The 70,086-nt window shown below is 47.5% G+C and overlaps 3 protein-coding genes across 9 annotated transcripts; 1 reads left to right on the forward strand and 2 right to left on the reverse strand.

Moving 5' to 3' along the window:
• The first annotated feature begins 555 nt into the window (after positions 1-555).
• On the forward strand, positions 556-31,849 carry LTF (lactotransferrin). The gene is made up of 17 exons (XM_025458273.3): positions 556-730; positions 8,257-8,420; positions 10,688-10,796; positions 11,107-11,289; positions 11,596-11,743; positions 12,708-12,763; positions 14,445-14,623; positions 15,096-15,270; positions 16,167-16,321; positions 17,488-17,578; positions 18,560-18,607; positions 19,580-19,735; positions 21,497-21,638; positions 26,948-27,015; positions 28,922-29,106; positions 30,014-30,203; positions 31,634-31,849. Exons 1-17 carry the CDS (start codon positions 688-690, stop codon positions 31,666-31,668), a joined length of 2,127 nt encoding a protein of 708 aa, XP_025314058.1. The 5' UTR covers positions 556-687; the 3' UTR covers positions 31,669-31,849.
• A 7,240-nt stretch (positions 31,850-39,089) lies between these two features.
• CCRL2 (C-C motif chemokine receptor like 2) lies at positions 39,090-42,532 on the reverse strand. Of its 4 annotated transcripts, XM_025458269.2 has the most exons (4): positions 42,399-42,532; positions 41,908-42,022; positions 40,766-40,882; positions 39,090-40,244 (listed from the first exon to the last, which is right to left on the reverse strand). In XM_025458269.2, exon 4 carries the CDS (start codon positions 40,183-40,185, stop codon positions 39,136-39,138), a length of 1,050 nt encoding a protein of 349 aa, XP_025314054.1. In that variant the 5' UTR covers positions 40,186-40,244; positions 40,766-40,882; positions 41,908-42,022; positions 42,399-42,532; the 3' UTR covers positions 39,090-39,135. The 4 variants fall into 4 exon arrangements, with proteins under 4 accessions (XP_025314054.1, XP_025314053.1, XP_025314056.1 ...); XM_025458268.3 differs by lacking the exons at positions 41,908-42,022; positions 42,399-42,532 and having other exon boundaries at positions 40,766-41,350; XM_025458271.2 differs by lacking the exons at positions 40,766-40,882; positions 41,908-42,022; positions 42,399-42,532 and adding an exon at positions 40,637-40,733.
• A 19,135-nt stretch (positions 42,533-61,667) lies between these two features.
• Positions 61,668-66,455, reverse strand: LOC112666830 (C-C chemokine receptor type 5). 4 transcript variants are annotated; one of them, XM_025458266.2, is made up of 2 exons: positions 66,302-66,455; positions 61,668-64,680 (listed from the first exon to the last, which is right to left on the reverse strand). In XM_025458266.2, exon 2 carries the CDS (start codon positions 64,667-64,669, stop codon positions 63,611-63,613), a length of 1,059 nt encoding a protein of 352 aa, XP_025314051.1. In that variant the 5' UTR covers positions 64,670-64,680; positions 66,302-66,455; the 3' UTR covers positions 61,668-63,610. The 4 variants fall into 4 exon arrangements, with proteins under 4 accessions (XP_025314051.1, XP_035559194.1, XP_025314052.1 ...); XM_035703301.2 differs by lacking the exon at positions 66,302-66,455 and adding an exon at positions 65,942-66,291; XM_025458267.3 differs by lacking the exon at positions 66,302-66,455 and adding an exon at positions 65,312-65,453.
• Between the last annotated feature and the right edge of the window lie 3,631 nt (positions 66,456-70,086).

Consider the following 70,086-nt stretch of genomic DNA (forward strand, 5'->3'; position numbering starts at 1 on the left):
GCTCTGTCTTCTGGGAGCTGTGTTGTGGTCCCAGTGGGGCCAGGAGAGACCCCATGGTCAGCCTAGGGCAGACTCTGGGCAGCTGTCACCTCTGCTAGCTGTCCCAGGTTGCTGACCCCGGGTGGCAGGGGCAGCAGGGTCCTCTGTAGAACTCTGGGCTGGCTGCTGGCCAAGGTGGAGGTGGCTCTACTGCCCTACTCCTCCCAGGCTTTAGATCCATCTGCTGAAAGGAAGGTGAGTCTCCCAGTTCAGATGATCATAAATGTTCACCCTAAGATCCTTGCTCTGGGTTCAACCCTCTGGAAAGCACCAAGACCAGAGGAAGGACAAGACGCAGGGGCCTGCTAGGGACTTGCAGGCTTGTGAAGAGAAAGACCATCTGGGTCACCCTGCAGCAGCAGCGCAGACTCAGGAGGTGGCCTGTGGGCAGGGTTTCCTCTCTCTGGGTGCTAAGGCTGCTCAGGCACTGGCCCTTCTCCCCTCCCACCTCTGTTCCCCCTCCCGTTGCCCCTCCCCCCTCTCTTGGCCTCAAGGAGCTAGTGGAGGGGGAGCGAGGACACTGGGCAGGGGAGCTTATTGGGCCACAGGGTGGGGCAGACCCCGTGAGGTCACCAAGCCCAGGATAAAGAGGCGCAGAGCTGGTGCAAGGTGGCAGAGACTTCTCTGGAGTCGCCTCAGGAGCCCAGAATGAAGCTAGTTTTTCCTGCCCTGCTCTTCCTCGGGGCCCTTGGTGAGTGCAGGTACCTGGGGGCGGCCGCCAGGTGGGCTCCCTGGTCCCGGGAGCCCGCTGGGGGGGCGCCTGTCTCCCGTGCCTCGCCGGGTGGGCATCCCCCTGTCCCTGCGCCCCGGCGGGGTGGGCGCCTGCATCCCGGGGCACCCTCCGCCCGTGCCCCGCCTTGGCACCCTCCCTGTCCCCGCGCCCCTCAGGGTGAGCGCCTGCGTCTCGGTGCACCCTCCCCCCGTGCCCCGCCTTGGCACCCCCTGTCCCCGCGCCCCTCGGGGTGGGCGCCTGCGTCCCGGTGCACCCTGCCCCCCGCTCCGCCCGCCTTGGCACCCCCTGTCCCCGCGCCCCTCGGGGTGGGCGCCTGCATCCCGGGGCACACTACCCCCTTGCCCCGCCTTGGCAACCCCCTGTCCTCGCCCTCCTCAGGGTGGGCGCCTGCGTCCCGGTGCACCCTCCCCCCCTTGCCCCGCCTTGGCACCCCCGTATCCCCGCGCCCCTCGGGGTGGGCGCCTGCGTCCCGGTGCACCCTCCCCCCGTGCCCCGCCCTGACACTACCCCTGTCCCCGCGCCCCTCGGGGTGGGCGCCTGCGTCCCGGTGCACCCTCCCCCCGTGCCCCGCCCTGACACTACCCCAGTCCCCGCGCCCCTCGGGGTGGGCGCCTGCGTCCCGGTGCACCCTCCCCCCGTGCCCCGCCCTGGCACTACCCCTGTCCCTGCGCCCCTCGGGGTGGGCGCCTGCGTCCCGGTGCACCCTCCCCCCCGCCCCGCTCGCCTTGGCACCCCCTGTCCCCGCGCCCCTCGGGGTGGGCGCCTGCATCCCGGTGCACCCTCCCCCCGTGCCCCGCCCTGGCACTACCCCTGTCCCCGCGCCCCTCGGGGTGGGCGCCTGCGTCCCGGTGCACTTCCCCCCCCACCCCCCCGCCCGCCCGCCTTGGCACCCCCTGTCCCCGCGCCCCTCGGGGTGGGCGCCTGCGTCCCGGTGCACCCTCCCCCCGTGCCCCGCCCTGGCACTACCCCTGTCCCCGCGCCCCACGGGGTGGGCTCCCAGCGCCTGCAGCCCACCGCCCAGCCCGGAGGCGGCCCACCTGCCTGTGGAGGAGCCAGAGCCCAGCTCCTCTGAGCCGGTGGGGAGTCCCTAGAGCTGTGCAAAGCGACCACTGTGTCCCATCCGGACCTTTGGGACACAAAGTACTGTTATAGCTTTTCACATGGGAAGAAAATGAGACCCAGGGCGAGAATGACCTGCCCAAGACACACAGGCACCTGGAGTTCAGAAGCCAGCTCCTGCTAAGACTGTGTGACTGGGGCTTGACAGAGCCCTAGTTTCTTCAGTTAAAAAAAAAAAAAAAAAAAAAAAAGTCCATCTTCCCACAGAGTTGTGAGGAGGAGGCTGGCTGCCACCTGCTCAATGGCAGGCAAAGTCATGCACACGCTTCCCCTGCAGAAGGGAAGGGGTGGTGGCACAGGCCCTCCTGAAGCCACCCTCTGTCAGAGCGTGTAAGAGGGAAATGATTGATTTCTGGTTTTGAATGTGCCTGGACTGGGATTATGTGAAATAATTTCTGGGGTGTGCAGAGGGCACTCGCTAGTCATGCACATCAGCGGTGTAGATGTGTGAGGGCAGGGTTCCCGGGTGGCGGGGGCTGTGATGCGCATCAGTGCCTAGGCAGCATGTGGGGTGTCAGAGGTAAAGGACAGGTATCCCCTCCCTCCCCAGGCCCCTGCCAGCCCCGGTCAGCCTCCTCCTGGTTTAGGGCATGTACACCCAGCTGAGAGCTTCCTGGGTGGCAAAGGGCCATAGAGAGCATAGGGAGCTCATGCCCCCAAACCTAGGGAACATGAAGCCATCGCTGTCTCCACCTTCTGGTCCCCTTCTCCAAATACCTTCCTCTGGGTACTGTCATACCTGTCTTCTCTGAGGCAGGGTTAGGTCTGCCAGGACCAACTGCTCAGGGCCAGCTTTCCTTCTGCTCCTTTACCTGTGGCATCAGGCTGCAGCACAGCACAGGGTTGGGGCCACCTGGGAGAGATGGGAAGCAGGAAACTGCTTTCTTGAAGGTGATCATGGGTCATGGGCACAGAATCCTGGCTTAGAGTTACACATCTGGGTCTCATTTTCATTCAAATCTTTGGTTGCCTTGGGCCACCCCCTCTCCACTCCCCGAGTCTGCAGTTTAAATCCTACAGTCAATAGGATGATGGCTAGCATCCTAAAGTGTCATCGAAACCCTTTCCTACCCTGAGGAAGGAGTGACAGCAGCCCTAGATTCCTGCCCTGCTCCCGTGGGCGTCCTGGTAGAGGACACTGGGTGGGGTGAAAGAGTATCTTCCATCCCAGCCCCTGCCTTTGAAGTCAGGGCACTGCTTGCCTGCACCGAAGCAATCAGGGGATGCATTCTTTCAAGAAGTTTCCATCCAGGCTCAGGGGAGTAGCACTAGTAGTAGTGGCTGACACAGTTCGGCTGTGGGGTTGGGGATACGGGAGGGCCAGCCCCAGACCTGCTTTGGGGAGCACATAGTCTTGAGGGGGACCTGTGGCTTTGGAGGTGACTGGTGAGAGCTGTGGTAGGGGGGATGAGTAGGTGGTGCATTCTGACCCAGCCCCTGGTGTTTGAGGGGCTGGGACTATGAATCTTGGAGAACTCCTTGATGGTCCTTTCCTCTCCTGGTCCAGGCCTTCCCAGAAGCTAGCTCTGCCCCCAAGTTCCCCATTCCTGCCGCCATGCATATCTTTTCTCACCTCAAAGCATGGTCTTCTCTTTTGCTCCCCCTCTTCACCCCTGGTCCAATCCATCACCAAGCCGATTTCTGACACCCCCTCCCTATTCCTGCCCCTTGTCCATTCCCAGTGCTTCTCTGCTTGGTGCTTTAAGGTCCACCCTTCCCCCCATTCTAGGTAGAGCTCTTTGCTCTCTTTCACAAGAGTGCTCTACTCCCTCTGGAATGAGACCTCCTTGGACCAGCACTGAGGGCTTTCCATGATCTGACCCCAAACCCTTTACTCACCCCATCTCCACTGCAGCCCGTCTCTAAGCTAGCTGACCTAAATAGGCAGGTGAGAGCAAGGGGCTATGTGCCTGACTCTGTAGGTTCAAATCCTAGACCCAATGCTTATTAGCCGGGGGGACCTTGGGCAAACCACATAACTAGCTAAAGCCACTATTTTCTCACCTGGAAAGGAGGATCTTAACGGAACTCACAATACAGAGAGTAGGGAGGATCAATGGGCAGAGAGGATGTGAGGTGCTGAGCAAAGCACCTGGCATAAACCGTGCTTGCAATATTAACACTGGGGTCCATTGTTCTCACCCTCCTGGGCTGCCACTCCCTTATTTACTGGCTGAGGTCATGAGGATCTCCCTTTTGGTTTGGTGTTTGTTTCTTCTAGAGCATTCATCCTCCTTAGCTTGCTCATTTTTGACTTTCTCTCTCTCCAGATGGGAGGTAAGGTCTAGTCCTGTCTGCTTACATGTTCCTCTGTATGACACACAGTACTGTGTATGCAGAGAGCATCCAGGAAATGCTACTGGGTCAGAAGTGGCTAAATATGACTGGGTTAATTTTTATGGCAGGACCATTCCATGAGAGCCTCGGGCTAGATGACCTCCCATGGGATTTCCTGGGAGGATGGCTGGTGGAGAAGGATTGTGGCAGCATGTCCTTGAGCCCATGCTGACTTGGCCTAGGGGCCACTGGTCTCCTCCTCACACTCTCCCTGGGAGCCTCAATACCGTGGGTCTGACTATGCAGGGGATGGTTCATGAATAGCAAGTGGCAGAGAGCTGAGGGTTCCACCCTAAAGCACATCCAAATGGAAAGGGGGCTTTAGGAAACAAGTGGTTTTTTGTTTTGTTTTGTAATAGCTTTATTGAGGCATATTTTGCCTATGCCGAAATTCACTTATTTTAAGTGTTCAATTCAGTGATTTTTAGTAATTTTACCAAGTGGCACAACCATCACTGTAAATCAATTTTAGTACATTTCCATCCCCCTAATAAGATTCTTCATATCCATTTATAGTTACTTCTCATTCCTACCCCTGCATCAGGCAATCTACTTTCTGTTTTATGAATTTGCCTTTTAGGACATTTCATGCAAGTGGAATTATATACTTATGGAGTGTCTTGTGTCTGGTTTCTTTCATTTAGCATAAATGAGGTTTTCTCATATCATGGTGCATATCACCAGTTCTTTCCTTTTTACTTCCAAATAATATTCTATTGTGTGGATGTACCACATTTTCTCTGGCCATTCACCAGGGGCTGGACTTTTAAGGTTGTTTCCAGGTTTTGGCTTTTCTGAATAATGCTGCTATGAATTTTCATGTAGGAGTCTTTACGTGGATATATCTTTTTGTTTCTTTTGGGTATATATCTAGAAGTGGAATTGCTGAGTCGTGTGGTCCCTCTATGTTTAACATTTTGAAACGCCAACCTATTTCCCAAAATGGCTCCACCATTTTATAATGTATAAGGGATCCCATTTCTTCACATCCTCACCTATATGTTATCCTCTGTTTTAGTTATTATAACTAATTCCAGTAGGTGTGAAATGAATACTCATTGTGCTTTTAATTTGCACTTCCCTAATGATTAATGATGTTGAACATCTTTTCATGTGCTTATTAACTATTCATGTATCTTCTTTGGTGAAATGTCTGTTCATATCTTCTGCCTGTTTTCTGATTGGGTTGTTTGTCTTTGAGTTGTCAAGGTTTTTTTTTTTTTAAGATTTTATTTATTTATTCATGAAAGACACAGACAGAGGCAGAGACATAGGCAGAGGGAGAAGCAAGCTCCCTGCGCAGAGCCTGATGCAGAACTCGATCCCAGTACCCCAGGATCACGACCTGAGCTAAAGGCTCAATCACTGAGGCACCACGGAGCCACTGAAGCCACTGAGCCATTTATTTTCTCCCAGTCTGTTGTTTGTGTTTGTATTTTCTTAACTGTCTATTAAAATATAAAGGTTTTGAATTTTGATAGGCCCAATTTATCAATGGTTTTTTATTTCATTTATGGACTGTGCTTTGGTGTCATAGCTAATTAAACTCTGCCTAACCCAAGGTTGCGTAGCTTTCCTTTGTATTTCTTTCATAAATGTAATTGTTTTATCTCTTACACTAAATTCTATGATCTACTTCAAGGTGATTTCTGTGCGTGGTGTGAGGTAGGACTCTAAGTTAATCTTTTTGTATGTGGATATCTGTGGTGCTAGCACCATTTGTTAATAGACTATCCTTTTGCCAATGAATTACCTTAATGTCATTATTAACAATCAGTTGAATGTAAATAGAAAGATTTACTTCTGGACTCAATTTTGTTTCACTGATTTATATATCTATCCTTATGCATCACCTTGTTTTGATAACTGTAGCTTTATAGCATATTTTGAAATTAGGAAGTAAAATTGTTCCAGATTTGTTCTTTTTAAAAATGGTTTTGAGGGCAGCCTGGGTGGCTCAGTGGTTTAGCGCCACCTTCAGCCCAGAGTGTGATCCTAGAGACCCAGGATCGAGTCCCACGTCGGGTTCCCTGCATGGAGTCTGCTTCTCCCTCTGCCTCTCTCTCTCTGTGTCTTGAATAAATAAATAAAATCTTTTTAAAAAATGGTTTTGACTATTGAATATAAATAATATAAAAATAGATTATAAGTATAAATTATATAAAATTATTTTGGCTATTTTATATCATGTATTTATTTTTCCTATATAAATTTTAAAATCTACTTGTCAATTCCTACCAAAACCAAAACAAAACCTTGGCCTCCTGGAATTTTGATAGAGTTTGTGTTGATTCTCTATGTTAATTTAGGGAGAATGACCATCTTAACAATACTGAGTTTTATAAAGCATGAACATAAATGTTTCTCCATTTATTTAGATCTTCAATTTCCCTCAGCAAAGCTTTATAATTTTTAGTGTACAAATCTTGCATTTGTTTTGTTAAATATTTCCCTAAGTATTTAATTATTTTTGATGTTACTGTGAATAGAATTATATTCTTAATTTCATTTTTGGATCATCCAATGCTTATATGCAAAAATATAATTGCTCTTTGCATATTGATCTTGCATCCTGTGCTCTTGTTATACTTGTTTATACTTGTTATACTTGTTCTAATACCATTTTGTGCATTTCTTAGGTTTTTCTACATAGAGGATCATGTAATCTGTAAATAAAGACAGTTTCCCTCCTTCCTTTCCAATATGGGCACCTTCTCTTGCTTTTTCTTGCCTTATTACTGTGGCTAGGATTGCCAATATCATGTTGAATAGAAAAACTCAGAGTGGATACCTGATTTTAGGGGGAAAGTGTTCAGTCTTTCACCATTTTAATATACTGTTCACTATCAGTTTTTCATAGATGCCATTTATCAGGCAACCACATTTTGTTTTTTTTAAGATTTTATTTATTTATTTATTTATTTATTTATTTATTTATTTATTTATTTATTTATGACAGAGAAGCAGAGATATAGGCAGAGGGAGAAGCAGGCTCCCTCCAGGGATCCTGATGCAGGGCTTGATCCCAAGACCCTGGGATCATGACCCGAGCCAAAGGCAGACACCCAACCATTGAGCCACCCAGATGCCCCAACCATGTGTTTTTTTTTTTTAAACATAAGCACTTGCATTATTTTTTAAAAAGATTTTATTTATTTATTAATGAGAGATACAGAGAGAGAGAGAGAGAGTGGCAGAGACACAGGCAGAGGGAGAAGCAGGTTCCACACAGGGAGCCCAACGTGGGACTGGATCCTGGGTCTCCAGGATCAGGCCCTGGGCTGAAGGTGGCGCTAAACCACTGAGCCACCTGGGCCGCCCAACCACGTGGTTTTTTAAAGAGCTATGAGCAAATCTGGTTCAGCTTCCTGCCTAAATGTATAGATTCTATCAATAAATCAGTCTCGGTAGGAGAACTAGTTTTTTTGATACAGAGGTGAATGGTGCTAACTCTGGCACACTGACCCATTTGGTACCACCACTTACCACTTGCTATTGGCAAGGAGTCAGGTGTGTTTTAGTTGCCTTGGCATCATCCAGGGAGATTCTTGTAGTTTCAACAGACTAGAGAGATCCAGATTCTAGGCTGGATTTTGCCACTGCTGAGAAGCCAATCACTCAGCCTTCTCAAGAGCCAGTTTCCACATTAATAAAACAGGAACAATAATCCCTTTCCTGCCTACATCTCGGCTTCAAGTGGGTCAAAGCAGGTGGAAGAACTTCATGAACTGATGCGAAAGGTCATCATCATTTTTTAGAGGTAGGAAGTGTGTTAGTTACAGGAAAGAAAATAGTCCCAAGGCTCTGACCATTTCCTTTAATGAGAATTATAGCCTCCTGGCCAGCAAAGAATGCTCATTAGACCATCAAGACAAGTCCACTTGAAGAGGGTGGCTTGAGTGAGGCACTGAATGGAGAGCAAAAGGGAGGATCAGAGAGATGGAGGAGTCTGGAAAACCCTGTCAGAGGGTGAGACGGTATCTTCCATGGGCAGTTCTTGAGCCCTTACTCTGGTTTCTTTCTCCCAGGACTGTGTCTGGCCGCCCCTAGGAAAAATGTTCGATGGTGCACCACATCAAAAGCAGAGGCAAAAAAATGCTCCAAATTCCAAGTGAATATGAAAAAAGTAGGTGGCCCCATTGTCTCCTGTACAAGGAAAGCCTCCCGCCAAGAATGTATCCAGGCTATCAAGGTAAGTCAGTGCCATGTGTTGAGTGGGTCCCAACTGAATGGAGGGAATGAAATGGAGTAAAATAGAAAATGTGTTTTCCCCTACTTCCTCTGCTTTTCTTCCTGGGTACCTGTAAGTTGGGAGAGCTCCTTCCTCACAGGACACAAGGCTATTTTGAAAGCAGATATTAATGTTCTAAAGCAGAGTGACCATGTGTGGGGAATCTGGGGCTGCAACACACACTGTTAATAACAGCTGTTGCAAACTCAAAATTAGTCATATTGGATGAACCTGTAACACTGGCAAATGTCAGGGTTCCTCTGAAAGGTAAAACCTCTGGAAGATCATTATCCCCAAACCCTGAGCAAAGTAAGCTCAGCTGGTCCATAGTTACAACATCACATTGCTGGAGAAGGGCCAGCCAGGGCACTGGGCATTGGAAAGATGTTTGTACAAGACATTTCCAGATGGAGAGAAAAGGGAATCATGACTTTTGGATGATTTCAGATTCCTTTTGCTTTTTGAGATATTAGATATACTGAAATAATTTTTACTCATTTGCTCAACATATATGTTCTGTGTGCCTGCCATGTGCTATGGTTGTGCATACTTGACTCTAGCACAGAGTCGGTAATTTGTGTAAAAGTTTCTAATAATATCTAGAGTTATCGAAACAGTACTTAGGCAAAAAATCTAGTCTGAACGATGTTTTAGGCTATTATTTTACAATGGCCTGCTGAAAACAGCACCATCATACCCTGCTGGTTTAAAATGCAGATTCTAAGACCCTATTCTAACCCATTCAGCCCAGTATCTGTGATGAGGTTGCAAAATCTGCCTCTTTAATAAAAACCCCCATTCAGTTCTACAGACCACACATCAAAACAAAGTTGAGACAGATGACATGGTTGAAAATAAAACATGTATTCTTGAAGAACCAAGGGACAGGTTAATTTGTAGAACTTTGGAGGAACAAAAGCTCTTGTAGCTTTTAAGCAATGAACTAAATCATGAAGCAAATGGATTAAAAACTCTGAATAATTTGATAGCCATTAAAAACACTTAATCAAAAAATTTAGAAAGCACTAGAATTAATATGCACCAGCTCTGACAAATGATTACTATTTACGGTATACTCTGTAAAGAACTAATTCAACTTGCCAAGAAATATAGGGTCATATATGAAAAATGATATGAACAGAGTAATAGAGGGAAATCATAATCACTAAAAATACGAAATGTTTCCCTTAGCGGCCAGAGGAATACAAACCAAAGCAATTTGTTAGCATTTGTATTTTCTAGAGTAATAGCAACAGAATGAAAGCCTGTCCTGCTGGTGATTTCATTGTGAAACTGATCTTCGTGGTCCATGGCATTCCAAATTGGCATTACGGATCTTCATATGGATCCATGGATCATATGGATCTAACAACAACAGCCAGGGCCATGAAGATAAACATGCTCACTGGATGATTCCACCCTCAGATGCCTATCCCAAGGCAAGAGGTCACCAGAAGGAAAAAAAATCTATGAGGACCAAGCGATCCATGAAAGCACAGGTTTCACAGCAAAAAGAAAGTGCTGGACATTTGAGGGATTATTTGATAAACTATGGAAAAACCACATCAGCATAAAATATTATGAAGTCAATCAAATCAATAAAGACTCTGCAGAAGTAAGAAAATGTTATGTGGTTTGAGATGAGTAAAGCGGTCCACAAGGTATTATCTGTACCAGATTGCAAATATAAGAAATATGTAAGTATATGAGAGGTAATGCGCCAAAGAGGATGAACGTGGTTTATTATGATAATTTTAAGATAGCGTAATAGTTCTATTTTCTATTCTTTAAAAAAGAATTTAAAGGAAATACTGCCTGTGTCTCTGCCTCTCTCTCTCTCTGAATAAATAAATAAATCTTAAAAAAATAAAAAATAAAAGAAATAAAACAAATAAATACAGAGCAAAAATGGAAGGAAGTATTTAGAATAAACAGCTTTGTATATAAATGGCTGAAGGGCAGGATCAGTGAAGTGATACAGGCAGCGGGGCTCATGCAAAAGAGCCAACATGCCAACCCCAGGAGTTAAAGCAATTGGGCTGATGCCAGTGCCCCCAAAAGAGGGACCCTTGGCTGCTTCCACCTGCCACAGGACATGAGTGAATGCGACCGAAAGGCAACCCTTTTGAAGATCCTTCCAGCCATGGAGACTTGTGACATCCTGAAATCCAATTGCCTGGGTTCGGGCAGGCTCTCTCCTGAAGTGGGTCCTGTGTCTTTGCTTTCAGGCAAACAAGGCAGATGCTGTGACCCTGGATGGTGGTTTGGTGTTTGAGGCAGGCCTGGAGCCCAACAAACTGCGACCTATAGCGGCTGAGGTGTATGGTACCCAAACAAGTGAGTTTTTCCTGGAGACCCAGCCGCTGTGGTGGCCCTGGCCTTGGCCCTGGGCTCTGTGCAGTCAGAGGGGTTGTAGAGGTGGGGTCTCAGATAGCATCCCACTTGCAAGGAACGGAGTCTCAGGTCTCTCTGGGCCAGATGCTGACCTGTTGCAGGGAGGACTTGCGTGGGTTCCCTGGGGAAACAGAGCAGGCCACGGGAAAAGGCAGCATATGGCTCCCCTTTGCACTAGGGCAAGGTCACAGTGGGCTGTTTCTCTCCCTCTGGTTCTGGCTAAGAGCTTTCAATTCTCTCTGTCCCTTTGCAGAGCAACAAATCCACTATTATGCTGTGGCCATAGCAAAGAAAGGCACCAACTTCCAGCTAAACCAACTACAGGGCGTGAGGTCCTGCCACACAGGCCTTGGCAGGTCTGCGGGATGGAACATCCCTATAGGTACCCTTCGTCCATTCTTAAACTGGACAGGGCCACCTGAGCCCCTTGAGGAAGGTAAGATGGCCGGGGGACAGTGGGCAATCTCTGGCAGGGGTCTCCAGGCCAACTGCACACACAGGCCACTTTGTAAAGCATGTGTGACGACCCACACACAATGGGCCCACTGCTCCAGTGGCCCTTGGGAGGTGGCAGCTGAGCCTGTTGTCAGCCAAGTGCATCTCTGAGCTCCTAGCCTCACGAAGAGGCTATCCAGCAGGGGTGGAGGAAGTGGTTCTCTGCCCACAGGAGTGACACGGGAGGTGTGACGAGCTATGGCTGGGCTAGCTCACACTATGTGGTCTATTTCTCTGTGTTCAATAGCTGTAGCCAAATTCTTCTCTGCCAGCTGTGTGCCCTGTGCAGATGGAAAACAGTACCCTAACCTGTGTCGCCTGTGTGCGGGGACAGAGCAAAATAAATGTGCCTGCTCCTCCCAGGAACCATACTTCGGCTACTCTGGTGCCTTCAAGTGAGTGAGAGCGCCCTCTTCTCCCCAGTGGCTGAGCGCCACGTGTCCTCAGCCCAGGAGGCCTTTCCTCTGGCCCCAAATCCTGCCTAGCCGGCAGGGCAGGTCCAGTCCTTCTACTGCGTGTAGACAGAAGTTCTGAGTCCAAAGAGGACATTGACTTTGGCCGGTGCACCTGGCCCTCCAGGCGTCCCCACCTCCGCTGCACCAGATGCCCCCTAGGTGCCCCTCACCTCTATACCGGCCTGGTGAGCCACCACCCCGGCACTGGCCATTCCTTCTCACAACCCTGAGTCTGCTTTGCCCTGTGATGTCCTGGGTGCCCCTGCCGCTTTGCCCTCCCCCTAGCCACAGAGGAACTGAAGGGGTCTTGTCATGAGATGAGCAGTCCCGCGTTCCCGGCAGGACCGCTGGAGTGTCCAGGCTGTGTGGTCGGCCCTGCGTGGGCCTCGCCCCAGCCGGGAGACAGTGAGCTCGGCCCGACTGCCCCCAGCACCCTCTGTCCCCATCCTGAGGCTGATTCTGCTTCTCGTCCCCCATCTGCCTCCTGAGCTCAGGCAGTTTTGCAGAGGGAAGGCCCCCCACCTTGTCTGCCAGCCACCACTCAGTCCTGGGAGAAAGAAGCACATGACCAAGGAAGCTACTAAGACTTTACTCTCTGGTGTAGAGGCTTCAAACCCTTTTACAGAGAAAGACCCATTTTACCCTTTCAGCCCCTAACACAGGAGGTGGGGTGGGGGGGAGGGTCTCTGGCCAGCACCCGAGCCATTCTTCCCTCACAATCTACCAGGAGGTGGCACCTGCTGCCTTCTCAGATGGGGTGCTCCAAAGCCTCAGCACCCTGACCCCTGTGGGTCAGACGCCCACAGGAGAGGAGCCCTAGGGCCCCATTCCCCTGGGAGGCGTGGGGAAGAAGCTGAGAAGGGCCGCTCGGTGCTGACCATTCTGCCGCTTTCTCATTCCACAGGTGTCTGCAAGATGGGGCTGGAGATGTGGCTTTTGTCAGGGACAGCACAGTGTTTGGTAAGGGTCAGGAGGAGAGCCACGGGTACTGCCTTCTTTTATTTTATTCTCCCATAACTCTGAGTATTGAACTAATCAGATTCCTCATTTCTTGGGCACACTGTTGTCAAGGTTCCCTACAGGGCATGCCTCTTTTGTTATTTCCTATTTTAAACAATCATTTTTTCCTTAAATCCCCCATACCCACTGCCTTTCTTTTCCTCATAGACCGCCCTGCCACGTACTTGACACAAGTCTTTCGAGATATATATGGTCTTGTAAAATGCAGAGTGCCATTTGTGCTTTGGGGGTTCCCAAACCACAGAAGTTTCAGTATTAGAAACCATGCTGCTACCCAGATTTTCCACCCAGCATTTCGTTTTAGAGATTTATCTATGTTGTGTGTATGTCTTGCTCAGTGGTTCTAAGAGTTGAGGAATGCACCATGGAAAGTGGCCACCAGATCTGAAGTGCATGCTTACATTTTCTCCTGTTGGTATGATTTTGCTGTGGCCTCTTTAAAAAATGGCATTTGTCAAGGTCAAGAACTTTACCAAGTTCTCTATATTACTAGTTTTCTGAAACTAAAAAATAAAACCTCAAAAACCAAAAAACCACCAACAAACACAAATAGATGCTGAACATACACATGCTTTTTCTGCACCGATTAAGATTAAGATGATCTCACGGTTCTCCTCCTTTACTCCATTAATGGTGGGAATCGCTTTAGCTTTTTGTTTGTTTGTTTGTTTTAGCTTTTTTGAGGCCTGACCATTCTTTTGTTATTGGAATAAACTGATAAACCTTAATCCTGATCTATTAGTTTTTAAAATACTCTGTTAGACTGAGTTTAGCTAATGTATATTTGAGATTGATGCATTCATTTTCCTAAGTACAAAAGTCCTGTAATTCTCTCCTGTACCTCTCTCTCCTGATTTTTTTTAAAATTTTTGTTTATTTATGATAGTCACAGAGAGAGAGAGAGGCAGAGACACAGGCAGAGGGAGAAGCAGGCTCCATGCACCGGGAGCCCGACGTGGGATTCAATCCCGGGTCTCCAGGATCGCGCCCTGGGCCAAAGGCAGGCGCTAATCCGCTGCGCCACCCAGGGATCCCTCTCTCCTGATTTTGAGATCAAGTTTGTACTAATCTCATAAAATGAGTTGGGCAGGTTCCTGTCACTTTATATATTTTGAAGCAACTTACATATGAGATACATTAGCAGTTCCAAATCGGGCTGAACCGGCTCCTAGAAACAGTTTTTCCCCTTCTTTTGATAACACCCAATGTCGGGAAGTGATTCAACTGTATTTCCTGCCTTAAAAATGCTTCTCATTTTTATTATTTCTAGAGGGATGGGCAAGGGCATTTCCATGTGACCTTTTTCTAGGTGGAGTTGTCCTGGAAACAGATGGAGTCTGGTTCTGCCTCCTTGGCTGGCCTGGCAGCGGTCGTAATGATCCCAGAGCAGCCTGTCGGACCCACAGGACCACTAGGCTGGCCCTCAAGGCTTTCTGAGCACTACTTTTCTTTTTTCAATGTTCTGGAGCAATCCACTGTCTTTCTGACCCCCCAGTTTTGTAGAGTGCATATGATATCTCCTCTAGTTCACAATGTGGGGGGAGGGAAATTGCAGTTCATGGTTAATGCCTACATGTAGTGACCTCATCTGCACTCCCCTCCACTTCTACCCTTCCTCCAGAGAACCTGCCAGACAAGGCTGACCAGGACAAGTATGAGCTGCTCTGCTTAAATAACACTCGGAAGCCAGTGGACGCATTCAAGGATTGCCACCTGGCCCGGGTCCCTTCTCATGCTGTTGTGGCCCGAAGTGTGGGTGGCAAGGAGGACTTGATCTGGAGGCTTCTTCAGAAGGCACAGGTATCCACCCCACCCCCCACTCTCCCCACCTGCTTGGATTTGCGACGGGGAGATTCCTTCCTTCCTTAATAGCCTGCTGCCCTAGAAGTCCTTCTGCAGCCTGTCTGCGCAACACTTTACAAATTCCGTGAACTGCTTACCTTGGCTGTGCTCCAGACAGCAGAAACAATAGAAATCTCTCCCGCATTACTGATGAACAGTGTCTCACGGGCTGGAGCAGAAGCAGGGGGAGGATGATGCAGTATTCTCAGGACCCCAGAGTGCTCGGGCCCTGGCAACTTTTGAAGGAATAAGCCACAGCTGAGCTTGTGTCACAGGGATGGCACCAGTCCCTGCACAGGAGGAAGTGAACCAAGCTTCCTGCTCTCAGGATCATCCCCGAGCTTCAGATACTGTTTTTCAACATTGTGTTTCTTCCTTTCCTCTCTATTTACCACTGACACTGTAATTCTATTTTTTTTTCCTCAATTAGGAAAATTTTGGAAAAGACAAGTCATCTGCATTCCAGCTCTTTGGCTCTCCTAGTGGGGAAAAGGATTTGCTGTTCAAAGACTCTGCCATTGGGTTTTTGAGGATTCCCTCAAATATAGATTCTGAGCTGTACCTTGGCTTCAACTACATCAACGCCATCCAGAGCCTGAAGGAAAGTGAGTGAGGCCCTGGGCACGCTGTGGGGGCAGGCTGGTGCTGGTGGTAAGCCAAGGGGGAGGCCTTCCAGGAAGTACTCTGTGCTCCCTTCTCAGGCAGCACGGCTCTGCTCCGGAGTGGTCACTTCTCCATTTGAGGCAGATGCCAGTGTTCTATCAACCAAGCCAGGGCGTTTTAACATGCAGGAGTGTCTCCAAACTAACATGTCAGGCGCCCAGCTAATGCCGTCACATGTCCCTGTGTATGTATGTCAGGCTTTCCAGCCCTGATAGAAAAATCAACCTGTCTCCTGTGAAATAAGATACATGCACATGAACCAAGAGAGCCAGGTCCCTCCAGGGATGAATTCTGGAAGCTGGGTGAACACCAAGTCTGGGCTGGGGCCCTGCACTTGACGGGATACCACATGAGTGGGCCAGCTCAACCAGGCTCCTCCCCTCCTTATGGGAGGCGTGGGATGGAGTGGAGTGGGGAGATGGGGGGAACCAGGACACGGCACTGCAGTTGAAGGTGGTCACTGCCCTAGGAGAGTTCAGGGCAAGGGTCAGTGTCCCCTGGGCCATCTCTTGGGACTGCCACTGTCTTTGTGTCCTGGAGCTTTTATCCCATGGAACCGAGATATTAGGCAAGTCATCCCAATAAGGCTTGAAGGGTGGTGGATTAGAAGCCAGGAAGTGTCCAAAAGAATGGAAATGAGAAGCCAGTGAGGAGAAGGGGCTGGGCCGCTGAGAGTGCAGGGGGAGGGCAGGGCGGCAGGTGCAGGGGCGTTTCCCCGAAGGAGCAGCGCGCGCGGGCTGGAGGGCGGCGGGGGCGCCTGGGTGCTCCTGCCAGGCTCAGGGCCCCACGACGACGGCCGCGTCCCCGTGTCCCCGTGTCCCCGTGTCCCTATGCGCAGAGGATTCGGACTCGGCGGAGCGGCGCGCGCGGGTGGCGTGGTGCGCGGTGGGCGAGGCGGAGCAGCGCAAGTGCGAGCGGTGGGTGCGCGCCAGCGGCGGGAGCGTGAGCTGCACATCGGCGCCCAGCGGGGAGGACTGCATCGCGCTGGTCCTGGTAGGGGCGGCCGCTCCGCCGGCAGGGGCGGGGGGGGGGGGGGCACGGGGTGGGGACCCGCGAGGCTCCGCGCTCGCCCCCACCGCTTCTGGTGCTTCGAGGGGCGCGCGATCATTGCAGGGGACTGGGGGAGCCCAGACAGGTGGCACGTATAGAACACAAAGAGCAGAGACGCACCACGGTTCACGTTTTGCAGCACACGCGTGTGTGCGCCCGCAAGCATCCTGGATCGTACCAGTTCCCTGGGGTTCGAGCCCTGGACCCTTCTCGGTGCGTTGCGGCCATTGGCCCACGCGCATGTATATTCTTTGAAAACACCTAAAAATGATCTTAGGGCATCTTTCCTATGGACATGGCTCGGTTTAGCTGGGATCCTATTCTGCTTTGTCCCCTTACCTCGTTATGACCAATAACCCCATGGTGCTGCGTCCCTGAATGGAAGTGTTCCACTACGTCTCCAGGTATTTTTAGTAGAGTTGTAAAAAATAATTACTGAGCCTGCAAAGAGGGAGTTTGCAGTCTTTTCTTGTTTGTTTGTTTAAGATTTCATTTATTTATTCATGAGAGACACACAGAGAGAGGCAGAGACACTGGCAGAGGGAGAAGCAGGCCCCCTGCATGACCCCGATTGGGGACTCTGCCCTAGGACCCCGGGATCGCGACCTGAGCCAAAGGCAGACTCTCAACCGTTGAGCTACTCAGGTGCTCCGGGAGTTTGCAGTCTAGATGAATCCGTGTTCTGATGTTGGGATGCGGGCTCATCCTTTCCCATCATGAGAGAGATCAGTCATTTCTGCTCCCGTGGTGAACAACTTCTGTGTAGCACAGAATGTAGTGCCAGTGGACTAAGACTAGACCAGGCCTGTGGTTTTCATGCATCTCCTCAGTGAGTGAGGCTGGTCCAGGAGGGCGTCCCAAGAGTGCTTGGAGGACAGAGGGTGAGTGTGACCTGTGCCTGGTTTCTCCAACAGAAGTGACAGCATGAAAGGCGTGTGGGACTGGTAGAGGACCAATAGTGTTTCCTTGGGTGCTCAGTTCAACCCCAGTCTCTTTCTGCTACGCTTGATGTTCTCTGATATAAGGCTGTGCCCTTAGAGAGCTTAAGGACAGGAGGGACAGGTGAGAGCCTCACTATGTAGTGCTGACGATTTGCTTTGGTTTTACAGAAAGGAAAAGCTGATGCCCTGAGCCTGGATGGAGGACTTATCTATGTTGCGGGCAAGTGTGGTTTGGTGCCTGTCCTGGCAGAGAACCAAAGTAAGTCTGGGGGAGTGTCCTCTCTAGTTTATTCCATTTGGCCCGTGAGAGGAGGAAGCCCACTTGGTAGGTCCAGGTGGAGATGTTGAGATGGACGGATGCATTCAAACAGGAGAATCAGAGCTGGCGGTGGAGGAGAATAAAGGGAAGGGGCTTTTACCCACACAGCCTGCTGTGTTGAGAAGTGACAGCACAGATTAGCTTTCTCCTCTTCATTTACGAAAAGATTTTAGGGGCACCTGGGTGGTTCATTTGGTTAGGCGTCTGACTTAAGATCAGGTCATGATCTTAGGGTTTTGGGATCAAGCCCTATGCCAGGCTCCCTGCTCAATGGGGAACCTGCTTCTTCCTCTCCCTCTGCCCTGCTCCCCCCACGCTGTCTCTCAAATAAATAAAATCTTTTAAAAAAAGGTTTTAGTAAAGTATAATATACATATAGGAAAGTTTCCATAAGTGTGGAACTCAGTGATATTTCACAAACTGGTACGTTCCCATGCACTAGTGCCCAGGTCAAGACACAACAAGTTCCACGTGGCCCTGGGTGCCTTCCTGCCACCAGCCCCCTTATTCCAGCCTGAGTAATGACCCCTGACCTCAAAAGGCACAGAGCAATTCCACCTGTTTTAAACCTTACATGCAAGGCACGTGCTTCGTACATCTCTCGCTCAGTGTTACATTTGTGCTAGTCATCCAAAGAATATTGAATCGTGTGGGTGTGTGGTATCCTGTGGTGTGACTCTGCCACAGTCATTGTCCCTTCTACAGTGGTGGAAAGGCCTTTGGGTAGTTTCCAGTTGGTGGCCATTGTGCATGAGCTACTGTGAGCATCCGTGTCTTTTGGTGAACACATGGATGCCCTTCTGCTGAATGGGATGGCTGGACAGTCTCTTTGGATCCGATCCTGCATCACTGAGATTTGAAAGCTTGTGACTTCTCAAAGCTGAGCGTTTAATGCCATTTTGCTTGTTTTTGTTCTTTCAGAATCACAGAACCCTAGTGACGTAGATTGTGTGGATAGACTGGCGGAAGGTGAGTTGGAATCTGCTAATTTCAGGGTCAAGGGTGAGTTCTCCTTGCCAGAGGAGGAGGTGGCAGGAACTTTAAGAAAAACTCACAGAAAGAGATGCAGCCATAGAAGCCATAAGTTCTTTTGAAGCTGCAAATAATTCATAGATGAGTAATTGTAATTAATGTTCTGCTGACCGTCACACTTGGCAGAGGACTTCCAGAGTTCCTCATTGTGTTCTGGTCATGAGAAAGGAGGGTGTTACATCCCTGTCTCATATGGTTGAGGAAACAGGGACCCAGACAGTCCCAGGCATGGAGGTGCCCTGGATCTCACTCACAGGCATAGATGATCCTGTGGTGGCTCCTGGCCTTGAACCAGTCTCCAGTGCTAAATCCCATGCTCTGAGCATGACCCCCACCCTCCCGCCAGCGCCTGTGCTTGCCCAGCTTCAAAAGAGCTCTGCACTCACCACAGCTGGAATCTGTCCGGCGTAGACTATCAGGAGAGGGACTGCCACCAGGTTGACGCTCTCACAACGCAGGGCTGGTTCGCAGTCAGCACAGGGAGGTCCTTGGAGACGCACCCCCTGCATCTACACAGCACTTAGTCTGGTGGCCATCATTGCTCGGGCCCGATGCCCATTGCAGTTGGTAATTTATGCACTATTGAGGTCTCACTTGTTCATTGTTGCTTTAGTAGCTCACGTGTAATGGAATTGCCGGTTTATGACTCAGGGACGCATTGTGGCTGGTCAAGGGTGGTCCCTAGCAATCACTTAAAGAATCAGCTTTTCTTACTCTTTCATTTCATAGCCTAGATCACCCTCACCTTCGCATAGAGCCGCCACTTAAGCTTCTGACAATGGCCAGATATCTGTGGGCATCACTGCCTAATCATGCTCCTTGACCTATTTTGGCTCGGGTTGCAGAGGCTGCACTAGAGTCCAATGCCAGCCCCCCTGGATGTTCAGACCTGCTCTTCTGTTGTTCAAGGTTACCTTGCTGTGGCCGTTGTCAGGAAATCAGATGCCGATCTCACCTGGAACACTCTGAGAGGCAGGAAGTCCTGCCACACTGCTGTGGGCAGGACTGCAGGCTGGAACATCCCCATGGGCCTGCTCTTCAACCAGTTAGGCTCCTGCAAATTTGGTAAGGCGTCCTCAAGGAGGCATGGGTGGACCATCTGGGCGGGTAGACACATGGAGCTGTGAGACCTCAGGGAAGGGCAGGGATGGGGAGCTACAGGTTGACCGCAGCCCAAAGGCCCATTTTGGGGTGACCATGTTGTCCATGTGGCTGCCTCCTGCAGTCAGAGCAGTGCTGAGTGTGTCTCTACCCGACACTTCCCCTGCCCTAGCCACCTCACTCCAGGATAAAAAACCTGGGGGATCAGTCTGTTTCTGCACCCTAAGAATTGATACAGGTTCCAAGAAGTTCAGCTGTTACTTTCCTGTCTCTTGGAGCACCAGATCCAAATTTCTCATAGGTGCTGGCTTCCTAATGTGGGGAAAGGCACCTGTCTCCCTCAGGAAACTGACTTCTTGTTCCATACTGCAAGGGAACCAAATATGAGCTCTAGGGTTCCGACTCAACTGCTTGTGGGGCCTTCTCTCTCTGCCATACCCCACGCTCACACCCCAGGTATAAGTCAGCCCCCCCCCACCTGCTATGGGGCCTGCTGATGTGGAAGTGTGTGGCATGTTCTCGCCAGGGCTCACCCCTCGTGTAAGCAGCTCCTCAAGTGGGGGCGCTGCTGCATTTTGAGTGGATTTGGGATCCTGGCTCAAGCAGACTTCTATGTGGCTCTGCTCCTTGCCACTAGCACTCACCGATTTCACCCTTTCTGACCCCAGTGGCTGTCTCATTAGTGGGGAAGCTGCCCAGACCTTAGCAGGTGTGCTCCCTGGCCCTCTCCACAGGTTGGCATGTGCTGTGGCTCTTCCAGTGGCAGGGGCTGCACAAATCTGATAGCAGGTACTAGCTGCTCATCAAGGCAGGACTTTCTTGTTGCCACTGTGTCCTTTCTCCTTACCCATATTAATCCATGTTAACTCCTTAACTTGGGTTAAATCACATGGTTCATTAGTTCAGATTAAGTTTGGCGCAAGGAGAGAAAACTCCAAGTGGCAGAGGCTTCAACAAAGCAGAGGTTTCTTTCTCTCTCACGTCAGTGAGATCCAGAGGTTAGATTGTCCAGAGCTACTGTGACAATGACACGATGTCAGAAACCCAGGTTTCAAACATCTGGCTACTTTGATATATGTGGCTGCCAAGCTCAAGGTCATTTCATGGCCCATGTCACAACTGGAGGTCTGGTGCCCGTTTGTGCATGCCGTGTGCAGAAGGAAGGGGAAGGAGAGGAAGGAGGGAAAGGCCTGGGCCAACTGTCTTTGAAGGGTGTAAGACACTGGCATGCAACACCCCTCTTGTCTCTCGCTGGCGAGTTCCTAGCCGCATGGCTATACTAACCACAGGGCATCTGGTAAGACCAGGCTTTATTCTAAGGGGCCAGGAGCCCAGGTCAAAAGCAGGGTTTCTATTTCTGAGGAAAGGAGAAATCAGATCCTGGAGGGCAGCCAGCAGGTTCTGCTGCAGGTTGCAGCCAAGTTCATTAGTTGAGTGTCCAGCCCAAGGCTGTCATGATGGGACCCTCTGTCAGGTAGCATGAAGACCTTCTTCTCCACCCCCCAGGCAGCTATTCACACCTGTCGGTGCCTCCCGTGTGAAGCTATTCTGATTTCTACCGGGCCCTCGGTTGGTGGTAGCACAGGGCAGTCTGCGATAGTGAGTGTATGCATGTCTGTCCAGGGCAATGGAATGAACCCAACCCAAGCTGCATCGCCTGCTGGGTAAAGGCCTCTTATCTTGAATCAGGTGGGGATGGCTGACTCCCATGTTCCTTCTCTGCAGATGAATTCTTTAGCCAGAGCTGTGCCCCTGGGGCCGACCCGAAGTCCAGTCTCTGCGCACTGTGCATTGGTGACGAGAAGGGTGAGAACAAGTGTGCGCCCAACAATAGTGAGAGATACTTTGGCTACACCGGGGCTTTCAGGTGAGTGCTGTGGCTGAGGCTTGCCCAGGATAGGGCCTTGTCCTTCATCCCTCATCTTCCAGCATCTTACAGTGCATTTCTAAGGAGCCAGATGTGGCCTGTCACAGCAGAGCCAGGAAACAGCCTGGGGTCCACTAAAAGGCTGCACCTGTGAGGGCTCCCCGCTCCTCCCCTCGGGGCTGCCATGGGGCTGCATGACTTCAGCTCTGCTGGGCCCTCCCCTGTGGCCTGGGGCCAAAATCAAAGGGTAGTATTTGTGGTCTCTTAAGTCCTTTCTACCACCCATTTTTATGTGCAAGAGTTCTCTTTCCTGGAGCCACCACCTTCTTCTCTCCCACCCTCTCCCTCTCCCCTACCCCATCACCTTTGTCTAGGTTATCATTACATCCCACACGTCACTTCTCTCTTTGATTTCAGCCTTAGAAATGGCAAAGACAAAGCAAGACTGCAGTGTTATTCTCCACTAGTAAAGTGAAAGATAAACCAAAAAATAAGTTTTTGGAATTTACCAGTTCTAACCACTTAGTGATCCACAGTAACTATCCACAATTCACAGTTACCACCCTGCTCCTACAAATGCTGGGATCATTTCTCAGGGGTCCTTTCTAATTCCTTTTTCTCTATTCACCAAGAATATATTGCACTTGGGGCACCTGGGTGGTTCAGTCTGTTAAGCATCTGACTCTTGATCTCAGCTCAGATCTTGATCTCAGAATGGTGAATTTAACCTCTGCATTGGGCTCCATGTTGGACATGGAGTCTACTAAAAAAAAAAAAAGAAAGAAAAAAAGAAAGAAAGAAAGAAAAGAAAAGAAAAGGAAAGGAAAAAAAATATTGGACCACAAGATGGCATCATGGATCTGACAATGACAGTGGACAACCGGGGTCTTTGAACTTAATATATAAATACAGTAGCCTTCTCTCCAATGATGGGATGATATAGACATAACTTTTACTATAGTGTGAGTGACTCCTAAAAATATTTTGTGACTTTATAAGAATATCTTTAAAAGACTAAAGATTTCCTGGGGTGCCTGGGCAGCTCAGTGGGTTAAGTGTCTGCCTTTGGCTCAGGTCATGATCTCAAGGTCCTGGGATCAAGCCCTGCATCAGGCTCCCTGCTCAGCAGGAAGTCTGCTTCTCCCTCTGCCCTTACCCTACTTGTGCTCTTTCATGCTCTCTTTCTCTCAAATAAATAAATAAATAAATAAATAAAATATTTTAAAAAAAGACTAAAGATTTGCAAATGGAAAAGTTGTGATGTGATTCTGCTCAGAAATATTGAGTAGACACATATGTGATAAAAACCCAGAGGAGTCATGTGCTTTTCCTTTTAAACTTTTGGGAAAGTATTATTTCATTGGAAACACCACACTTTAGTATTCCTGTTATATGAGAAGGAAATGCTTTGTCTTTTGTCTAAACTGAAAGCTGGAACCAGAACTCCCATCACTGCTGTATTTCTAACTAACAATCTTATATTACTGGTTCTTAATTTTCAGTTTTCAGCTATTTTCCACTGACTTTCCATTATGGAAGAAGAGATTCCAGCCTCTCCTGCTGCTCCTATGTCTATTCTACTCACAACTATGAATTTCACCCGCTTTTAAACTCAGCAAATTTATGTCGTATATGTGCTTACGTTATTATGAATATGTAAATATTCCTGTATTAAATATGTGTATAATAAGATTGCACTTCCCTTATGATACAAAGTTTTTGTTTACTCTAGAGTTAGTAGGTGTCTTATTTTTTTATTTTCTTAATTTTCTGTGCTTAAAAAAGAAATCAGTAATTCATCTCAAAACTGCTAGCCAGTAATGTAAACCTGCTAACGATACATACTCAGAGTGAATGCTGACATGGGTTCATCAGATGCTTCTCTAGATCCCTTGCACATCTGTGGTCTGGGATTCCCCTTGACAGTCATTCTGGGATTTCCCTTCTGCATACTTCATGTTAAATTGCCTGTTTCCTGCATATCATATCTTTCACTTTCTTGGTTTTGTTGGCACAAAACACATCTTTTTGAGAAAGGCTGAATTGGCCTTGGTGGTTTTTGAGTATTACCTGCCTGAAGATGTCTTTATACTACCTTTGAAATGATTTACAGTTGGGCTGGATAACTAAGCGTAGGTCGAAAAACATTCTCCCTAGAGATTAAAAAAAATTTTTTTTAAGATTTTATTTACTTATTCATGAGAAACACTGAGACAGAGAGAGGCAGAGGGAGAAGCAGGCTCCATGCAGGGAGCCCGATGCGGGACTCGATCCCGGGTCTCCAGGATCACACCCTGGGCTAAAGATGGAGCTAAACAGCTGAGCCACCCAGGGTGCCCCTCCCTAGAGATTTTTTTTTCCATCCCTAGAGATTTTGATTTTGGATTTTCCATATCTGGGAAATGACAGTGTTAGCTATTTTGACCAATTCTCTCACTAAAAACAAGCAAAAATGCTGAATTAGTCCACAGGTGCACACACATACACACGTTCTTAGGACTACCGAATAAATGACAAAGGAGTAAGATTATTAAGGGTGAATAGGAATTCAGAGAGCTAAGTGTTCACTTTGTCCTGAGGACACACTTGAATACACAAGTTACATACACCTTCAGAGAGTAATGAATCAGAAGTAATTTCCCCACCTACTCCTGGGGGCATCAAGTTGGTGGATACTGAGGAAAATAGGGAGAAGAATATACACCATCCCTGAGAAACTGAATCCATGAGCTACCTCCTGCATGGATTTGCAGCTCAAACTCATATCCCCTAAAATGGTCCAGAAATTCTCAAATCATAAATATTTTTATTATTTTAAAAAAAGATTTTATTTATGTATTTGAGAGAGTGAGAGAAGAGAGAGCATGAGTGGGGGAAGAACAGAGGGAGAGGGAGAAGGAGACCCCCCCCAATGAGCAGGGAATCCGCCACCTCGGGGCTCGGTCCTGGGACTCCGGGATCATGACCTGAGCTGAAGGCAGACATTTAACCAACTGGGTCACCCAGGTGCCCCTCATAAATATTTTTAAAAGTGGTCCCAAACTAGCAGCCCCTCTAGAAACTTGCCTGGAAGACAGCACCTTCAGGATAGGCCTCAAAGATTGCTCAAAAATCCGGTCTCAATAACAATGAGCAGTACATAGTCAAAAGGAACTAATATTAACCAAATACACAGGGGAAAAGTTATCAGAAGCAACATCCAGCAGAAACAATATGGTAGTATTTTTATAAAAGAATAAGAATTTCTGGAAAGGAAAAAAATATAGCAATTGAAACCAACTATGCAGTTGACCGGTTAAACAGCTTAGGCATAGCTAAAAAAAGAATTGAGGAAGATATGTGAAAAAATTATCCAGAATGTAACAGAAAGACAGAAGTTACACTAAATTCAAAAATTAAAAAAAAAAAAAAAACATTAGTTCATTGTCTTCTAGATCTGGAATTTCTGTTGAGAAATCTGATACCACTTTGAATTCCTGATTCTTTGTATCTGACTGTTCCTTTTTGAAAAAAGATTATTTTTGAGTTTTCAACAATTTATTTGTAACTTCCTCATTCTGAGAGAATAAGGTTCAGGAGGCTTAGAAAGTGTCTTAGATATACAGGTTGACACAAAGAATATTTTGTAAAGATTAAAGAAATCAAACACCTATACTTCCTTCTTAAATATATATTTCTCTCAATTTACAGAGATTTAATAATGAATGAAAAATACTCTTTAGGAAAAATTCATTTGGGGTTTTATCAAAAGTAAAATGCTTTGAAAATGAGTTTCTTAAGAGGTTTCTGAGTTTTTAAAAAACGATTTTTAAAAATCTCTAGTGTTCTGAAACTTCATACTTCTATTTCTTCATGTGGGTCTCCTTTTAATCCTTTGGATTGGGCACTTGGTGGGCCTGTTTCATTTGGAAGCTCAAATTGTTCTGGAAAATTTTACATCATTATGTCTTTGATAATTTCTACCCTGTTTTCTCTGATTTCTCTGTAAACTTTAGTTCTTAAATTATAGACTCTTGGATTATCATTTCATTTTCTTATTTATCTTTTATTATTTACTTTTTGTTATCTTCCAGTTTCTGGGGTATTTGCTTAGCTTAATCATATATCATTTTTTAGAATTTTTATGATGATGATTTTTTACATTCTAAGAACACTTTGTCTTCTGACTGGTCCTTTGTTTAGAGCTGCTTGTTCTTGTTTTATGAGTTCTGCACTTTCTTTCATCTCCTTAATGATATTAATCATAGTCTAAAAAGTTTTATTTTGTCTCCTGTATTGTCTCTGTATATTATGAATATAATTAGCTATTTTTTTCAGTCTACATTTTTTCTAGCATTTCTTCAAGGATTCAGTGGTTTCTGGCCATTTGTCCATATTTAAGAATGAAATACTAGCGCTGACTGTTCTGTGTCAGGTACCACATCTTGACTTATGAGCCTCACCTGTGGGGCAATTGGTGTGTGTCATTTCATTATGGGGCATCCAAATATGAGAATCTATAGGAATTTTTCTTGGATTGATCAGGTTTTCCAAAGAAAGAATCATCTTGTATGCTTCTTGGGAGGCTGCGTGGGGGAAAGAGGTTATGATTTAACCTTCTGGAATATAGATTTTCAGTCTACTCTTATATTGTTGGGCCTCTGCTCTCCACTGTGCTTGGTTCTGTGTCTCTAATGTTGTTCAGGTTCAATCTCTTGTGAACAAACCTTCAGTCTTCTGCTGGGGTGTGGGGGGAGTCATTTTACATCCGCATGGAAGAGGAGGGCACCTAAGCCATGTCTGTACACACTCTATCCAGTCCTCCTGTCTCAGCCACTTTCAGTGGTGCCTAGTACTTCTAACTAATAAGCCTTTCTGGAGTTCTGCAGCGCACATCAGTTTCCTTCTGGGCTCGCCCCACTTCCAGCTTACGTTACAGCTGTCTCTGCTCTGCTGGATCAATTCCTGTTCATTGATTTGCTCTCCACCTTGCAAACATTGTCCACAGTATCTTTACTCTATTCCTCCTGCCCTCCTTTTGCTCATGGTTTATGGCTTAAAAAATATCTCACTAATGTAAAAAAAAAAAAATCCCCAAACCCCAACAATCTCAGTAATGTCATTTTATTGGGATTCTAGAAGCAGAGAAGGCTCACAAGCATATGTGTTCAAGCTACCATTTTAAATCATAAGTTCCTGGAAATATTTGCCTTTATCTGTTCCGTGTTTACTTCCATGTTTTAGTTTTTGGCATGCATCTTACAAATATTTATGAAAACCCTAATAGTTTTTCTTCTCTGGCAATGTGTTTATATTCTGGAACATTTTAGGTGCCTGGCAGAGAAGGCTGGAGATGTCGCATTTGTGAGAGATTCCACTATCTTGCAGAACACAAATGGTAAGTGAAGTGTTTCCCTCTCATGTCCCAGTATTCAGATTTGCAATTGGGAAGCTGTTATAACCTTTTCTAGGCTTTGGATCAGGTTACTTCCAAAATTCTTTACCTCCTTATGCCATATGGTATGTCTATGAGTGTGACATTGATTTTGAAGCCAAATTTCTTCTCTCTTCCCTCTCTCTCTCTCTCTCTCTCTCTCACACACACACCAGCCATACTCAGTAGCAAATATCTCCCTGGCTTTGTCTAGTTAACCACAGAAGCACAACATCTCCCTGTGCCATAGTTTTATTTTTTATTTATTCATTTATTTATTTATTATTTATTTATTATTTTATTTATTTATTTATTTATTATTTATTTATTTATTTATTTTCCTGTGCCATAGTTTTAAGAAAGGAAGTAAGGACCTTCATTTGGACCCATGTGAGCTCGCAGTCTGGAAACTCCTTGAGAGTCTTTGCCCCCAAAGGCAAAGACATATAATGGAAGGTGAATAATAATTGCTAACTTCAGCACCCCTAGCCATCTGATTGCCTTCCAAACTGCAGCCTTCTCCTGAGCCCCCACTCGGTCCTCACTTGGCCCCCACGGCCCCCAGCAGATGACTTGCCACTTCACCCCCTGAGAAAGAACTGCCTCCTCCGAGTCATGGCCACTCCTCCGTCCTTCTGATCCTCCCCACGTCTCTTGGGAAAGGGACTGAGGACAGACCTATAAATTTGGAATGATCTCAATATCAAATAGACAAAAGCTGAGAGAACAGATAAAGTGTTTTTGCTTTTGTTTTGAGGGGGGAGGGTAGAAGGAGAGAAGCAGGGACCTAAACAATGAACCTGTGTTTGCTTAGACACAGACATACATACAATTGTGTTTCAGATTTATGAACCATTAATCTAGGTGATCTCCAGGGATCAGTTTGATGTCATATTTTTAAATTGAAGTATAATTAACACACAGTGTGATATTAGTTTCAGGTGTACAGTGTACTGATTCAATTCAATAGTTCTGTACATTACTTGGGACTCATCATGACTCATCTTGATCCCCTAGAGTGATGTCATAGAGTGACTTAAATAGAGAAACCTATTTAAGTATAGGTTTCTTTGGGATTTCACAACTGTATTTTTTTAAATTGATGGATCATATTTGATAAACTTGTAGAAGTTCCCGTTCTTTTTCTAGTTAGACACTAAGAGCATTTGAATATGAAGGGAAGGAGAAAACAATTTCTTCTTGAACATAAACCAGATATTCTTCTTCTGGAACTCATTGGAAAATACGGTACAGGTGGAAGGCTTTCTCTTTTAAAAAACTAACTACTCAAAAAAACAAAAACTAAAACTAACAACTCTATTGAGATATAATTCATGCTATAAAAATTCACCCATTCAAAGTGTGCAGTTCCGTGGTCTCTAGCACATTCACGGAGCTCCACACCCACCAGTCCAATTCTAGAATACTCACACACCCCCATACAGTACCCCTGCGCCTTTCCCCACTCCTCCAGAGCTGCCAACCACCAGTCTATTTTCTGTATCTGTAGATTTGCCCATTCTGGACATTTCACATAAATGGAACCACATAAACTTTTGTGACTGGCTTCTTTCACTGAGCATCACATTTTCAAAGTTCATCCACATTGTAAAATGTTAGAATGTGTCAGGGCTTCGCTCCTTTATATTCTCGAATCTTGTCCCCTTGTATGGAAGCAGCACTGACATTTGCTGTATTTGGAGTTTGCATAGCTCGTGCGGACAAAGCTTCCTGCACTCTACCTCACATCACTGCGACCCACACGTGACCGTTTCAGGAGGCCAGGGGACTCGTCGGACCCACCCAGAAAAGACCTTTGACCAAGCGGGGCAGCCCTGTGGCTAATGCTGCCTCTTTTTTCTCTCTCCAGGAGGGAACCCTGAGCCATGGGCCAGGGATTTGAAGCTGGAGGACTTTGAGCTGCTGTGTCTTGATGGCACCCGGCAGCCTGTGACAAAGGCTCGGAGATGTCACCTGGCCATGGCTCCGAACCATGCTGTGGTATCTCGGGAAGAAAAGGCCGAACACCTGAAGCAGGTGCTGCTCCTCCAGCAGGTGCGGATCACGAGGGCCTCCTGCCCTCTCTTAACCACACGGGTCCCAGAGCTGGGTGAAGCAGTCTGTCCAGAGCCCTTCTTTGCAGTCCCTCTGCTTGAAGCTGGTGGTGACAGCGTTTGCTTCATGCTGAGGAGCTGCCCAGAGTCTCAGTGAGAACATGTGTAATCTCTAAAAACAACAAACCCAGAACTTCTGTGGATTGAAGGCTATCTGTGGGAAGCGGTTTGAAGGAAACCATGCAATTTCCTTAAAGTCTGTGATTCTGTTTTGGAACTTCTACTTTGGTAGTAGAACATCAGGTGTCCAGGTGTGCTTTAAAGACGGTGGTCCTGGAATGGTAATCATAGGTACAGTAACCTCGCTATGGCACACTCACTCATGCTGGTAGGAGGTGGTTCATCGCTGAGGTGTGTTGCTCTTGCCCCGGAGCACGGAGAAGGAACTTTGGCCAAGAGAGGCTAAGTGACCCTCCCGAGGCAATGTCCTAACCAATGGCAGAGATTTCCAATGCAGACTGCCTGTGTGGGAGAGCTGGCCCTGTCAGAATGCTGTAGGTGACCACCTTTTGGGGGAGACCTCAGAAATTCTCAGCTATCACCTAGTCACGCAGAGGTTCTACAGGAAGAGGCCACAGATGAACAAGGAGGGAAGGTGGAAGATGGGATCAGAAGTAGTGAGGGGCCCCGGCACTGCCTGGTGGGTCTGTCACCCCGGGGCCACGGGAGGACATGCGGCAGGGGAGGGCTCAGCCAAGAGGTAGAAGGGCTCCAGAACTCAGCTCCTTTCCTTCTGTAGGTTTCCCAGGCCTGAGCCTGGATGGAAGAGAGGTCCTTGGCCTCTCCTAATCCTAAACGTTCTCCTGTTTCCCTTGGCCACTTGCTTACTGTCTGCCCTTTTATCACAGACGCAGTTTGGAAGAAATGGAACCAAATGCCCAAGCGAGTTTTGCTTGTTCCAGTCTGAAACCAAAAATCTTCTGTTCAATGACAACACTGAGTGTCTGGCCAAACTCCAAGGCAAAAACACATATGAAGAATATTTGGGATCAGCCTATGTCACGGCCGTTGCTAATCTGAGACAGTGTTCAGCCTCCCGTAAGTGCAACAGCCTGGAGGAGCCACCATGAGTGGAGGGTGGCGAGGCTGGAGGGCCAGACAGCATTTTAGGAATGGAGATGGGAATAAAAATGTTAAGGCAGTGTGTATCCCTGCACCTCAGGAAGCAACAGCATCAGTGATGAGGTGTAAGATTTAGAGAAAAATAAGGCAGTGGTGATAGGCTAAATTTTTATAATGCTGAGAGTGCCTGTCATGGTTCTTAGAAACGGATCATTCATTTTGTTCAGTAGAATGAAGTGTGTGTGTATCTGCATGTAGGTATACTTGTGTAGGTATACGTACATATACACACGTATATATATATGTGTGTCTGTGTGTATATATGCACGTATGTGTTCGGAAATGACAAATTCTGGTCTCTAGACTGTTACCGTAAATACCAACCATTGAGAGTACAAATTCCAAGAAAGTATCTTAGCCAGGAAAGTATACTGACAAATAATTTGCAAGCGTTGCAAATAATTTGCAAGACAAATAAGATATTGCAGAGCGTTGTAAGGCTCCAGGTGGTTAATCTAAAATTTCAGTGTGTATTGCCTCCCTTGTGCATGGGGGTCACCCAGAGTCCCATTCCTGGCACCTCATCAGACAGCTGGAGGTGTCGGCCTGGTGGTGGTCCAGGGATGGGGTGGCACCAAAAATCTCTGTACTGGTCGTTCTCAGCTAGGTGGAGTGACCCCCCCTCCCGTCCCCCACTGTCCCAGGGGACATTCGGCAATGCTTGGAGGTATTTTTGATTCTTATAAGTTGCTGGGGTGGGGTGGGGGTGTGAAAGGGTGAGTGGTGCAGCTGGTGTCTATGGGCAGAAGCCAGAGATGCTGCTAAATAAAGCATGGAAGAGCCCTGCCAACAAAGAATTCCCAGGTCTCAAATGTCAACAGTGTCACTGCTCTTTACCAACCAGCATCTGGGGAATTGTGATGGGGTGACCCTAGGACTCGGCTTTGAGAAAGAGGCTGTGGGGCTATTCTTGGGAGCAGCCAGCTCAGGACTGCACAGAGTACATGCTGGCTGAAGGCAGGGTCCCTCTGTCCCTGCTCAATCCCTGGCACTTAGCACAGTACCTCACACAAAGCAGGCCCCAGAGTACTAGTGAATGACTGAGTGAACACCATTGCAGACAGATTTGCATAAAGACGAGGGTGATGAATGGCTCACGTCAGAGGACCACTCATGTCTTGTGAACTTGAGTATGACTGTTGATTCAGTTAGAGACAAATGGGATGGATCTTGTGTCACTAAGGCCAGGGCAGGAAGTGGCTCAGGGTGTGGGGGACAGAGCTGGCTGGCCAAGGGTTGGTGGGAGAAGGCAGGGGGAAAGTCTGTGTTTTAGTACCCTCCTTGGTCGACTCGGGTAAAAAAAGAGAAATCTGTTTCTGAATCTCCTGCTTTGGTGTGTCCCACAGCGCTTCTGGAAGCCTGCGCCTTCCTGAGGAGATAAAACACATGAGAAGACTGCCTGGCCTTTTCCCCAGAGGTGCCTCGGCCCCTCCCCCTCACTGCTCCTACAGCCTCCCCCTTGGGGGTACTGGGCCTTCTCCCCTCCTGGCCAATCAACTGCTTTCCCAGCTCCTTGCTGTCATCCTTGCAATAAATAAAATGAGAAAGGCTTTCGATTTTCATTCCTTATAAAGCATCATTCATCTTTTCTAGAATTTTATATAGAAATCATGTGTCTGATCAGATACTGGCACAGCTGGATCTCTCCTTCCACACTTTCCAGGTCGGGCTCCTTTTCTTCCCTTTGGGTTCAGTGCCTGCTTGTCTAGAAGCAAAGACCAGGCCCAGCATCTGGTTACCCCAAGGGCATCTGGATGGCTGTTCACATGGTTGTTGCTGTGTGTGCTGGGGTGGGTGTGTAAGCGTGTGTGCACGTGTACGCGTGTGTGCCTGTGTTTGTATATGTGCTTTGTGTGCATGTGTTTCTAGGGCAGGGAGAGGGATAGGGAGTAGGAATTGAGGCATTGGTGAAAGAAACTGGGTATCACAAAGATTTTTGAGAATTTGGTATCTTAAATAGATTGCATCAGGTACAGTGAATGTACAAATACAGGCATCATAGGGAGAGGTGACAACCTTCTGTCCCTTGGCCTTCTGACTGGCTTTATTGTCCCTCCCCCTCTGGTTAACCTCCACTCACTCATTTACACTCCCCCCCACTTCCCTCAGCCCAGCTCTAGAGAGCAGGGGCCAGGTGGGCTGCCCTCTATTCCTTCAGCAAGCAGTCGGGCCACTCTCCTATTCTCTGTGCACCTCACTGTGATTGGGTTCTAACCTGTTCTCTCTCCTGAGTGGCTCTGGAAAAGGACACCCATGCCCTCCCAAACTGCCAGCTTCTCAGGGTTTCCAGGTCTCTTCCCCTGAGCCCGTAGCCACTCCTGACCCCATGGTCCTCTCACTCCTTCTCGAACCCCGTTCCCTCAGCTTTCATACCACTCATCCTCCTCTCTGGCCTGCCTTCCTCTGCCTTGTGGAGGGTCCATGCTTTGTTCTTTCAGTGTGCTCCCTGTGGCTTTCTTCTCCAGGCTTTTGCTTCTGACCTATGAAAGAACCAAATGATGTGGTCTCAGCTACTAATGTGGACCTTCTTCCAGAAAGTGGGGCTCAGGGGTGGCTAGGTACCAGCTCTCTCAGATTGCTAACTTTTCCCTGGGAAGGGGTCATTTTCTGGCTTTCAGTTTTTCCTTTGGCTCATTGGACCCAACAAGTAAACCCATGCCAACCAGAGGAAGACTGTACCTTCAAAGGCTGATGTCAGACAAGGGTGGCAGTGTTGACCACCATCAGTGGGTAGGTAGCTTTGCTGCTGCCTGCACCGGGCTCTGAAAGGACATGAATTAGGGTCCCCTAAGCTTAGGATGAAAACTCACTTTTTTTTTTGCTACTATAATTATGGCCCAGTTATGCCGTGTATCCTCAGTAGCCTGAGAAGGTTATTCAGTGAGCAACATTTGATGCTGTTGCCATATTAGTTATAATAACAGCCCCACAAAGCATGACATTTGAACAGTATGAACTTTCTTGTATAAATAAGATATGAAGGTGAAATTAAAGCCCACCAGTGAAATCCCCTTTCTAGCTGAAATTAAATGAGAAAATCTAACATCACTGCATCCATCAGCTCATGCTAAGTTCTATAGAAATCTTAGCAGCTTACACAACAAGTGCTTATTTTTGTCTCACACCCATGTCTTTGCACCAGTGGCTCTTTTGCTCAGCTCATACCTTTGTTCTGAGATCTGGGCTGAACAAGTGGCTCCACCTGGGGTCTGCTGGCCTGAAGACAGAAAGGAGAATTGGAGATGCCTCACAATAACTTCTAAAGCTTCTGTAGGGGCAATGGCTTTGCCATTCCCATCATTTCATTGCTCAGAGTAAGTTGAGTGGCCACGACATCAACAAGGCAGGCATATGATGTCTTGCAGGGAGAGGCCCAGTGGGAGGAAGCAGTGAATATTTTGGCAATAGGACACTATTTCTCTTCTGGATCTGAGGCATTACCTTCATTATTTCAACCCTAAGCCTATGTCTCTCTTTTCTGAAATTTAGTGTTGTCAACAGAACACACATAAATATCTATACATCAGGCTCATAGTCATGAAAATAGAGAAGGTAAGCAAATCACCACCACCCATGCCATGGTTGTGGGATGAGCACCAACCTGCTCCTCCCAACTGAAGCAACAGTCCTGCTGGGCTGGAAACACCATGGCCCAAAGTAGGTCATTTCCAGTGTTAGAGCAAGAATGAAATAAATGGCTGGAGTCTGAATTTCAGGATGGAAGCAGAGGATATGTTAGGAAATCGTGTCACATGGCCATTGGGGTTGAGAAAGGTGAGCCCTCTACCCTAAGAGTGAGATTTTGAAACCAAATCAATAGAGCTGACCCACTCTTCTGGGTGAATGGGGAACTTAGAGTCAACCACAGGTGAGGAAATGTGGAGAAGGTGAAAGATCTGCTCGGAGAGGATGCATGGGCCCCAGGAACACAGCCAGTCAGGTTCTAAAGAAGAATATAGTCATAGAGACAATTCCTGTCTCTGCTGGCCAGGATCCTTAATCACTGATGCCTGATACGAATGGAGGACTGATCCATCTTGGCCATCACCCACCAGGACGGTGTCTGCATATGGGGAGAGATCACAGCTTCTGGAAATGACAGGTGGTGAAGATCAGTAATGAGGCAGCAGAAGGATATGAGTGACAGGTGGTGAGCAGGTGAGGCCCTGGGAGGCCGTGGGAATGCTGAGTAGGACTCGGAGCCCTCTGCAGAGCAGGAAACTGGTACCACAGCCTGCTATTTGAGTTTTAAAGAACAGCATCACCCCTAGAGAGATAGAGGGTATGGAGAATCTGGGGTAAGGCAGGGACAAGATGGAGGAAAAGAAGAAATAGCACATCTCCTCTGCTTCAGCTTGGCTGGGATGATGGTCAAGGGTTCCAGGCATGAGAAGGAACCAGTTTGTGGATTTTGTCTTAGCTACTAGAGAAATATGCCTCTTTCTGTGTGTCTCATATCTTTGGGGACAAACCAACCCCGAAACTATATCTGTGGTAAACCATCTCAGACCTTTGTACTCATGAATTCTTGCAGAAATGGGAAATGTGTTGCCCAGTCCTGTAACTGCCCGTATGCTTCTTTCTCCTCCCACAGGCAGTGCATTCTGTGTAGCGCAAGCCCTGGGCTGCCACACGACCTTTGGCTCCCACATTCTTTTCACACTGAATGGAGTGAGGGCGCAGTTTGGCGTCCTTGCTTTCACTTCCTCCAAGCCCTAGCTTCTCACAGGCTTCCAGGGAAAGCTCTCGACCTTGCATTCTGCATGGTCTTCACTTGTGTCTGCTTCTCTGCTTCTCCACCCTCTGGCAAGACCTTCCAGTCCTGCACTGACTTGGGGCTGTCCCTGGCTTACTTCCTTGAATTCCCTCTGCCCCTGAGCTTGGTCTCAGAGGGAGACAACCCCCTTTCCTGTTTGTCCTGGTGGCAGAATGATTCCCATGAACGTCTGCCCACACACAGGAAGGGGGACAGTGTGATGGCAGGGAAAGTGCATTAGAACAGTGATAGTAGAGCATTTCATGGTGCCTGAGCAGAGAGCTGTCCATACAGGGCCTCTGTACGAAGCCCAGGAAAGGTACCCCTTTCCCACAGTGTGCCCAGCCCCCGCTGGGGAGCTCGGCCCACTCAGCCATGTACATAGGCTGGATTTCAGGCTCAGTATGTCCCTCCTTGATGTGTCATAATCAGGACTCCGCCTGCCCTCCACCTGCATAGACCCCATAGAAAGAGAAGATGGAGCAGGTGCAGGATTCCCGTGGGGGAATCACTCACATCTGAGCTCAGACACCCTCCAGGAAGACCGCTGATAAATCTCATAACATCAATCACTCTCCCGGGGCCAGTGACAGCTTCATCTCTCCCACTCCAGGCTACATCTTTAGGGCTGGTTTGAGTGTCTGCCTTTGGCTTGGGTCATCGTCTCGGGGTCCTGGGATTGAGCCCCATGTCAGATTCTCTGCTCGGCAGGGAGTCTGCTTCTCTCTCTCTCTCTCTCTCTCTCTTTGCCACCTCCCCTACTTGTGCTCCTCCCTATCCTTCTTATATCTGTCTTTCCGTTTATAAGCACTATGAGAGTAGCAACCCTGGAGACTGTTGTGTATATGTGTGATTGAGAAAATGAGTAAATGTGTTGATGTTTTTGGGATCTAGAGTTTACCATGAAGGAAAGGAGGAGGAAAGAAATACGGAATGGAGGAAGTAAGGTGGAAGCTGTGGGTTGTGGTGGCATGGTATGTGTATCAACTCATAATTGCAGTACAGTTTCTTTTGTGTGATACAGGTCTACTAATGAGAAGAGTGGAAGTCAGGGGGGTAACTTTTGTTTAATTGAGGTTCAAAACTGATATTCCCTATTATTAAAGTGGATTGCAAAAGTTCATCCCATAAAGCTGATCCACAGAGAAATTTTACATGATTTGTCTTTGAAAATGTCTTTTCACACAGGTGCTGCCAAACTCTGATACCAGTCTGCCAGCATATACATAGTGCATATTTATCACTGAGAAGACATTTCTAGAATTCTATTAGATTCTTCACCTGATGTTTACCTTCTAGCATGGCATGCCATTAGATTTCAGACCACCTCCAACTGGAGATAAGATGGAAGCTCTCCAGTTGCACAAATTGATTTAAAAATATGGAAATCTCTTTTGTCCTTGTGTCAAGGTCTGAAAATCACCAAGTTCAGAAAATATGTTTTTGTTTTTTAAGACTTATTTACTTATGAGAGAGAGAGAGAGAGAGAGAGAGAGAGAACACAAGCAGGAGGGGCAGAGGGAGAGGAGAGAGAGAATCCCAAGGAGACTCCATCTCATGCCCCTGATATCATGACCTGAGCCAAAACCAGGTCATGTGCTTAACTGACAATGCCACCCAGGCACCCCAGAAAACATGTTTGATATAAGTTTGTATAAGAGCAGAGATCTCATTTCTGCAACTTAACATTTTTTTAAAAAAATATTTTATTCATTTGAGAGAGCAGAGAGCACAAGTAGGGGGAGTGGCAAAGAAAGAGAGAGAGAGAGAGAGAGAGAGAGAGAGAGAGAGAGAAGCAGACTCCCTGCTGAGCAGAGAATCTGACATGGGGCTCAATCCCAGGACCCCGAGACGATGACCCAAGCCAAAGGCAGACACTCAACCAACTGAGCCACCCAGGCACTCCTGCTACTTAACTTAAAAAAAAAAAAATCCAGCTGGGGTGCCTTGGCGGTGCAGTAGGTTAAGCATCTGACTCTCTAACTCAGCTCAGGTCTTGATCTTAGGGTTATGAGTTCAGGCCCCACACTAGGCTCTGCGCTGGGCATGGAGCCTACTTAAAAAAAAAAAAAGTGAAAGTATTATCCAGCCGTAGAGTTATTTACCCCAATGTGGAGCCCAAACCCATAGTCCTAAGATCAAAACCTGAGATGAGACCAAGAGTCAGACATTCAACCAACTGAGCCACCCAGAGGCCATGGGAGCAGCACAGTGTTAATGTAGGGTATACATTTTTTTGGACCTTTACTTCTTAATTTTTATTTATTAAAATGTTTTTATCTGCGTATAGTTGACACACAATGTTACATCAGTTTTAGGTGTAGAACATAGTGATTCAACTTCTCTACACCTTATGCTGTGCCCACAACAAGTGGAGCTACCATCTGTCACCAAACACTATTGCAATATCATCGACTATGTTCCCTATGCTGTGCCTTCTATTCCCCTGACTTATTCATTCCGTAACTAGAAGCCTCTATCTCTCACTTCCCTTCACCCAGTTTACCCATTCCCCTCCCCCTTCCCCTCTGCAGCCATCAGTTTGTTTTCTGAGTTTATAGTTCCGATTCTTATTTTGGTTTGTTTATTCCTTCGCTTGGTTTTAGATTTTACATGTGAGTGAGATCCTATGACATTTGTCTCAGTCTGACTTATTTCACTTAGCAGAACACCCTCTAGGTCCAATCCTACTTTTGACATAGCACATGGGAAGTGTATAAAGAGGCTTGACATTTCTTGTGATCCAAACAAGAGTTGTCAAGTAACTCGACTACACAATATGTTTCATATGTAAGTGCTATTTTGCCCTGTAATGTTAGGTTGAGTTTATTAAGAAACATATGAATTTAATTTTCAAAGCTGTTCAGTGTTCTATATAATAGATATTGACAGTCCTTCTTGTTCAGGACAATTTCCATGGAGTCCCTGCCACTGCTACACCATTAAATTGCTGTGTCATAAAGTGAATCAGGTTATTCAACTTTTCTTTTTTTTTAAGATTTTATTGATTTTTTAATGACTTATTAGAGAGAGAGAAAGAAAGAGAGAGAGAAAGGAAGGAAGGGCAAAGGGAGAAGGAGAAGCAGATGCCTCACTGAGCATGGAGCCAGATGTGGGACTTGATCCCAAGACCCCCGAGATCATGATCTGAACCGAAGACAGACGCTCAACCAGCTGAGCCACCCAGGTGCCCCTCAATTTTAATTTCTGAAAGAAATCCATAGAACTAATGATGGTTAAGTCTGTGGCAGCACATAAAATTCATTGTTGACGCTACCAGTTTAATGCACATCGTAAATTCCAAAATTTTCCACGCAGTATCAATAATGAATAACCACTGACTTATCCATTTTCACAAATTTTGTAAATTTTCCCAACTAAGCCTTTTCCTGCTCAACACATATTTTAACCCCCATCAGTTACAACTCATTTTAGCAGATTCCACTTCAGATTATACTGAATTAGTGTTTTTTTCAATTCCTTTGAAAATATTCTTGCCTGGAGTTATTTTATGCAGACTATTCATGTAGCAAGTAGCCAAGGAGACCTAGCAAATTCCACAGAGCATGTCATTTTTACCTCTTTACCCATAGCTTCCAGCCTGCCAGTTCTTTCAATTACCTGCAAGAAAATGTGCCTGAACAATTACTTCTATATGAATAGGTTGCTTCTAGTTTGGAATGTGGTCTTATTGGTTTTAAGAGTACATATTAATTTTTGTGTTTCCTTGCCCAGTTTTTGGAAGTTTGGTGTGTTAGCTCTGGAGTGAATGGCACTCACGTTTGGGCCCCAGTCCTGCCACTTTCTAGCTGTGTGAGCCTAGACAAATGTCTGAGCCTTAGTATCCCCCTTAGCAGAATGAGACAAATTCCACCCAAACCCACGGTCAAGTATTGAGGCGCAAAGGGGCTCAGGTTTGCAAAGAGCCTCGCACAACACTTGAGACAGACTCAGAGCTTGGAAAATGCTTGTTCACCACCTCGCTTTTCTTCCCATAACCTATTTTTATATACAAAAGTGTGTAAAAAGATTACACAAAACAATGCAACGATACAAAAATCAATATTTATTCTGCCTTTGACAGAAGCTAGTTTACACTTTGGTAGAATGGTCACGTTCTTCCCTTGGTGCAGCTCGTGCAGATTCCTCAGTGGACTGGAGCAGACTGCTGTCATGCACAGAGCAAAGGCGGCGAAGGTGTCTTCTGAACGTGGTGTCGAGGAACACGTGGAGGAGGGGGTTGACGCAGCAGTGGGTGGTCGCGAAAATTCTAAGGATCTGAACGCTTTTGTCCAGGTTGTAGTTGCTCTTACAGTCGTGCAGAGAGAAATATTCCTTGAAAGTGGACAGGAAAAGTGCAATATTGTAGGGACCCCACATCAGAAGGAAGACAGCCATTATGGCGAAAACCAGCTGGTGAAGGCCATTCCCCCTCTCTCCAGACCTTAGTATTCTTCTCATTCGCGCGTAGCAAAATACAAAAATGCACAGTGGGAAAAGAAATCCCAAAATGTTCATCTTTAAGGTGAGAAAATACTTCCAGAATGTCTCTTCAGCCGGCAGGAAGTGAGGTCTGCTAATGGAACACTTGTATTTCTGGCTTTCCATCTGAGGTTTGTAAAACATGGATTCAGGCAAAATGACCAGAGTGGCTAAGACCCATGCCAGAACACTCGAGATGATGCCCCAGTGCATTGCCCTCGTGGTCGAGGGAAAGTTCACGTTGATAAACACTAGGTACCTTTGCACAGTCAGGAGGATATTGAAGAAAGCCTCACTGTACAGGCCTATGGAGTAAAGTATGACTAGAATTTTACACATGGAGTTGCCGAGAACCTCCCCATGCATCGCAGCATAGGCCCAGAATGGCAGGGCAAGCAAGAAACACAAATTTGAAACTGCCAAGTTTAGGAAATAGATATTTCCCATGTGCTTGAGTCCTTTATGTTTTACCAGGATGAGCACAACCAAGAGACTGCCCAGGAGACCAGCCAGGAACACGGTGGCGTAGAGCTGCGGCAACACCCGGGTTGACAGGATCTTGGTTTCGTACAGGTGGCACAGTTTTATTTCATCGTTATTCAGATCATCCTCTATGAGGACGTCATAGTCATCCTCTGGGGCTGTCACGTAATTATCCATCTTCAGGCTGCCCTGTGGAGAAGCCAAGGATTATTTCCTCTTCATACGGCTGGGTGGTCCTGGAGGGGGAAAAAAAATTGGGTTAGTGTCCATGCAGCCATCCTCTCCCTTTACTGGTACTTCATTTTACCCAGAATAGGTCTACATCTTGGAAGATTGAAAGTAAACATTTCTCTGAGGCATCTGCACCTGCTGAGAGCGGCTACTATAATTGACCTGTTTGTTATGCCCTCACGTCATACTTGAGCAGTGTGCTAACACCACAGGGCAGATAAAAAAAAAAAAAAAAAAGTAAGCATTCTACTTCTTTACAGAACTTTAGTTCTCCTGGTGGAAACAAGCCGTGATATCCGAAGATAATATTTAAGGAAACACACCATCGAAGAGAGCCAAGTACTGTGTCATGAAATCAGTATCGGTCCTAATTTCTGCATTTGAAAAGTCTGCTCACCCTGTGAAATAGCTTCCTGTGACAGGCTGGCTGTGTTCTTCTCTCGAAGGACAGAAACAAAGATTGCAAAAGTGAAACCATCCCGAGCATCAACATGGACTCCACTGGTTAAATACACAGATGACTTACCACTTGACAGAGTTCCAGGGGGACAGGGCACTGCCTCCTGAGCCACCATCCAAGCAGCTGTGGGAATAGTCTGGGGCTGCTGAGAGACCGCCTTTCTTCTGAGAAGCCGATCTTGACCTTTAGGGGCAAGAGAAGCCACTGTTTCTCTCGTGGGACCTTTATACCACAAGTCACTGGTCTCAGTGTCGTCAAGGAATAACCCAAAGAAAGCAACTTGAAAGCTCCTCTGGACCCCTACAGTGTTTCTCAAGTGATTGAGGAAAGCAGGAAGTCCCTTGCTCCCCCTGGTTTCCCCAGGACCCGGCCTTTGATCGTCCCCCTCCCTCTACCCTCAGCCCTGGCCTGGTGACAGGCGTCTTCCTGGCTGCTCCAGATAAGGGAACTGAGTTGCTACTGCTCTCCAGTGATATGAGTTAGGATGACAGCAGGGCATGTCTGAGTAGGTGGCAGCCAGCAGCCGAGGAGGAAGCATCCTGTGCGGTAGCCCTGTGTCCAGACCCCAGAGCCGGGAGCTCCCTACAGTGGCTCCTCGCGTCAGCAGAAGCCCCCTCCCTACATCCAGTAGGGCATCTAGAAAGCTCAGGGAGAACCACAGTGAGTGGCATGAGCTCCTCTTCTCCCCATCACTGTTAAGGGACACTGTGCTGTAGCTGGGGGGAGGGGTGTGGGTGGGTTTCCCAAGAGAGGATCTGGGGACCAAGGAAGCCACAGAGTGGTGTCACTTGGGGAAGGGGCTGGAGCAGAGATGCTCAGTACCAGTGAGGAGCAGGGGGGCGGTGGCTGCATGGGATTTGGAGAAAACAGTGAGGAAAGCCAGGAGTTAGGCAAGCTGTGAGGCACTGACCCTGCTCTGAGAAGATTCCAGGAAATTCCATGGGGTTGGTGGGGGGCATCAAGTCTGGGTGACAGAGCCTGTGGGGGAACCCGCCAGCCCATGACTCTGTTAGGAGAGGGAGCACGAGAGAAAGGAAGTGGAGAAATCCAGATTTCAGGGTTCCAGGAGAGGATGCAGTGGGTGGTGGTGAGGGGGAGGCTGGGGTGGGGGGCAGCTTGGAAGAAGGATAAATGAAGAAGAGGAACACAAAACGGCTGGAAAGTCCATGTGAACTTCTCCCGATGCACTCCCTGGCCCTGTGACTGACCTCATTTGGGGTACCCCCTACACAGCGGTTTCGCACTCATTTAGTTGGTTAAAGGACATCCTGTTAATGAATTCCGGAGATGTGTCTGAGGTAGCCTTCAACTCAGAGTGTGGACCTGTGAAGATGAAAATAGAAACAAACTATTAAAAGAAAGGCAAGACAAACATAAAACGGCCCAGATGAATATGCGGTTGAGCATTAAATTTAACTCAAAGATGAGTTCCTCCTCTGTACCCGTCGAGGGCTTGGCATTGGTGGGAACCTGGGCTCTGCACACTTCCCAGCAAGGACTACCCCCACCCCCCACCCGCATTCCCGCCGCCACCCCCACCCCCTGCACCAACTTCTGTGAGTGAGTGGGGGTCACTGCCACTGATGGCAGCACAGTCCTGGGACCAGGCCGTGGACCGCCCTCTTGGGGCTCTACCTCCAGCTGGGCTATTTGGAGCCACACCAGCACCCTCCCCACCTCCCCTGTCCCTCCCCAGGACCTTGAGTGAGTAAGCCATCAAGGCTCCATAATGCTCATGTCTTATTGTCAGCTGCTCACTGGTCTGTGCCGGGCAAGGAGGGGGAGTCAACTCAACTCAGAAACATGAAAAGCCTCATGGATATACGCCCACACACTACATGGTTAAATAGAGCAAAACACCAGTAAGCAGGACGTCAAGGATGTCACAGAATTATGTGAAATTTGAAGTTCCCCAGGAAAAACACTGGAAGTTTGGGACCACCCTAACTTCCTGATATTAGCAGTCTTCACTTTCAGTATTATTTTATTTTGGCTGGATTCCCAACATTCTGCTTATCCAGCCTCAGGCCATGGGGTTCTTCTCCCCCCTCCTTTTTAATTGAGATATAATTAACATACACCATTGTGTAAGTTTGAGGTGTACAGGGTATTGATTTGATATGTTTATATTGCAAAATGATCGCCATCCCCAGGTTGGCTCACACCTCTGTCCCACCATGTAACTATTGTTTCTTCTAGTAGTGGGAACAATTAAGACCTAATCCTGCCAGCAAGTTTGATGTTTATAATCCAGTTTTGTTGCCAATAATCACTATATTATGTATTAGTTCTCCAAGGCCATGGGATTCTAGAAACTTCTAAATCAATAGGAAGGAATGGTTTGGAGGTCTGAAGTGGAGGCAAGAGGAAAGTTTGATTATTATTCTATGATCTGGAGCCATTATAGCATCTTCACTGCTTGTGAAACCTTACTGTCTTCTGTGGCTTCAGCATGTGGCTCACAATCTTCCCTTTGAGGGTCTGAGTTCTTCTTCTTTTTTTTAAGATTTTATTTTTTTTTATTCATGAGAGACACAGAGAGAGAGAGAGAGGCAGAAAGAGACACAGGCAGAAGCAGGCTCCATGCAGGGAGCCCGATGTGGGACTCTATCCTGGGTCTCCAGGATCAGGCCCTGGGCTGAAGGCGGCGCTAAACCGCTGAGCCACCCGGGACTGCCCTGAGTTCGTCTTTATCACTATAACTCAACCCCAATTTCCATCCAAGAAACTAAGAAGCTTTAAGTCTCATTCTCCTATACATACATGTTACTCATTTATTCAATTCATCTATTCATCTGTATTTCCAGAGCGCCTAGCTTGTGTCCAGCACCGTTCTGGGTGAACAACGTGGGCAAACATCCTGAACTCCACGGAGCTTACTTTCTATAGACAAAACCAGAATAAGCACGTAAGTTGTAGAGTAGTAGGAGAGATGTTCTATGGAGAAAAGCAAAGTGGAAGGAGGGTAAGAAGGGCCAGGATGGCTCAGGGTTTCACACTTTATGTATGAGAGTCAGAGAAAGCTTGGTGACAGGAGTGTGCAGAGATAGCACATGATTAGGTCTGATAATTAATGCTCATGATCTCATTTTGTTGTTGTTGTGGCTTTTTAAAAGATTTTATTTATTTATTCATGAGAGACACACAGAGAGAGTCAGAGACACAAGCAGAAGGAGAAGCAGGCTCCTTGTGGGGAGCCCAACGCGAGACTCGATTCCAGGACCTTGAGATTATGACCTGAGCTGAAGGCAGATGCTCAACCACTGAGTCACCCAGGGGCTCCTTTGTTGTTGTTACTAAGTTTTTATACCAGGGAGGCTGGAAAGCACACAATCCAGTAGGTTGTAGTCACACTGTCTCTAACAAGGTTTGAATCTCAGCCTTCGGAGGGAAGGCACCTTCCAAGTGCGTTGCTTCTGGATGCTCTGCTTTAGCCTAGAGACTGCTCCCTACCTGTCCTGGTCTTGTGTCCAACTGCCTTGGGTAGTCAGTCCCCTGTTACTAATTAGTAATTCTTCATAGTAAATGTTCTTTGTTCAGATTACTGATGTGTCTCTTTACTGGATGCCAATTGATGGATATACAACATTGAATTTAGTTCATTGAAGGGTTGCGAGCATTCCCAGATGATGAATTGCTAGCGTGGTGAATTTCTCAGGGATCTATTCTTTTTTTTTTTTTTTAAAGAATTTTATTTATTTATTCATGAGAGACAGAGAGAGAGAGAGAGAGAGAGGGAGGTAGAGACACAGGCAGAGGGAGAAGCAGGCTCCAAGCAGGGAGCTCGATGTGGGACTCGATCCCAGGACCCTGGGATCACGCCCTGGGCTGAAGGCAGCACTAAACCGCTGAGCCACCCGGGCTGCCCTTCTTTTCTATTTTTTTTTTAAGAATTTTATTTATTTATTCGAGAGAGAGAGAGAGAAAGGAATTTCTCAAGGAGCTAACTTGATACAGAGAAATGGGGATTCAAAATTTTAGAATGACGATCATTTAACCTATCCCTTAAAATGGCTTCTTCAAGTTTCAGGGCTCTCAGATTATCTATCAATCAATCTAATTTTTATTTGAAAATATTTCATTACAGAAAAATTGGAAAGTATAGAAAAAATAATCGGTAATAGTGATAGTCACAAATAACAGCTATTCGTATTTTTAAATAGCACTGCTTCTTAATGGAAAATGTGCAAAAATTACTTTTAGATGACTACTTTCTGCCAGATTAGTTGTTTGGCATTGAGTAGTAGGTTAAAAGGGAAAATACCCACGTGTCCTAATTTTCAGGGTTCTGAGGGTGTCTATCCCGCCCCCACATTTTCTCCTGCTGACTGCCTAATGACTAACACCTCGCCTCAGTGCTTGGTCCTCCCTGTAGGTGGCCAACCTGGGAGGGCAGCAAGAGGGGGACAGATCCTTTCAAAATGTGATTGTATTGATAATCAACCCCCAAACACAGATTTTCTATGCATTTACTAAAAGAAAAATGGTTAAATATATCTTAAAAAGCCTCTCGTGATGCATGCTGTTTATTCCGCAGTGTGCTAAAAAAAAGTTTAAAAGAGAAAAAATTCAGTTTGGTGGGGGAGACTTTGCCTAAATAAGTCTGCAAAAGAGTGAAACTAAAAAATTTAAGCAAGTTTCTTTACTACAGGACTTCTTAGAACTTTTACTACGCTAATAAGCATTGTGATCCTCCATGAGGAAGAGAGGGTCTGCAGTGTTTCCAAAAGTTGTTTGATCACAGAACCCCCCCTTTTAATTCTCAAACAGATATTTATGGGTCCAGAGCTCTGCAGAACATAATTTGAGAAATGTTGCCTTTGACATACATGTATTACTGTGTCATTGGGGTGGCCACGGACTAAGGCCTCCGTATCTCTGAAGGGAGCATAGTGGCCGAGGGTCCCAGCTGCCGCCCCCCAAAACACATCATGGCATTGGTGCCAAGGCCATGCCTACCGGGGGCTGCTCCAGCCAGTGACCCACTTGGGGACACCAGGACAGGCCCAATCCCGGGAGGTAGGCTCCTCCGATGGTGACTTTAGCTGATGCTTTCCTCTAGCCTTGCTCCCTCCTTCTCTCCTTCACTTGGGGTCAATTCGGCTTTGTCATCTGGTGGCTTTCCCAGCTCCTCCCGGTTCTCTTGCAACCTTGCAGAGACATCTCCTCTGACACACTTCTACGCCACATCCCATCTTGAAGGAGCTGGACCAACACAGCTCCTCGGATAGGAGGCATCCATCTCTAGAGTCGTGAGACCTTCACTTACTGGGGAATGATATACTTTGCAGCACCTCATCCCTCTCTGACTGTCTTGCCCACCACTACCTGTGGCCTGAGGGGGTGGAACTTTCTGGAACACTGGTGACCAGGTACTGCCATCATGCCCCTATCCCGCTCAACTCCTCAGGTCGTGTACCTTCTCTTGGTTCTCATGGCCATCCTCTTTTGTGTTCCTTCTGCCCTCGGCTCACTTCTCAATGTTCACTTTCTCCCCTCCGCTCTTCCTCTGTGCCCTCTGGAATCTGAACTCCAGAACGGACACTCCTCCTGACATCCTTTACGCATCCCAGAACCTTCCCAACATCTCTTGTCCCTCGAGGATACTCCTTCCCTCTCACACCTACCTCAGACTTGGGGGTCAGGAGATAACGTCCCTGGCCCCAGTACCACTTGGTGACCATTGTTCCCAGGTGTGCAGGAGGCCCCTTCAGTCCCCAGCCACCTGACTGTATCACTTTCTGCTCCACCGCATTGCTGCCACCACTAGCCAGATTGCTTCCTTCTTTTATTTTAGCCTTTGAACCATGGACAACAGGCTTCTGTTCACCCGGGTCTCCTCCACGCCCCTGGGGACTTAGCTGTCCGAGTTGACCCCCATCCAGCACCCTGGTCATAATTTTCATTAACTCATTAATTCAACTCCACTCTGGTGTGTTAACACTGATCCACCACTAAACCCTTACAATGAAATTCCTCACTTTCCCGGTGAGAGCTTCCACACCCTTGACTCCTGTCCCTCCTATCCCTTCCCGCCATTGCTTGTTCTCCTTCCTCAAGTCCTCCGGCTTTGCCTGTGAGCACCTCCAGTGGTCACGTAGCTCCCATCTAGCTGATACCCAAGTCTATCACTAAGCCTCCCCACCCCCCTGGTCAATACCCTACCCTCCCTTGAAGCCCCAGCCTCAGATCAGTCCGCTAATCTGCTTCTTCCTTCTGATTTTTCTCTGAGTATGCGTTTCTGAGGATAGCTGGTTAAAACCACTTGGCCACACAAAAAAACAAAAAACAAAACAAAAACAAAAACAAAAACAAAAACCCCTCCACTTGGCCACAAAGAGAAGACCCATCACCGATTTGTGGTCTCCAGTCTCATCTAGCTTCCAGGGATTTTTCTAGTTTTCCCAGTCACTCTTCTGCGTGTACAAATGGTCACCTTCTCCTGTTTCCCATCAGCTGTTTCAAGCACCCTAAAACTCTTTCAGTGCCTTCAACCTTCCACTGCTGCCACCAGCACTTGGGCTCAGGAGCTCGTCTCCTGCTTTTCTCAGAACTCTCTGCACTCCCTGCCTCCTGCTCTTCAAATGTCATCCTGGCATCTCCATTCCTTCCTCTTCCATGGACAGAGCTGCTCCTCTGAAAGCAAAGGCTAATTTCTCCTCCTGCCGTCTGGATCGCATTCTCTCTGCTAGCAACTGTTTCCAAGCATCAGCTCCAATCAGCTCCAACCTGGCCCGCATTCTTCACAATATTGGAACGCTCGGGTATCTCCCTCAAATAAAGACCATAAGTCCATCCTTAGGCTCACATGTGGCTCTAACTACATACTCTCCCTCTTCTCGGGCAGCCTTCGTTGATTGTCCAAACCCATGTTTCCGACTTTGTCATTTTTCATTCCTTACTCAGTCCCTGCCAGCCTAGCATCTGTCCCCACTGTGCCACTGAGATTGGCCTCCCCAGGGTCACCATCACCTTTCTGTGATGAAATGTCACCTGTCGCCCTGTGAAGTGGGGGCAGCTGATGCATCACATGCCCGTGAGCAGGATGTGACCAAGACACCCCTATTCATGATAAGGTCAACAACACATCAACACCACTACCTCTGGGGCTTTCCAAGCTGAAGCCATGCTTTATGCTTTTGAAACCCTTATGAAATCTAAAAAACATTAATATGGACTTTCCAGTAAAGATGATGGAACCAGGCAGGGTCAACGGCCTCTCCCTCCTCCTGTACCTTATAAGGTAGCTGCAACAAAAATTCGAAAAATTTGCCAGTAGCAACTGACCACGGCATAGGGTATAGTCTTGTTCTCAAACCTTGAAAGTTGGTGCATTACAGCCATGTCTAAACTTAATCCTGCTACAGACACAGGAGTGAAGAAAGAGCGAAAATCAGTAAATCCTGAGAATTATCCTAATACTCTCCAGTTAGGAGACAAGTGGGTAGAAAGTGAGTATGTACCCCTAGGAAAAGAAAGGAGAAACACCTACTGAGTAAAAGCCCTCCTCTTCCAGAAGGTTTTCTTGGACTTCTCATATTCTAAGACAATGTATTGAGCCAGGGCAATAGGACTGACTCTACAAAAGTCAAATACACCCTGGTACACATTGAATAACTTCTGATAGTAATATTCTGGGTTTTTAAATTCTTTATCTTATTTTATTTTTGTAGGATTTTGATTCCTTGTAAAAATACCTTAAAAAAATTATTTATATATTCATGAGACACACACACACACACACACACAGAGGCAGAGACATAGGCAGAGGGAGAAGCAGGCTCCCTGTAGGGAGTCCAATGTGGGACTCAATCCTAGGATCCTGGGAACACGACCTGAGCCTAAGGCAGATGCTCAACCACTGAGCCACCGAGGCATCCCAAAGTACCTTTTTCTTTCTTTTTTTTTAAAGATTTAATTTATTTATTAGAGAGAGAGAGCAGGAGAAAGGCAGGGGGCAGAGGGAGAAGGAGATGGAGAAGCAGACTCCCCACTGAGCAGGAAGCCCGATCCCAGGACTCTGGGGGTCATGACCTGAGCTGAAGGCAGACACTCAACCGACTGAGCCATCCTGGTGCCCTGATTCCTTATAAAAATACTTTTAAACCAACTAATGATTTAACCAAATCTTTCAGGGTTCTGGTCCTATGGTTTGTGGGGCCTGCCCAATGTCACTTTTGGTGACATGTTTCTTCTTGCATTTTGTAGCATCCATGTGAATTCATATTTTATGGGAATCACTGGTCCTGCCCCTCTTTGTGGTCAGCAGTGGGAGCACTCCCTTCCGGAAGAGTTTTGCATTTATTTCTGCCAGGAGCACAAGGGGCATCCGTGGTTGGAGTGGAATTTTAGTTTCGGGGTCTTCCATTTTGAGGGTATGAGGAGATTGAGCTTCCTATTTGCATGAGGCACAGGTTTTGGAGTCTCAGAGACTTTCCTCCTACTACTCGGAGTTGAAGCAAAACCAGATGAGCTTCCTTCTTAATCTGGGTGTTAATTCTTTCAGTTCACCTTCCCTGGGGGCTAGCTTTCAGGGCGGGGCGGACCCTCTCAGCACGGGCTCCCCATCACACCTGGCCTGAGCCCTCCCTCACTGGCTGCTCTGGGTCAGAGTCATGCTCAAAGGCTTTTTTGTTTGTTTACAATCAGACAGTGGTCAAAATAATAAATACTCATTGAGCGAATATTCATCTCAAAATGTTCTTCATTTCATAGGCACGTAGTGTCTGCGGCCTGGTAAATCCCCCGTGTGCCCTTCTGTATCTGCTCCGTATCCCCTTCCAGCCTGCCACGTGTCCCAGGGCACTCATCTTGTTAGCAGCAGACGCCTCGGCCCTCAGAATCTCAGTTGGGTTTGGTCAATGGGAGCTTTGCATGGGAGGTTAGAGACTGAGGTCAAGGAGTTTAGCTCCCCCGGCTCCTTCTTCCTGGAGCTGGTGCGTCCCTTGGTCCCTTGACCTTGAACAAGGCAGCCTGTCCCCTCCTCTGCCCTTGATCCTAGCGGTGGGAATGGCGCCCTGTTCTCTCCTGGACCAGACTCTGTGAGATGCATGGGGGTTTCCCTACACCCTGTCTAAATCTTGGGGTAATCCTCTTGCTGATCTTCTTTAGCTGCCATACTGGAGGGTGCCATCTGTCTTCTGCCAAAGAGTCTACAGGACCCATCCAGGAACTTTGCCAGGCCTTAGAAGAAAATGGTGAGCAAATAGACCCATCCTCTGCCCTCATGGCATTGATGTGTTAAAGGGACCTCGACAGGTACCTAACCGGTTATAATCCAGGGAGTCTGGTGCTGCGCTGGGGAGGAAGTGCCCAGAAGCTAGGGGAGCCATGGACAGGGGCACCTGGCACCGTCCAGAGGGTCGAGGGAAGGTATCCCAGGAGAGAGGCCATCCAAGCAGCCTGAGTGGCTTGGCCAGGTGAGGGGAGCAGAGCCTCTTCTCTTCTCCCTTCTCCTAACGTCTTCTCTAGAAGTCTAGGTCCTTAGGGGCCATGCATTTGTATCTCAGAGATGAGGTGATGGAAAGGAAATAACTGAAGGGGGGGGGGCATTTTATTACTTATCAGCATCTGAGTTTCTGTGGAAAAGAAAGTTGAAACTAGGAACCAATCTATTTTTTATCTAGTTCCTGGGAGTCCAGAGCTCAGCAGGACAGCTGCAGGCAGAGGCCTGGCTGGGGAGGTAGGGGGCTTCCAGGGGGCACCCCCATCAGTGAGTGGGTGAGGCAGGACAGGACAGAGGGAGAAGCAGGCCCCAGTGTGGTAACCCCTGAAGCCCTCGTCGACCCCCGAGGAGCTCTGGGCCTGGGATGTGGCCCTTCAGCACTGTCTCACACGGAAAGAAGGGTATTGGGCCCTGGCAACCCCACATCAGCCAGTCCTGAGCCTCAGGAGGGGTCAGAGCCCTGGGCAGGCTGGGGGTGGTCCCTTTCCCCAAGGTGGGTGCACTGAGCCCTGAAGAGGACAGCAGAGCAGACCCCATAGCACCCGCTGTCCAGGCTGAGGGTTCTAGGTTTCCTACAAATTTCATGTACCCTGCATAACAAGAATCGGAACCTGAAATTTCTAAAACCTCCATGTCATAAGACCGTGAGCCCCCTTGGATGCACTTGGGCACGCCGGAGGCGTCATGTGCACAGCACGGGCCAACTGCTCGCTCAGTCCACGTGACTGCTCTGGTGGTTACTCACCCGTTGGTGTTTGAGTGCGAAGAGCAGGGTGGAAGAGGAACCGGACCCTCCCAGGCCCCATTCTCCAGCTTTTTCTTTTTTCATTCCTCTTTCTCCTTCCCCATCTAAGTGGCCACACTCCTGTTTCCATAGGGTCGGGTGGCTTGGACAGTCAGTCACCTGTGTGATACTAATTATATTTAAAATAGATTCTTAAAAATCTCTTTTGGGGCGCGTGGGTGATTCAGTGGGTTAAGCGTCTGCCTTTGGCTCAGGTCATGATCTCAGAGTCCTGGGATCTAGCCCCATGTCCAGCTCCATGCTCGGCGGGGAGTTTGCTTCTCCCTCTCCATCTTTTGATACCCCTGCTCGTGCTATCTCTCTCTCTGTGTCAAATAAATAAATAAAATCTTTTTTAGAAAATCTCTTTTTGTGAGCAAGAAAAAAAGTAATAAACCAGGAAGCCTTCTCATTTTAACAAAATTCAATCATGACAACTTTGACCCGAGCATGGACAGGGTTTGGTTGCAGCTGCAGGCCCCTCCCTGGGTCTAGGTCCCAGAAAGCCCCAGCTATTGGACACTGAAGGTCCTGCCCAGGGCCCTTCCTGCCCAGGGCCCCCCAGGGACCATCCCTGAGGCTCCCCAAAGGTCCTATGGCTCCTGTCTCTGCCCCAGAGTCCAGGACCCCCATCCCCTTCCTGTCCCAAAGATTCAGCCGCAGCCTCTGGAAAGGGTGGTTGGAGAGGGCCCCTAACCGGGGAGCCAAGACCTTCGAACCACAGAGGCTGGTCCTGTCCCCTCCAGAGGGTCCAGAACTTGGGTACAGAAGAAATGCTTTTCTAGGGAGAAGGAGGGTGTATGATTCTGTGTCTTTGGCCATGAGTCGGCGGGGGAAGAGGCAAGGCAGGGGCAGTGAAGTTATCTTGTTTTTTCTGATTGCATCACAGACTCAGTGGATGTTTTTTCCGCTCTTAGCTTGCTTCATATCTCTGCAGCATTTGACGTTGCTGGCACTTCCTCTTCCTCCCAGAGCTCTCTTCTCTGCCTTGGCTCTGCCTTTCCTGGCACACCTTCTCCTTCTCCTCCTCCTTTGGGGCTGCTTTGCTGCTGTCCTCCTCTGGGTTCTGTCTGGAGCCATCTGTCCACCCCCATGGTGTCCACTGCCTATGACTGTGGAGCTCCATGCATGTGCTCTGCTGGGTCCAAGGCAGCTTCCCCCAACACTGCCACCTGGATGTCCCCCAGGATTTCTAACTCTGTCCTGAAACCTGTACCTAAAGCCTGTGCTTCCCACCCCCCTAGGGCTGGAGGTCCAGCCTTGCCCTCCCGGCTTCTCTCATTCCCTCAAGATCAAGTCCTGTTGATTCCTTGTCCCCTGTAGCTTTCAGATCCGTTCACTTGTCTCCACCCTGAGTTTTTTTATCTCTCCAGAGGCCTCTGCTGTGTCCCAGAAGGAGCACAGCCCAACCTTTGCCCTGGGGCTCTGACTTGGTCCCTGCTTTCCTCCAGTAACTTCTCCGCATGCCATGCCAGGGCCAGGTGGGTGTCCAGGGTCACGTTTACTGGCTTCAAATCCCCCCACCCCGCTGGCCCACACTCCTTAGCGCACTATGTCAGGCCCGGCCTCATTTGCCCTCCTCCCACCACTTTCTTCTCTTCTGCTCTCACGAAACCACTTATGGTTTCTCAAAGTTGCCTCCGTGTTTTCTCACACTGTTTCCACTGGAATTCCTCCCATATATAAATATAAACACTGGTCCTTATATTTTCTCCTTGTATGACCCCCTCCCCCCAACCCCCTTCAAACTGGATCACTGGGAAAGATGCCTGGCCCAGCTATGTTCTTCTTCTTCTTCTTCTTCTTCTTCTTCTTTTTTTTTTAATTTTTTTTAAGATTTTATTTATTTATTCATGATAGTCACACACAGAGAGAGAGAGAGAGGCAGAGACATAGGCAGAGGGAGAAGCAGGCTCCATGCAGGGAGCCCGATGTGGGATTCGATCCCGGGTCTCCAGGATCGCGCCCTGGGCCAAAGGCAGGCGCCAAACCGCTGCGCCACCCAGGGATCCCTTTCTTTTTTTTTTTAATGAAGATTTTATTTATTTATTCATGAGAGACACAGAGAGAGAAGAAAGACATAGGCAGAGGGAGAAGCAGGCTCCCACGGGGATCCCTATGCAGGACTCAATCCCAGGACTCTGGGATCACGACCTGAGCCAAAGGCAGATGCTCAACCACTGAGCCACCCAGGTGCCCCTGGCCTGGCTATGTTCTAAGGGCACTCAGCCAGTGGGACAGGGGACACACATCTGCCAATGGTGGCAGGGGGGAGAGCAGGTCAGAGAGCATGGCGTTCTATTCATCCCTCCAGTCCCTCCTCGGGACTCACCGTGGGTGTGTCCTGCATCAACAGGTGTGGGAGGGCCATAAAAGTGGAGGAGTGGCATGAATGAGAATGAGGTGTGCCTGTTGCCGTGCCAGGGATCTGGAATGTTCCACAAATAAGCTGCTGTAATCTGTGAGGGGCCAGGACCAGCCCATTGCAGCCCTCAGACTCCTCTTTATTTTGAGAGAGAGAGAGAGAGAGAGAGAGAGAGAATGAGCAGGGAGGGACAGAGGGAGGAGAGAAAGAATCCCATGTGGGCTCCACTCTAAGCACAAAGCCCAACATGAGACTCAATCTCACGACCCTGAGATCACCACCTGAGCCGATCGAAATTAAGAGTAGGACACTTAACTGACTGAGCCTCCCAGGCACTCCCAGACTCCTCTTGATGAGGCTTCAAGCAAGGTTGAAACACCAGGTAGGGTTTCCAACTGTGACAACTGTTCACATTTGGATTGGATAAGCTTTTGCTGTGAGGGATTGTCCTGTGCATTGTAGGATGTGGAGCAGCATCGTTGGCCTCTTCCTAGGCTGTGACAACTCAAATATCTCCAGACCTTGCTGCATGGCCATTGGAGGAAAAGCATGCTCTGGGGGGGGGGGGGGCGGGGGGACCTGCTACACCAGAAGAATCAACCGTGAGAGTTGGGGGACCAGGAGAAACGCGTTCTGTGCCTCCTGAATTTGACTCCTGAGTCCTGGGTTAGGACCCAACATGCCAGGAAGGAGGAAGTAGAGCTCTGGGCTCTAAATCTGGTGCACCTCAGAATGAGGGAATGTTTGGCTATAGACTAGCTTCATTCGTGCTTCCAAGGATGGGCCTGATGGAAACGTCACATGGCTCCTCCTTGTTCCCAGCTGCAGCTGAGCCAGCTCTGCAGCCAGGAGCCAGTTCTGACAGCCCAGCACTGGGCTAAGGGGCCTGCTTTAGTGCAGGGGGGTGCCCCTCACTCTCACCAGGACTGTCCAACTCTCCGGCCCCTGACTCTAGGCTCCCATCACTCCTTGAATACAGGACTTAGGCCACATTGTGCTTTAGTGCCAGCACAGCAGCTTCTCAATAAACATTAGGTAAATAACTGAATAATACTTTCCACTGTAATCTGTTAGTTCACTCTGTGCTGGGTGAAGGAGGGAGGGGAGTTTTTGATGGAGGAGGAATACCCCAGCGGGGTGGGGGGCAATTCTTTGAGAGGGGCAAAAGGGATCATCTTCCAAAAGCAGTATTCTTTGGTAATTATCATAAGGCCCCTTAAGAAAGCAATTTCCAAGACGATAGACAGACATCTAGTAGAAGAAAGGGCTGGTGTCTCAGCTTGGGCTGCTGTATTGAATTAACACAGACTCGATGGAGGAGGGGATGCTTAAAGAACAGACTTCTGGAGGCTGGCAGTCCATATCAAGTTGCCAGCAGATGTGGTGTCCCGTGGGAGCCCACTTCCTGGTTTGCAGATGGCCATGTTCACATTTTGTCTTCACAGGGGAAGGGCAGAGAGAAGGAGCAAGCTCTCGTGTCTCTTCTTAGGAGGGCACAGATCCCATTTGAGAGGCTCCAGCCTCCTGACCTCATAGCCTCCCAAAGCGTCCCCAGTCTCCTAACACCACCATGTGGCAGGTTAGGATTTCAACACACGAATTTTGAGGGAGGTCCACAAACATCCAAATCTACAACAGCTGGCCATCAACTCATCTGGCAAAAGAAAGGGCAGGTAGAAAGGATGAAGTGGAGGACTATTTCTTGCTGAGTGTGGGAGAACACTACACCTTACATCTGTACTGGTGAGGGCTCGGGCTCACCTAGCAGCGATAGGGAGGGCTGGGACATCCCTGGGGTTGATCCCAGGACAGAAGAAATTGATGGATGTCTTCCCTTGGGAGAGATGTGACCCCAGGCAGTTCTGCCTTGGACATCTCCCCAGGCAGTCCTAAGGCCTCTCTCCAGGGCACTGCTGGCCCCTGGGGGGTGCATCCATGGTCATCACTTTTGGGAGCAAGAATCTGATTGGCTCACCTTGGGTAGCACACTCCTGGACTTTGTGTTGGGCAGACAGCCTCTCTAATTTGTGAGCCCGCTGCAAGGGCCCTTGAAAGATCACCAAAGGCTGGTGGTAAATTCTAGTGGTTCTAACTGATAGTCCCTGACCCAAGATCAATGTCTGCATCACGGAAGCAGGGCAGCACACCCCATGTGGACCGACGGAAAGACTCACCCCACGTATGGAGCAGCCGCCCCAAGGAATGAAACACATTAAACGACACCCGGGCATATAGTCAATTAACTAAAAATATAGAAATGGAGCCAAACATGGGAAGAAGGTAAGCCTAAAACATTATAAAAATGGCATTTTAAGGTAGCAAGGAAATTATTTAATAAATGGTCTTGGGATGGTCGTGTGCCATCTGGGGAAAAACACTTGGATTCTCACTTTACTCTGAACTCCAAGTTGGATTCCAGAAAGAGCAAGAACAATTATTTAAAAAATTAAGTTATCAGAATAAAGATGGGAGATTTCTGCAGTCTTGGCCTGGGGAAGGCTTTTCTAAGCATGTCATGAAACCCAGACACCAAAGAAAATGTTAATAAGTTCATTTGCATAAGGATAAAATCTTCATGGCAGACAACAGCTAAAATTCACCAAGTGGTTGTCCTGTGATAGTTAAGACCTGCTACAGGGGCAGCCCTGGTGGCTCAGCGGTTTAGCGCCACCTTCAGTCGAGGACATGATCCTAGAGACCCAGGATTGAGTCCCACATCAGCCTCCTTGCATGGAGCCTGCTTGTGTCTCTGCCTCTGTGTGTGTATGTGTCTCTCATGAATAAATAAATAAAATATTTTTTTTTTAAAAAAAGACCTGCTACATATGCCACGTGCTTGGTAATATATTCGTTCATTTACCCCTTAGAACAATCAATGAGGTCAGTACTTTTATCTCCGTTTCACAGACGGGGACAGTGAGGCACAGAGAGTTTAAGAAACTTGCCCAAGACGTAAAGTGAAAAAAACCCAAGGTGTGGTACACACTACTGGCATTCGTGTAAACACAGGGCTTAAGGGTAAAGACGTGATTTTGCTTCTATATACAGGAAATATCTCCCAAATGATAAAAGACTGGTATGTTTATCGCCCCCTGTATGGATGACTGAATGGCAGGAAGCAGGAGTGGACAGGAGACTTTTTACTTACTCTCTTTGGTACAAACAAATTGAAAGCAAAAGTGGAGACAGCGAAAGTACAAAACCAGCCCCCAGAATTCAAAGAGGCTGGTGCCTTGTTGTGCAGACACACAGCCCTCTCCCGGGCCCCAGCGTGCTGGTGCTGCCACAAGGAATAAGTACATTCTGTTCTGCGGGAGCTGCTTAAGGAGGCATGGAACCAGGAATCGGGTGTAGTTACTCTTTCTTTACAAAGTGGTCAGATAAAGCACTGTTTGTCCCACTTATTTGTTCTGTGCCACTTAAACACCTGGACAGTGTCCTGTCTTGTTTCACCTGTTGGAGACTGCACAGTTGCTCCCCCCAGGCTCCACTCACGGAGCTTCCAAGCAACCCGTGCTCAAGGACACAGAGCCTCCTGCAAGGGAGCTCCTTTATCCCTTGCCCCATGTTGTGTCATGCATAGGCCCTGAATAAATGTTTGTTGCATGAATGAATGAATGCTAAAACTGGGCTGCATATGGTCAATGCACAAGTGAACTGTGTTCCCACCTTACTTCTCTGCGTGTGTCAGCTTCTGTTGGAATCCCAGACAGAGGGAGGGGGTGGGGAGTTAGCCTGCCAGCCCCCATCTCCCGTTTGCCTAGAGCTGCAGAGTCTACATCAGCCAGAATTAAGTACTCAGGTTAATTCCTACCCCCTCCAGGCTCCCTGCCCCCTGCACCTAAAAGCCTTTCCAAAGGCACTACCCAGGGTCACATGGATGGAACACAACGCCATCAAGTTGAGAGGTCCTTTCCATCAATTGTTGTCAATCCACAGTGTTTGATTACACATCCAAGAGCCCCCCCCTCCCCCCAATCCACAGTGCTTCCATTCCACTGCAGAAGGGGAGCTGCGTTGCCCATGACACGGAAGAGCATCCTTTGGGGGAGTGCAATTCTAACCCAAAGAGGAAATAGTCATTATTAGGAAAGTAGCTAACAGCTTTGAGAACTTTCTTTTTTTTAATTTTTTTTAAATTTTTATTTATTTATGATAGTCACAGAGAGAGAGAGAGAAAGGCAGAGACACAGGCAGAGGGAGAAGCAGGCTCCATGCAACGGGAGCCCGACGTGGGATTCGATCCCGGGTCTCCAGGATCATGCCCTGGGCCAAAGGCAGGCACCAAACCGCTGCGCCACCCAGGGATCCCCAGCTTTGAGAACTTTCATGTGCCAGGCACTGCGTTCAGCCAACAGGCAATCTCTCATTTCATCCCCTGCACAAACATATGAGCTACTAAGGTATTACTATCAGCCCCATATCACAGATGTGGAAACTGAGCCTAGAAGCATTGAGCAACTTGCCTAGGATCCCAGATGTCATAGTCCAAGTTACACTGACATATCTTGACTACTTATTGTATGCCAGACTTGCACTGTCCATTGATACATGCATTGGATGTTTTAAAATTAATTGAAATTAAATAAAATTAAAAATCCGATTCTATAGTCGTGTTAGCCATGTTTTGCACTAGTCTGGTGGCCATTGTACTGGACAGCCGTTGTACTGGACATCTCCACCATTACTGAAAGTTCTTGGTCTCAATACTAACTACATCCTGACACAGCTATCAGGTGGAGAGAGTCCCAAGTCGCAGGAAGGGACTCTGAGATCCTGATCTGACTCTGAGTCAATCCCCAAGCTCTCCCAGCCTCAATGCTGACCTCAAGTCAGTCTGACTTTTAAATCTCAGCTCTTTTGTCTACCAGGCTCCACTTTCCACCCTGTAGGAAGCAGTGAGATAACAAATCAACAGAGAGTTCTGATTTGATGATCTGTTAGGGAAAAAAAATCATGTTTTTACCAGGGATTTTTGAAGAATATTAACTAGGGGAAATAAACCAAGCTACAGGCATTTTAGAGTAAATATGGGCTATTGCTGTTTTAAAACTAACTTGTTGCTTTCTCTGCAGAAGTATCATTGCCTTACCCAGGGCTACACACACTTCCAGATTTTCCAAGTCTTTTCTAGGTCTTCAAGCATAAGGCTTTATCGGACACAGTTAGAGGGATGGCTCCCTGGAGGGACGAGGAAATAAGGGGAAGGGGAGAATTCTTTTGCCAACTTAAGAAAAATCCGCATTCATTTGTCAAACATCTCAAGCAGACCCTATCCACTTATTTCTACTTATTCTGTCTTGAATTTGAAGGTGCCAAACTCCACATGGGCACCTGGCATCCCATCTTTATTTACTTTTCACTTGAAATGGACAGGTTAAAACATAATCCAAAACCAGAAACGAAAGCCAAGATACTTGGAGCCTCCAACATAGGTCTTTTATATTGCCAATTCGGTCTAGAGTCATATGCTTTAAACATCAGCTTGTGGGAAGACAGAGTTAATGTTCTGTAGTGAAAAATCAAGGAATTGACTACGGACTCTCCCTGGCCTGTGCTCCACTCACTTCCAGGTGGGCAGGATCCTCCACAGAGAGCAGTCCTCACTTGCATGCTCTATCTGGAGGACTTTCAGCAGTATTCTTTTTAAGAGTTATTTATTCATTCATGACACACAGAGAGAAGCAGAGACATAGGGACAAGAGGGCTCCCTGCAGGGAGCCTGATGCGGGACTCGATCCCAGGACCCTGAGATCACGACCTAAGCCAAAGGCAGCTGCCTGACCACTCAGCCACCCAGGCATCCCTGAGCAGCGCTTGTCAAAGGGGGCTATACTTAGAACCGCTGGGAGCTTCGGCAGACCTAGCAAATCAGAAGCCTGGGGGTGGGACCAGGTGTCACTATTTGTAAAACTGCCCAGGTAACTCCAAGGAGCAGCTAAGATGAAGCCAGGGCCCTGCTCCTGGCCCCCATGAATGACAGGCCCGGCTCTCCCTCACTAACATGGGTGCTGACCATCAAGGAAGTCAGAAGGGCTCCCACCTGCTCTCCTCAGTGGTGCATCGCTGGCTGCGCAGGTGTGACGGAGAAACCCCACCAGAACTGAAACCAGGCCTGGTGCTCTGGCCCATCCAGACCTATGACGTCAAATCTCTGGTGCTGGGAGGTGAGGAGGGGGCTCTATTCTTTGTCCATAAAGAGAGGAGTCGGGCTGACGGGTCTACAACAACCTTTCTGTGTCCAGATGATGTGATACCAGAAGAGGGTTCAGAATGAGGTGAAAACAGGAATGGAGAAAGGGAAGGGTGAATAAAAAAGAAACCCACCCAACTGGCTACCTTATTTGATTGCTTCGAACATTTGGTACCTGTGTCCATTGCTGAATACACAGGACAGGCACAGGGGAGGGGCTGTGGCATTTGATGGATTGTGAAAAATACTTTGTCACAAAACATTTTGTGACCTTGTTGCAAGAACGTGGGTTCAGTGATCTGCAGAGATGGGCCCCGGGGCATGGGGACTTTCATTTCCCCCGCAGACATCAATCTGTCCTCCACTGGTGCTCCTCTTATTCTTCAGAAGCAGCAAGAATCGAGTATTATCTACTCTGAGCTGTTGTGGAGATACCTTTTGTCCACCCCAGGGAGGGTGCCAGCAGAGACAAACACAAACAGCTGAATGTAAACTTTTCCCCGTCGATAGGCTCTGTGGTCCAGGTGAGGCTGCGGGATGCCCTTGTTGGTTGCCATGGTGGCCACAGGGGGGCAATGTAGCCCAAGGTTCTTACTGGCTCTGTAGGCCTGTTCATTGATTGCAGTTTGGAAAGTGTTTGAAAAACTGGGTACCAGCGTAAGACAGAGAAACGAAACCAAATTTGACTGTGTTTTGGAAAAATACAAGCCAGACTTCCATAGCAAGTTTTACTTAAAAGTGAAGGATCTCTGGAAATGCTTTCTTGTTTCTGCCTTGGCACACTCAAATCTTAGGTTATGGGAGGTCTCTGCACCCTGAGGGTAAGCTGGTGAGTAGTGAACAGGCTGTGAGTGGGAGCAGTCAGGAAGTTCACGGTCACTCTCCCGCTCACATCTCCTCTTCCAGCCTCCAGTGTAGCCAGAGGTAAGCCCTGTGTCTTCATCAGAAGGTCAACACTAAAAAGTCGATGTTTATGTATAGGACCATGTCCTCCTTCCACTGGATAGAAGAGAAATAACTTGATTTCATCCTAACAGTGGAGAGGCCAATGCACTTTACTCGAACTGGAGGTGTTTAAGCTAGAATCTTGGAATACAAGTGTGAGTAGAATCCAAACTTATGAGTTTGCACATTTTCCATCCCTGCCAAGGACATTCACTTTACTTTGACTTTATCCATGGCACAGATATGACCCCCTCCATGACTGAGGCCTCTGGGCTGGGGAGTGAGTGGAGCCAGAACCGGAAGGTCACCATGAATCCCAACTGGTTTGTCAATCTAAGGGCTGTGGCAGAGGAGGGTGGGCAGTGGAGGGTGCTGCAAAGTGAGGAGTGCAGGGATGATGGGAGTGTGCCCTGGACTCTTCTACTCGGATTCAGCTGCTTTCTGCCCTTCCTTGGGTCATGCCTCCTCATGATAAGGGGTGGAAGGCAATCCTTCAGGTTGTTGAGGAAAAGCCAACCCCTGTGACAGTTCCCACTATCCATGTCTTCTGCTCATTCCACTGACCTCGAGGTAGGATGGTGACCTACTCTGGAAGGTAAGAACCTGAAAACCAACAGGCTCTAAACTGTGAATGTGACTGGACAGGTCACCTTTTCCTGGAGTACCTGTCGTCTCGGGACAAGAGGCATGTGTACAGAAATCCAAATGTCAATGACAAATGCATTGTCATCACTGCAATTACAGCCGAGTTTTGGGAAGGGATTTGAAATGAAAGAAAAGCAACCTGTGTAGTGGCCATCCTCATGCATCATGCATCTGCAATTTAGGATGACAGAAATGACCAGGCTGTGACATTATGTCTTTTTCATTGCCAAACACAGACAGCTGGCATGTGCAGAAACAGGCATCAAATTTCTTCTTCTTCTAATATGTCAGATCTTTGCTCGGGAAGCAGAATTAAGTGAAAAATTTAAACATTTTGAGTGTCCATTGCTCAGAAGCGCTACCCTTAGAGGCAGCATCCTCAAATTATTCTGGCAATTTGACCCAGGGAAGAAATTAAAATTAAAAAATAATAAAATAATAAATAAATATGTATTTTAATATATGTAATATATTTGTAAAAGTGTATATAGAATTAAACTATCTAAAAATTCATATGCTAAAAAAACAAAAAAAAATTCATATGCTAGTCTCTAAATGTGCACTTCACTGAAAGAGCAAGAATATAATCAATTATTTTAGAGGTGGTTTTTATTAGGTAAAGATTTTCTTCCAAGCAATTTGTAACTCTCTATGTACATAAGATCATCACATACATGTATGATATATATCCATACACAAAAATATCAGAATGTCTTTGAGTTAACCCAGAGGCCAGGGTCATATGATACTTACACCCTTGAAACAACCTTAAGAGCACCTCTGGTTGCTCCCCATTGACACCCATGCCCTCCCATTTCGTATTTCAGAGCTTGAGGAAAGTCCGCAGCGCCTCTTATGATTCTGACACCTTAAACTCTTGAGCGACTCTCACTCCTTTATGATCCATCACCTAATCTTTTCCAAATGGTCTGAGCTATTTCCTAGCTTCAAAACAAACTCAGACAGGTACCAAATAATAAAATAGCAACCGCAGAACATGAAGTCATGACTCTGTCTCTGACAGGAACGTATCCCTTAGTGTTTGGGGACGATTTATCTTGGAGATGGCAGCTGGAAGGAGTGTCTAAAGCCACCACACTCAGCCTGAAACACAAAGGTCCACAAGCTGTGCTTTTTGTGACTCATTAAGCGGGAGGCGGCCTGTTTCCAAATCAATCTGTCCCTTCTGCCCTCAGCCTACTGAAAAAATGTGGACATCGTGGTGAGTCCTGGGAGGCCAGAAACGTAGTTATTCGGGCTTCCTTCTCTATGTCAGGACCTCTTAGTTTAATGTTTATAAAGCTCTGGCAGTTCATTAACTATGCAATCAGCCTTCACCTGGAAATCATATTGGACCTAAAATTGTTCCTGGACCTCAGACTCACGCATTCATAAATCTAGTGTTTCCAAGCCTCCTGGAGACACCCCGTTGTTGGAGCTGGGCTGGAAAGGACAGCTCTGAAGGCAGGAGCAGCCACTCAGACAGCCCAGGTTCTGTCTACAGAAGGCTATGTTCAAGCTCACAAAATCAGATCCTTCCTCTTTCACCAACCCCTCCTGGTTTTGACCTAAACCTCATCCTCTTTCCATGCTTGAAGTCTTCCTTAGGGCATCTCCAGTCTGCATGTTTGTCTCCTCTCTGTCTCTTACCTCAAACCCAAATCCATCCTAAGTTCCGCTCTCACCCTACGTGCTGTGAAAATACTCTCTGCTTCCCATCCCTGGTGCAGGGATGGACCTACATGGAAGCCTCCTCATCTCACCTGCATGTTGTTGGTTTCCCTGTCCTAAATTGTCACCTTTCTGGGCCATCCTTTGGCCGTGCAATGAACTCACTGCAATGGCTGCTGGGATACTCTCTGCTCTGGCTTTGACAAGTGGTGCTGTGCATGCTTCCCATGGTCCAGGCTTACCTTCCCTGCCCAGCCAGTGCCAGTCCTTCCACTGCCAAGCCACTCCAAGTGTTTTGGGTCTGCAGCCTGGAGCTCAGTTTCCCTCCCCTTGCCCAACAGAGGATCCCCTTCTCACCAAAGAAGCTTTCCCAGTTCTCACCTGGTCCTGAACATCTGTGGAACTTACCAACCACACCTTGCAGGGCAAATTGCACTTAGATGTTATTTCCTAACCCATCATGACAAGGACCGACAAGGACCTGCTTTAAGCCCATTTGCAACCTGTTGCCTGGAGCAGGTATGAAACTATAAAATATATTTCTTGATTAATTTTGTTATTTTTGTTTAAGCAACCAAACTCAAGAATCAGCAGTTCTCAGAGGATTTTTTTTTTTTTATAAAGAACTTTTGCAATGAAGGGAGATTTGCCAATAAATTGATGTGTGTGGTGGGGACATGAGAAGGTTGCTATGTCATCAATGTATATCAATTTGACTCTCCGGAAGCGATGGCTTCAAATGATCTAATATACTTAAAAGAGATGCCGGATGGGTGAATGAACCTTAGACCCTAGATGACAGTAACTTCCTTTTTAAAAGCACTACTCCCACCCCCAGGCTCTGTACAAAAACCTAGTCCAGGTCACAAGGCGACAGAGATTTCCTGTTCCCCGGTGGATCGAGTATAAACTGAGCTTACTCTGTCGGGGAGCTCTCCCTGGAAGATTGGGCAGCATTTACAGAAGCGTCTGGCAATGTGCTTTCGGAAAAACAAGGAGAGATACCTTCTAAACTTCTCCCCGACGAAAGCATAGATGATGGGATTGATGCAACAGTGGGTCATCCCGAGGGTCTCTGTAATCTGCATTGCTTGGTCCAGCCTGTTGGAGCTATTGCAATTATTCAGGCCAAAGAATTCCTGGAAGGTGCTCAGGAGAAGGACGATGTTGTAGGGAGCCCAGAAAAGAAAGTAAACAATCATGATCACGAAAATGAGTCTCTCGGCCTTGTGCCTCTTCTTTTCATTTCGACAACGGAGCAGGGTCTTGAGGATGGCCGAGTAGCCGATGATCATGACAAGCAGGGGCAGGATCAGGCCCAAGACACTCATCTTCAACGCCTGGAAGTTCTTCCAGAAATGGTGCTGACTGGGTGGGAAATGGGGGCTGCATGTAAAACGAGAACCCTCTTTTTGGGATCTGGTGAAGATGATCCTGGGGAAAGAGGCGAGCACGGCCACCACCCAGGCGATCCCACTTGTCACCACCCCAAAGGTGACTGTCCGGGCTTTTGAAGCAGACACAGCATGGACGATAGCCAGGTACCTATCCATGGTAAGGAGGATGATGAAGAAGTTTCCAGTGAAGAAGCCTATATAATAGAGCCCTGTCAAAAGTTGGCACATCTTATTTCCAAAGGTCCACTGGTCTGCAGCGTAGTGGGCCCAGAACGGGATAGTGAGAAGGAAGAGCAGGTCCGAGATGGCCAAATTGAGCAAGTAGATATCAGTCATGCTCTTCAGCTTTTTGCAGTCTATGAGGATGAGGACGACCAGCACGTTGCCCACGAAGCCAAAGATGAACACCAGTGAGTAGAGCGGAGGCAGGAGCCTGGCGGCGATCTGTCTCACATTGACCTTCTGGCAGGGCTCTGACGTCCCATAATCAATGTCATAGTATGGAGTGGATGTTTGATAATTCATTTTGCTTGACCCTGTGAATAAAGAAAAAGTGATCTTTTATGAAGGCCTAGAAGGTACCGAGCAGTCCATCACGAGCACAAATTGACTTAAACACGAACAGGCACACAACCTTAGTATAATGATGTCACCTTTCACGGAGCTCCCTCGTTTGGCCAAACAAAGGACTTTTGCAGGAAAGGAGGGGATCACCACTAGCATCTCTACTTACTAGACAGAGAGCATGACTCTTGGGGAAATCCACAAATGCGTTGGCAGACCAGATAAAATCTAGTGCTCTGTAGCCTCCGGGAGCAAATGAAGCTTTGATAACAATTTCAAGAAATTGACTCAGGTGCTGTCCAACACTGTCTTACAACCTATGCTGCAGTGACCTTACAAGAGCATCACCCCCAGTGTGCTAAACCATTAGTAGTTCCCAAAAGCACTCTGGGCCAACCAACGTTCTGAGCATCACATCGATTCATTCAAATAATCCTCAATGTCACCGTATGAGTCAGGTCATGTAATTGTCCCCATTTTGCAGATAAGAACCTCAAAGCACATAGAGGCTGAGTAACTTGCCCAAAGACACACAGCTAAGAAGCAACAAATGTCGAATGCAGGCAGCCCGTGCTCTTACCCACCAGCCACCCCATCTCTCACTTGTCAGTGAGGTAACAGCAGCGCGGCATCACCAGCCTGGTGTCTCGGCATAGTCATGATGAAATGGGCTGAAGCCCAAGTCCCCCGAGAAGGTGGCAGGAGCCGACAGCCAGCTATAAAGTCCAGACTGCCAGTCTCACGCCTGCTCTGCATTTTTTTATAGTTCCTGAATTGCAAAGATTTAGAGCTCCCACACATACACGAGAAATGGCCAGGTGTAAAACGTTTCATCCGCCACCACATTCTGGGTTTGCTCAGCCACATTCAGGACCTGGCTTTGCCTGGTCTATTGCAGTTCCATTGCTTGGCTGAGAAGTTTCTTTAATTTATCCCTGTGGATCTCAAGTCCCCTGGACCTCAGATTAGGCAGGTAGGAGAAGCATACAGGAACTTTTATCTTAAATTCTGAGACAAGACTCACACACTAAATATGCTATGGAACTGATATATTAAGGGGAAACTTTATTTGCTATTTGCAGTTGATATTAATTTGGACAATTTTTAGCTTCTCTCTTTTTGGGGGAAACAAACAAACAAACAGAAGGGGAGACTTACTTACAACTTCTGCTTGGAAACACATTCAGAGGGCATCCCGCCAGGGGTGGGGGGGTGGGTTTCAGTTCTTCTTACCAGAAGATAATCTCAGCCAAGATTTTGGTCAAGAATCATCTCTCTTGATAATCTTTCTTTTGAAGGATGAAGCTTCTCCTCTCTCTCTCTCTCTCTCTCTCTCTCTCACTCACTTTTTCTTTTCTTTTTAACATTGCTCCCTTTATAATTTTCATTCACAATTGTATTTTGTATCTTCGATGTTATCACAGTCTAAAAACTCATTCTAAATTCTCTTTTCTTCTCTCAAAGATTATGTTTCAAGATAGCTCTAGAGGCACCTGGTGTTTGTCTAATGTCTTCTATGGGTTTCCTGTAAGCCTGTTACTCATCATAGAAGCTGAGCTACCTAACAGGCAAAGTAGCTGAAAAGTGACTTACCAGGAGGGTTCTCGTAGGGGGACGGATGTCTCAGCTCCTCTGACCAGCTGAGCTGTGCAAATAAAACATATAGGCAGCATAAAAGTAGGAAATGCACAGTTTCTGCAGCAAGGGGGAGGTGGAGTTTTAGTGAATAAGTATATTGCCTGGCCAAAAAAAAAAAAATCAGAGCACAGTTCTTCTTTTTCTTGTTTCTTCAATTGAACTTAAAATAAAGAAGACTAAATTTCTGGACTGAACGTTGACTCATCAGCTTCCTCATTACGCTATTTTCTTTTGTTTGCTGCTCATCCAACTACACAGAATCTGTTAGGAAATAATGATTGAAGGATATTAGAACTGAAAGAACATTCACATTTATTGTGTCAAAATCCCTCATTTTGCTGAAAGAAATTGCTGCTTCAGAGGCCAATGATTTATTTGTATAAGACCACAGGGCTTATCAAAGGGTGAGGCTACACAAGAGAGATTCTGGTTCTCTTAATATCTGTCCTCAATCAAAGCCACGGAGACCAACTTGAAATTGAGATAAGAATGCTTCCCATTAAATCCATGGTTGCGTTTACCCCCTTCGCCTCCCCCATCCTTGTGCCTACCCCAGCTCACACCCATACCCCACCCCACCCCTGGTACTATTTTTCTCTGCAAATGAAAACAACTGGTTGTCTAAAGAACTTTATTTTATTTTATGTTTATTTAAGTTCAATTTGCCAACATACACTAGAACACCCAGTGTTCATCCCATCAAGTGCCCTCCTTAGTGCCCATCACCCAGTCACCCCACCCCCACCCACCTCCCCTTTTCCAACCCTTCGTCTGGCTCCCAGAGTCTCTCATGATTTGTCTTCCTCTCTAATTGTCTCCCCCTCAGTTACCCTCCTTTGCCTTAGAGTTAAAGGGCTTCCATTGTAGGTTCACCTGTGAGCTAAACATGTTGCCCATCTTCCTTGGGGTCGTGGGGCACGTCATTACGAACTTCCTCCACCCAGTTACTGTTTTGCAGCCCTCCAAACCAGCAGGCATCCATGAGTGCCTGCACTATACCAGAGATACAGACAGCACAGATCCTGCCTCCAAGGACACAGTCCATCTGCAGCTGTGAGAGATTGTCCACATAAAATGAGCAGCAACTGGTGGAAGAAGAATGTCACATTCAGAAGTATATGACAATAGCACATGCAGGCACATTGAACTTTCTTGGTGGTTGGTGACTTATCTAAAAACCTCAACTATTGACAACAGCTGAGAACAGTGGAGAACCACCCTGGGCCTCAAGAGCGCCCTCTGGGGTCTTCTACTTCCTCCATTACAGAATCGGAAGCATGGGCTTGAGGTCTAAGAGAGGGCAGCGGAGACCACAAACCCTGTGGAGGCAGCATAACACAGGGTGAAGCACGTGGCCTCTGCAGCCAGATGGCCCAAGCTTGAAGCTCTGCCCTACCCTCAGCTTTCCCATCCGGGCAATGGGCTGAATAATGGGTTTGTGGGGAGGGGCACATGGGGCAGCCACACCCAGAATTTAGCACCTAAAATCTACTTGGTAAACATCAAACTCCTAGTCACTCGTGATCCTTTCCTGGGGAGAGTTTATTTGATAAAATTTCAACATAATTGGTTCCCAGGGTCCTTGTCTAGAGCAGAGTACTATCAGCAGCCTGGAAGCTTCAGGGGTGAAGCTAGGGACTGGTGCCTGGAGAATAGAGGAGAAGGACATGATGGTTGGGGCAGCCATAAAAGTGCAGAAACAGCCCAGCAATCAATAACCACCCATCCAGGGGCGTGCGTCTGTTTTACAACAAAGCCCAACAACTGGTCGTCATAAACAGGACAGTGAATCATGAAAAATATCTTTAAGTTCATCCTGCATGTGTAAGTCAGGAGGCAATGATTAAGAACCCAACTCTGCAGACATGCTCTGGGGTTAAGTCCCAGCTTCATCATATTTCACTTGACTCTGAATGAGCTTCCGAAACTCCTCAAGCCTTAGTTTTCTTATCTGTAAAACGGGGGGGTGGGGGGGGGACACACACACAAAAAAAACACAAACACAAACCTACTTGATAGGTCTGTGGTCAAGATCAAATGATATAACAAGGGTAGGGTGCTTCACAGATAGAGGCCCTCCGTGGACTCTCTAAGGATGCCTTATATTTCACAGAATTGTGGGTTCACACAATGGATAGCAAATAAATCCATATAAAATTTTTTAGAAAATAGGTGGCATAAATAGTTTTGATCTTCTGAAGAGCAGCCTTGTGTTCACTGGTGGTAATGTGTGTAGAACTCTTAGATACTGCTGGATAAATGTTTCATTTCTGTACGTGACAGCAACTGGGTTTTTCTTTCACCCCCAAATTGGGTTCTGGGTGTCCCTGGTCAGGGCATCTGAGGATGTGATGGCATGCTTGCCCTTAGAGGGCAGTATGGGGTAGTGGTGCTAGCTTGGAGTCCCAGAAGGTGCTGCTGACTCCCTGTATGCCCTTGGCAAGATACTTCCCCTCTCTGAGAGCTTCCATATCCTCACCAGTAGGGTGATGTGCTAGACCTGGGGATCCCCAAGGCAGCTCCTCCATTCAATACTGGATAACTCTGTGGCCAAGCGGTTGGGACAATACAATACAAATTGGAGGGGAAACGAGGTGAAGATTCATAGACCAAAACATGGAAGCACAGCTTAGCGGGTGTGTCACCCTTTTCGGGTTTCTGGGTCCAGAGGTGGATTCAGGTCACCTCTAGAGATGAAAGTTCACCTCTAGGAGGTGAAGTGAAGAAGTGAGGACCCATGGGAACTTCTTTAGCCTTGAATCAAGGAAACATTTCAGCCTGGCATGCCAATGCCTGAGTTTCTTGGTCTCGGATTATCTTAAGACTTTCCTCCTGTTTGTAGGGCTCTTGTTCTCCCAGGAATGGCATTCAGAGTCCCCATTAGAAATGATCTTTTGCCCTGTTTGTTGCTCTAGACTCCATGCCCATATTGGAGGATGTCTTGCACCTACCCTCCTTTTGGAGAGCTGGCCAGTCTTTGAATAATAGCTGCTCAGTGTCCAGACATTGAATTCAGGCTGCACGGATCGCTCCACTCTTGCAGAGCATCAGCCACGGGATGGGGGAAGATATTGGTTCTCCTCCTTGGGTTCAGGGGGTCAACTTCGTGAGCATAGCTCCTGCTGCCTGCCACATGGCAGCTCACACATACACAATCCGGCCTGCCTGAAGGTCAATGCCAGGCAAGAGTGAGATGTGCTGTGTGAAGATCTTTTCGTTTTTAAAACAAATGTCTAATAAAACCAACACACGCTCATTGTATGGAGTTGGGAAAAACAGAAAAAATGGAAAGTAGGAAGAAAAAATCAGACACATTCTCACAATCTCAAAAGAATACTTTTTAACATACAATGTGCTTCAATCCAGACATTTTCCCATGTATACTTTTTTGCTTAATTGTTCCCACACATAAACCAGTTCTATATACTTCCCTCTGTCTCTCTCCAGTATGGGGATGCCTGGGTGGCTCAGTCAGTTAGGTGTCTGCCTTCTGCTCAGGTCTTGATTTCGGGGTCTTGGGATGGAGGTCCATGCTCAGCGGGGAGTCTGCTTCTCCTTCTCCTCTGCCCTTCCTCCCACTCTCAATCCATCTCTAAATAAATTTTTAAAATCTTAAAAAAGTTAAAAATATAGGCACTTCTCCATGTTATTAAAAAGTTCCCTAGGGGATCCCTTGGTGGCGCAGCGGTTTGGCGCCTGCCTTTGGCCCAGGGCGCGATCCTGGAGACCCGGGATCGAAT

This window comes from Canis lupus, chromosome 20 (assembly GCF_003254725.2).
Source record: "Canis lupus dingo isolate Sandy chromosome 20, ASM325472v2, whole genome shotgun sequence".
NCBI lineage: Eukaryota > Metazoa > Chordata > Mammalia > Carnivora > Canidae > Canis > Canis lupus.

What these genes read in the sequence shown, in the direction of transcription:
- LTF (XM_025458273.3), top strand. Translation starts at nt 688, where the DNA reads ATGAAGCTAGTTTTTCCTGCCCTGCTCTTCCTCGGGGCCCTTG. An exon ending in GCTCTTCCTCGGGGCCCTTG is followed by an intron (nt 731 to 8,256) that starts GTGAGTGCAGGT and finishes TCTTTCTCCCAG; the next exon opens with GACTGTGTCTGGCCGCCCCT. An exon ending in ACCTGAGCCCCTTGAGGAAG is followed by an intron (nt 11,290 to 11,595) that starts GTAAGATGGCCG and finishes TGTGTTCAATAG; the next exon opens with CTGTAGCCAAATTCTTCTCT.
- CCRL2 (XM_025458269.2), bottom strand. Translation starts at nt 40,185, where the DNA reads ATGGATAATTACGTGACAGCCCCAGAGGATGACTATGACGTCCTCATA.
- LOC112666830 (XM_025458266.2), bottom strand. Translation starts at nt 64,669, where the DNA reads ATGAATTATCAAACATCCACTCCATACTATGACATTGATTATGGGACG.